Genomic DNA, 71,658 nt, shown 5'->3' with positions numbered 1-71,658 from the left:
ATCTATAAAAACTCACCACTGTGGTGACTGTGGCAAAATGTTTCCTCTGACAGCTGACCTGCAGAGGCATGTGACTCTCGCCAAGAAGAGACTCAGCGAATGCCACTTCTGCAAAAAACAGTACAACTCCACCTGTAAACTGAAGACCCATGTCAGACTCTATCACGGTGGGAAACCCTGCACCTGCCCCTTTTGTGGCAAGACCTTCAAACAAAAAGGAAATCTGTCCATGCACATGAGGATTCACACAGGAGAGAAACCATTTAGCTGTGGTTACTGTGAGAAAAGCTTCAATCACAAGGGGGACCTAAGAAGACATATACTGACTCACACAGGAGAGAAACCATTTAGCTGTAATTTTTGCTGTAAAAGCTTCAATCAGAAGGGGGACCTAAGAAGACATATACTGACTCACACAGGAGAGAAACCATTTAGCTGTGGTGACTGCGGTAAAGGCTTCATACGCAAGGAGCACTTAACTGCACATATACGGACTCACACAGTAGAGTAATCAGTTATCTGTGGTGACTGTGGGAAAAGCGTCAATCATAAGGGGAAGCTGAATATGTATATATGGACTCACACAGGGGAGATATAGTTTAGCTGTGATGACTGTGGGAAAAGCTTCACTCAGAAGACTAACTTAACTGAACATATACGGACTCAGACAGGAGAGAAACTATTTAGCTGTGGTGAGTGTGGGAAAAGCTTCAATAAGAAGGGGGACCTAACCAAGAATAAACTGATTCACACAGGAGAGAAATCACATGGCTGCTCAGTTTGTGGTAAAAGATTCATTCAGAAGACAAATCTTCTGACACGTAAAATAACATCCACAAAGAAAGAAACAGGATGAAAACACAAAGAAGAAAGAAAATCAGGATAAATAGATCTTATGTCAGCAGATGGGAATAAAAAGGCAGGTTGTGGACAAGAAACTCGATCATTCATGTACTGGGTTTCAGAGAAATAGATACATGATGGATTTACTTTTGTAAAATGCTCTATGTAAATCAAGTCTGATTTGATTTAAATAAAGAGGAAATGAACAAACAGTAGTGCATGTATTATGGGAATCTCACAGATCTGCTGTTCAACGTCTGTTGATGTTTTCACGTCATTAGAAATAGGAATTTCTGGTTTGTTTTGGAATGTCTCTCAGGGTGATGAGAAAATGGTCTGACTAATGTTATTGATTTATAAAAAATGTATACTTTCCAGAAAATCTCTCCTTCCATCTTGTCCAAGAGTGTTTTTCATGCATTTTGACCTAATGCGGCTCAATCATGATATTGTTTGAAATGTAATGATATACAGTAGACTCCTCATGAGTGCACTTTGTATAAGTGCAAACTCTATTTTAAGTGTACTACAGTGTTTTTCCTGTCCCAATTCAATAACATCTACAACTCACCAGCCAGTTTATTAGGTACGCCCATCTAGTACCAGTTCGGAACCCCCTTTTCCTCCAGAACAGCCTGAATTCTTCAGGGCATTCTACAAGGTGTCGGAAACATTCCACAGGGATGTTGGTCCGTGCTGATGCAATGGCATCACCCAGTTGCTGCAGACTGGAGGGCGGTACATTCATGCTGCGAATAGCCCGTTCCATCTCATCCCAAATATGCACTATTGAGTTGAGGTCTGGGGACTGAGTAGGCCACTGAAGTAAACTGAACTCGCTGTCATGTTCCAGGTGATGTTTTTCCACTCCTCAATTGTCTAGTGTTGGTGATCGCGTGTCCACTGGAGCCGCTTCTTGTTTTTATCTGATAGGAGTGGAACCTGGTTTGGTCGTGACAAGGATCGACGAGTTGTGCGTTCCGAGATGCTGTTCTGCACACCTTTGTTGTACTGCGCCATTACTTGTCTGTTTACGGCCCCCTTGTTAACTTGCACGATTCTTGCTATTCTTCTTCAACCTCTCTCATCAACAAGCTAAGTAATTTCAATGCACTTTTATGACTCAAAAAAGAGTCTTTGGGTATAAGGTGCTTTTTCGAGCTCTTTTACCTGTGCCGTTGAGGAATTCGAGCAAGCACACTTGTTTTTGTTTTGTTTGCAACACAGACCTGCATCCACGCTTTTACACAATTACTGTTGTTGTGTATGCAATCCAAAAATGGTCCATTATAAATCGCAATCTGGGTCAGGTGGGCATAATTTGAAAGCTTGTTCTATTGTCAACATGACTAGTGGAAAATAGGGGTAGGGTTACTTGTGGTCATCCAGAGAGGCAGAAATGTAGACCAGACGGGCGACTGGTCCAACAGAAGGCCTGTCTTTTGGTGCACCTGGCCACCCCGTCACAAAGGTGCTTGAGGTCACCAGACCAGGGTGAGTAATACTGTGGGGGCCAGTGCAGGCTGTGAAGCAGTTCTGGAAGAGAGGAGCCAACAAGATGCGGTGGTGGATCCACTGGCGGCTGCCCCCTCCTCCCAGTAACAGGCTGTAGGAATACTTCAATGGTGAAGGCTTGTAAGACCCCCAGGGGAGGAGCAGATTGACCCCTGGCACGGTGTCAGCTGAGGACACCAGGACTGGAGACCGCAGGGCCACAGCGGCAGAGCTCTATGAGGGTCTCAGGACTGGAGACCGCAGGGCTGCCGTAGCAGACCTTGATGAGGACATTGGGACTGGATACTTAGGCTGCTGGAGCCACGAAGCAGCAATGGGTAGTGGCCACCGGACAGGCCGGACCCAGGCAGAGGGACCAGGTGAGGGCCCCGGATCAGGAGGTTGGGCCGCAGCAGCAGAGCTCGATGATGGTCTCAGCACGGCAGACAGCGGAGGTTCGGCCGCAGGCCTCGACGAAGCTCTCAGGTCTTGAGACCAAAGGTCTGCAGCAGCAGAGCTCGATGAGAGTCTCCGGACAGCAGATGGCGAGGCCGCCCCATTGGCGACAGGAGAGGCCCTAGGGACAGGAGTTGGGGTTGGCTGGATCTCCACAGCAGCGATGGGCAGAGATCTCAGGACAATAGATGGCCGGACCACCACGTCAGCGAAAGGAGAGGGCTCTGGGACCGGAGCTGAGATCAGCTGGATCCCCACAGCAGCAATAGGCGAAGATCTCAGGAGAGGAGACAGCTGCACACCTGAAAGAGAGGGAGAAAAAGACCCAAAAGGTGGGAGAGAGCTGGACCCTGGGTCAAGGAGAAACTGAGTGCCCAGAGCTGTTGACTTGGGGCCTGACAGAGCTAGTGACTTGGGGCCTGACTGGGCTACAGACTGTGAGCTATGGGATGTTAGATCTATCAGGACAGAAAGCTCTGAGCCTACTGGGATAGGAAACTGGGGACCCAGCTTCACAGGAAACCTTGAAGCCACTAGGTGATCAGGGAACTGAGGGCTAAGATACTCTTGACCTACTGGGGCTGTAGACTGAGGACCTAGTAGGGCAGAAGGTGAGGTGTCTCCTCCGACAGAACCTCTGTCACTGGAGATAGCGATGGCACAACTGTGGGAACCAGCTGAGACTCTGTGACAGGAGCTGGTTGAAGTACAGCTGTGGTAGCGGCGAGCTGAAGCTCCATGGCAGGAGCCGGTGTAGTATGCCCCACTACTAACTTGAGCTCCGTTGTCGGAACAGGCTGGATCTGCTTGGCTGGGGTCGGCTGGAGCACAGTGGAAGGGTAATGTTTTTTGTGTATGTCATGTAATGGACATACACAAAATAGCCCAAATTGGTGAAGTGAAATGAAAAAAATAACTTGTTTCAATAAATTCTAAAAAATAAATAACGGAAAAGTGGTGCGTACATATGTATTCACCCCCTTTGCTATGAAGCCCCTAAATAAGATCTGGTGCAACCAATTACCTTCAGAAGTCACAATTATTTAAATAAAGTCCACCTGTGTGCAATCTAAGTGTCAAATGATCTGTCACATGATCTCAGTATATATATACACCTGTTCTGAAAGGCCCCAGAGTCTGCAACACCACTAAGCAAGGGGCACCACCAAGCAAGCGGCACCATGAAGACCAAGGAGCTCTCCAAACAGGTCAGGGACAAAGTTGTGGAGAAGTACAGATCAAAAAGATATCAGAAATGTTGATCATCCCATGGAGCACCAATAAATCCATTATAAAAAATGGAAAGAATATGGCACCACAACAAACCTGCCAAGAGAGGGCCGCCCACCAAAACTCACAGACCAGGCAAGGAGGGCATTAATCAGAGAGGCAACAAAGAGACCAAAGATAACCCTGAAGGAGCTGCAAAGCTCCACAGCGGAGATTGGAGTATCTGTCCATAGGACCACTTTAAGCCGTACACTCCACAGAGCTGGGCTTTACGGAAGAGTGGCCAGAAAAAAGCCATTGCTTAAAGAAAAAAATAAGCAAATATGTTTGGTGTTCGCCAAAAGGCATGTGGGAGACTCCCCAAGCATATGGAAGAAGGTACTCTGGTCAGATGAGACTAAAAGTGATCTTTTTGGCCATCAAGGAAAACACTGTCTGACGCAAACCCAACACCTCTCATCACCCCGAGAACACCATCCCCACAGTGAAGCATGGTAATGGCAGCATCATGCTGTGGGGATGTTTTTCCATCGGCAGGGACTGGGAAACTGGTCTGAATTGAAGGAATGATGGATGGCGCTAAATACAGGGAAATTCTTGAGGGAAACCTGTTTCAGTTTTCCAGAGATTTGAGACTGGGACGGAGGTTCACCTTCCAGCAGGACAATGACCCTAAGCATACTGCTAAAGCAACACTCAAGTGTTTTAAGGGGAAACATTTAAATGTCTTGGAATGGCCTAGTCAAAGCCCAGACCTCAATCCAATTGAGAATCTGTGCTATGACTTAAAGATTGCTGTACACCAGCGGAACCCATCCAACTTGAAGGAGCTGGAGCAGTTTTGCCTTGAAGAATGAGCAAAAATCCCAGTGGCTAGATGTGCCAATCTTATAGAGACATACCCCAAGAGACTTGCAGCTGTAATTGCTGCAAAAGGTGGCTCTACAAAGTATTGACTTTGGGGGGGTGAATAGTTATGCATGCTCAAGTTTTCCGTTTTTTTGTCTTATTTTTTGTTTGTTTCACAATAAAAAATATTTTGCATCTTCAAAGTGGTAGGCATGTTGTGTAAATCAAATGATACAACCCCCCCAAAAATCCATTTTAATTCCAGGTTGTAAGGCAACAAAATAGGAAAAATGCCAAGGGGGGTGAATACTTCCGCAAGCCACTGTAGAGGCGACATCATTCAGTAATATGCTGCAAAGATTTATTTTTTTATTTACTGTTAGATTAATTAATGACACAGCAAACTGGCAGTACAGTCGTGGTCAAAAGTATTGAGAATGACACAAATACTAATTTCCACAATGTCTGCTGCCTCAGTTTTGATGATGGTAATTTGCATATACTCCAGAATGTCATGAAGAGTGATCAGATGAATTGCAATTAATTGCAAAGTCCCTCTTTGCCATGAAAATGAACTTAATCCCAAAAAAACATTTCCACTGCATTTCAGCCCTGCCACAAAAGGACCAGCTGCCATCATGTCAGTGATTCTCTCGTTAACGCAGGTGAGTGTTGACAAGGACAAGGCTGGAGATCACTCTGTCATGCTGATTGAGTTAGAAGAACAGACTGGAAGCTTTAAATGGAGGGTGGTGCTTGAAATCATTGTTCTTCCTCTGTTAACCTTGGTTACCTGCAAGGAAACATGTGCCGTCATCATTGCTTTGCACAAAAAGGGCTTCACAGGCAAGGATATTGCTGCTAGTAAGATTGCACCTAAATCAACCATTTATCGGATCATCAAGAACTTCAAGGAGAGAGGTTCAATTGTTGTGAAGAAGGTGTCAGGGCACCCAAGAAAGTACAGCAAGCGCCAGGACTGTCTCCTAAAGTTGATTCAGCTGCGGGATCGGGGCACCACCAGTGCAGAGCTTGCTCAGGAATGGCAGCAGGCAGGTGTGAGTTCATCTGCACGCACAGTGAGGCGAAGACTTTTGGAGGATGGCCTGGTGTCAAGAAGGGCAGCAAAGAAGCCACTTCTCTCCAGGAAAAACATCAGGGACAGACTGATATTCTACAAAAGGTACAGGGATTGGACTGCTGAGGACTGGGGTAAAGTAATTTTCTCTGATGAATCCCTTTCCGATTGTTTGGGGCATCCGGAAAACACCTTGTCCAGAGAAGACCATCAGTACCATCAATCCTGTGTCATGCCAACAGTAAAGCATCCTGAGACCATTCATGTGTGGGGTTGCTTCTCAGCCAAGGGAGTGGGCTCACTCACAATTTTGCCTAAGAACACAGCCATGAATAAAGAATGGTACCAACACATCCTCCGAGAGCAACTTCTCCCAACCATCCACAAACAGTTTGGTGATGAACAATGCCTTTTCCAGCATGATGGAGCACCTTGCCATAAGGCAAAAGTGATAACTAAGTGGCTCGGGGAACAAAACATCGAAATGTTGGGTCCATGGCCAGGAAACTCCCCAGACCTTAATCCCATTGAGAACTTGTGGTCGATCCTCAAGAGGCGGGTGGACAAACAAAAACCCACAAATTCTGACAAACTCCAAGCATTGATTATGCAAGAATGGGCTGCCATCATTCAGGATGTGGCCCAGAAGTTAATTGACAGCATGCCAGGGCGGATTGCAGAGGTCTTGAAAAAGAAGGGTCAACACTGCAAATATTGACTCTTTGCATAAACTTAATGTAATTGTCAATAAAAGCCTTTGACACTTATGGAATGCTTGTAATTATATATTTCAGTATATCATAGTAACATCTGACAAATATATCATAACACTGAAGCAGCGAACTTTGTGAAGACCAATACTTGTGTCATTCTCAAAACGTTTGACCACGACTGTACATAGAGCTCTAGCTATTGGGTTTTGAGTGATATTTGTATACAAAAAAGATCTAACCAAATACATCTGAAATTCTGTAGCCCTATTTATAGGAACAATAGCCTAATTGTCAACCCAAAATTAAATCACTGGTTTGTGTTGCACATCAAAATCTTTATCATGCATTCCTGCTTGGACTTGTAAGATTAAACAACTTATTTCTTGAAATATACCATCTCAACAGCTCTGACAATAACATTATCCTCATGTTTTCTATTGCCTGACACATGACCAAAAGTTAGTCTGGTTCCCTCCTATAGGCTACTGTTTTTATATGGATAACATGGGGTGTAATCATTACTCCAAACAGTTGTAAAACTTTCTGTTTTGCAATGAAAACTTGCGGTTCTATTGGACAGACTCAGGTAGTTTATGTTCTTCGGTGAGGTTTAATGGCGATTGGCATCCAATATGTTGCATTACCGCCCCCAACTGAACTATAGTATAAATCCATTACACTTTGTGATACAAAATGGGAAATGGGAAAATAAAATTAAAATAATTACCCTACTAACTAACCCTACACTCATTAAAAACCCACCACCTTATTCCACTACTTTAACCCTATCTGATCCTACCCCAAGTTAGCGACCTGAGAGGACGGGTCACTACCAATCAACACACCCTGTAACTCTTCTGAAGTCAAATCTCGTACCCCCAAGTACTTCTCTGCAGCTGCCACCACAACATCTATTTTCTGTGACTTATGTTCCATCTCTACGGTACAGTTGATAACCATTGCTATGAACGTTAAGAAGCCAACCTTACTGAAACATGTCACTCATTGGCCTATCCCTCTGTTCTGGCACAGATCTACTATTCACAGGGATCCTCTCAGAATCCCTCACCCTTGATCCACCCTCCTCTACTTTCTTCACTCTCTCAGCATATGACACCTTCTGCACTACTCTGACCCTGGACACCTCAACATGCCTCTCTCGCACCGAACACCTCCGATCCCCAGCAACATGGGCACCCCTACAGTTGACAACTTTTTCCACCGAAACTACACATTCCTCTGTCCCATGTCCTCCTGCACACTTCCCACATCTTGGAATCTCCCTCCTACACACTGCTGCAACATGTCCATAAATGTGACACTTAAAACACTGCAGTGTATTCGGCACAAAAGCTATAACAACATAACTCATATATCCTAACATTACTTTGTCAGGTAAAGACTCTGAATCAGAGCTCAAAAGAACAAACTGTGTCACCTCTGTTTCACCACAATCCCCACTAGGTCTGCGTCGCACCAAACGGCAGGTGTCACAAACACACCAAGAATCTTCAACTTAAATTGCTCCACCTCCACACTTACCGCTACCCCAGAAATCACTCCCTTCAATGGTGCCATGTACCTAAGCGCATACAGGCCTTTCCCCAAGTTGCGTCACACGAAGCTCCTGCTCCCTCTGATCTGAAGAAACACAAACAAACATCACAAGTCGACTTCGGGTTACCGTCACCGACTCAACAGCACCCACCATCTTTGCCACCCAACCTGAAACCACCCATGAATCAGCCAAAAGGCCTGGTTCCACTCCTTCCATTTCACCTTCAGAACTTGAACTAGCGTCCGGCTCACTCTGTTTGAACTTAGCACCAATCTTCCTCAACATACCCTTTCCCTTGATATTGCTAGCTTCAACAGATTCAAGCCCATACTCTGCCTCCCTCAGTCTTTTCAACCTGCTCTCTGTTTCCTGCCAATCCTCCTCCCTTATTAACCAATTACCTGACTTTTCCAAGTCAAAATCAATGTTTAGCCTCCTCATGCTAAGCCCTGTACTCCCTCCACTTCAAACTCGAGAGCCTATCCAAATCTATCCCTCGACGGCAATAGCTAGTTTCTTTAAACGTTTTGCAACTGTTTGGAGTAATGATTACACCCATGGGTTCATGGGAAGTCAATCACAACATTGCATTTTTAAAGAGAAAGCAAGTGCTATGATCCCACGGGAAATAGGACTATGTGAGTTTTTTTAAATGCTCTGGAGTTGAGAATATTGGTATATTCAGAGACCAAAAAATTGAAGAGATTAATGGATTTTTTATTTGCAGGAGGGAATTGCATTGAATGAAATTATTAATTTCCAATTATTTACTGCCCGGTACTTTCAGTATTCTGGTCCGTATACACCGATTTGTATTTCCGGTTTTGTATTTTCAAAACTGACACAATTCGCACAACACAAACACTTGCACAATATGTAAACAATGGCCAGACTTAACCGATCCGCAACCATAGACCGAATGTTGTCCCATGCAATCAGTTGGCAAATTTCACATCACTTCCAGCTGATTGCGAGGGAACGTGCTTGGTTACATTCGGCTATTGTTTACATATTGTGCATCATGTGCAATGCATCAGGAGATTGAAAATACAAGCGACAGAACCTGCCAGCGCCGCAAAAAGTCAGGTAAACAATACTTTCCTGTGGCTATTTTATCTCAATTTCCTGCTGTCAAAAGAACCAACAGCATGAACAACCAGTAAAGTAAGTGTAAATGTCATTTTATTCAAAATTCTGGCTTGTAGAGACTCTTGCATCATTTTTAGGAATAATTATTTGAGACTGAATATCCATGGAGTAACCACGGTAACAGTCTGACGTTTAGGCAAGATTACCGCATTCTCTGGGGTGCGTTCTGTTCGCTTGAACGTTTGCTACGTTGCGGAACGGTTTGTAGTGAACGACACGTTTTCCAAAAACGTTTTTGTACGTTCTTGAACAGACTTTAAAGGTACCTCCGTTCGGTGGGAGTGCCGGGTCGGGTGTGGCTTGAAGCAATGAGTGACGTATTTAAAAGGCAGCGTTGCATTTTTAACCCACAACCCAACCCCTCAGTGTTTTTCAACTGGCCGTTTCTGTTCAATTGAACGTTATGTTTTTATGTACTGAACGCATCCCCAGTTTAGTTACAGTATCTCTGGTCCGTACCTTGTAGTAAAAACCCATACACATTGGGCCGCTGTGGTGTGTTTATGGGCTCCCCACCCGCTAATAAAATACAAGAAGAAGACAATGCGGAAGTGAATTTGCGAGTGTCACAGCAGCGTCCCGGCAGTAACATTAAGACTTCCGTTTTTCCGATTTTGCCTTCAAAATAAAAGTCTGCGGTAAAATGCTCTGTGTATGATACGACATCAATATTTTGTTTTCCAGCTTTGCATAGTCCTTTTTTGTGTGTCATTTTAGCAGACGCTCTTATCCAGAGCGACTTCCAGTTAGTGAGTGCATACATTTTTTCATACTGGCCCCCGTGGGAAACGAACCCACAACCCTGGCGTTGCAAGCGCCATGCTCTACCAACTGATAGTGCATAATGTTACAATTATATTACACAATTATAACTACATCAGGGAAAATCTAAACTAAAGATAATTACTACTTTATATCAGATAAAGAATATTATAAGGATGAGCACATTGAGAAATGGCTATGTTTTTAATGTCATTGTGTGTTATGTATATGACTGGTGCTATGTTTAAAAGTGTTTCTTGGTTCTTACAGATGCAATCACGGTTTAAATGTATTTCCAGTTTGCTTGAGATGTATTCCTGGATGATAGCCGCCAATGTAATACACATTGGACTGTTTTGCTACCTGTCTCAACTAAAGTGAGGTGGAAAAGACTAAGTAGGGTCTCTAGTAACCAAATATGTTTAGTTTTGGAGGGGAACTGTGTCATACGGACTGTTGCTGGCTTTTTACTCCGCCCCCTCCATAGCCCCCAATGCAATACACTGTATTGGACTGTCTACTACCTGTCTTAGCTAAAGTAGTGTGGAAAATACAAAGTAGGGTGAGTTTGCACAAAAAGCTAAGTCATAGGAAGTGTTGCTGAACTTTTACAATAAAAATAGTTTAAAGTAGATTTGTTTCTTGTAAACACACACTAGTCCTCTGTTGGTGTCGGGAGAGGTCGTGTTTTTCTCTAGCTGGAGGTAAGCAGGAGGTAAGCTTCTCATATGGTGTTGTTGAGTAAAGCTTAACCATGTATTAGATCGTAGGTAGGTAGTTAGCTGTAGTTAGGTATTGTATTTATTATAGGTTAGTATTGTTGTTATTGTAGGTTTCCGTAGGTAATTGTAGGTTAGTATCGAAGCACGAGGCTAGCTAGCTAGCGGGTAACTACTGGTAACGATTAGCAACGCTGGAGAGCTGTTTCCAATGTTAATGTAGTCCTAGCCAACGTTTAATTTTTTGCTGCGTTATGCGTTATGCGTTATGAAAGGAACTAGACACGGACTTGAATTATCTGTTTAGTGTGCTAACACACTCTTGGCAGTTTGTTGTAACCAAGTATTGATGCTAAATTGTGTGTTAATGGATGCTAGCTTGCAAGTTAGCTACGGCTTCGTGGGTTGTTGTGGGTAGTTACTGTGTCTTGGCAGTGCCAGCTGTAGCACGAAGCTAGCTAGCTAGCCGTTCTTCAAACAAAGTCAACACAGTGGCCATTGCTAGCTCCCCAACACGACCAGCTAGCTGTACTGTAGTAGCTAACTACAATATACTTGTCCTAGCTAGCCAACGTCTAATCATTGCTGCGTCATGAAAGGAACTTGACACAGACACGAATGATCTGTTTAGTGTGTTATCACATTATTGGTGGTTTGTTGTGACCAAGTGTTGGTGCTAAACGGTGTGTTATTGTTATTGGATGCTAGCTTGCTAGTTGGCTATGGTGTCATAGTTGGCTAGCTGAATAAAGTGGGTTGAGTCTATTCCTTAAACATTGAACCGCTGTGGTTCACAACAATTCTGATTTCTAAAGGCGGAAGTTGTGAGAGTTTTTGTTCGGGTGGTTCAGTGAAACAATTTTAGTTTCTGAGGTAGAAGTTTTTGGTGAGGGAGGCCCTGCTCTCTCCGCTCCCAGATGCTTAGCCCATTTCATTCCGATCTCCTCTGCATTTTTGTAGCCATTTGCTACAGCCTGTCAACTATGCCTCTGCCTATCCCTGTTCTCTCCTCTCTGCACAGGCTACACAAACGCACCACACCGCGTGGCTGCTGCCTCTCTAACCTGGTGGTCCCTGCACGCACCACCCACGTGGAGTTCCAGGTCGCAGGCAGCCTCTGGAACTGCCGTTCTGCTGCCAACAAAGCTGACTTCATCCCAGCCTATGCCAACCTCCAGTCCCTCGACTTCCTGGCGCTGACGGAAACATGGATCACCACTGAAAACACTGCTACTCCTACTGCTCTTCCTCGTCTGACCATGTGTTCTCGCATACCCCGAGAGCATCTGGTCAGAGGGGTGGTGGTACAGGAATCCTCATCTCTCCCAAGTGGACATTCTCAATTTTTCCCCTAACCCATCTGTCTATCTCCTCATTTGAATTCCATGCTGTCACAGTCACTAGCCCATTTAAGCTTAATATCCTTGTCATCTATCGCCCTCCAGGTTCCCTTGGAGAGTTCATCAATGAGCTTGACGCCTTGATAAGTTCCTTCCCTGAGGATGGCTCACCCCTCACAGTTTTGGGGGATTTCAACCTCCCTATGTCCACATTTGACTCATTTCTCTCTGCCTCCTTCTTTCCACTTCTCTCCTCTTTGACCTCACCCTCTCACCGTCCCCCCTACTCACAAGGCAGGCAATACGCTTGACCTCATCTTCACTAGATGCTGCTCCTCTACTAATCTCACTGCAACTCCCCTCCATGTCTCCGACCACTACTTTGTTTCCTTTTCTCTCTCGCTCTCCTCCAACACTACTCACTCTGCCCCTACACAGATGGTAATGCGCCGCCGCAACCTTCGCTCTCTCTCTCCCACTACTCTCTCCTCTTCCATCCTATCATCTCTTCCCTCTGCTCAATCCTTCTCCCTCCAATCTCCTGATTCTGCCTCCTCAACCCTCCTCTCCTCCCTTTCTGCATCCTTTGACTCTCTGTGTCCCCTATCCTCCCGGCCGGCTCGGTCCTCCCCCTCCAGCTCCGTGGCTTGATGACTCATTGCGAGCTCACAGAACAGAGCTCCGGGCAGCGGAGCGGAAATGGAAGAAAACTAAACTCCCTGCCGACCTGGCATCTTTTCCTCCCTCCTCTCTACATTTTCTTCATCTGTTTCTGCTGCTAAGGCCACCTTCTACCACTCTACATTCCAAGCATCTGCCTCTAACCCTAGGAAGCTCTTTGCCACATTTTCCTCCCTCCTGAATCCCCCCCCTCTCTGTGGATGACTTCGCAACCACTTTGAAAAGAAGGTTGACGACATCCGATCCTCGTTTGTTAAGTCTAATGACACTGCTGGTCCTGCTCACACTGCCCTACCCTATGCTTTGACTTCTTTCTCCCCTCTCTCTCCAGATAAAATCCTGCGACTTGTGACTGCAGGCCGCCCAACAACCTGCCCGCTTGACCCCATCCCCTCCTCCCTTCTCCAGACCATCTCCGGTGACCTTCTCCCCTACCTCACCTCGCTGATCAACTCATCCTTGACCGCTGGCCATGTCCCTTCCGTCTTCAAGAGAGCGAGAGTTGCTCCCCTTCTCAAAAACCAACACTCGACCCCACTGATGTCAACAACTACAGACCAGTATCCCTTCTTTATTTTCTTTCCAAAACTATTGAGCGTGCCGTCTTTAGCCAACTCTCTTGCTATCTCTCTCAGAATGACCTTCTTGATCCAAACCAATCAGGTTTCAGGACTGGTCATTCAACTGAGACTGCTCTTCTCTGTGTCACGGAGACTCTCCGCACTGCTAAAGCTAACTCTCTCTCCTCTGCTCTTGTCCTTCTAGACCTGTCTGCTGCCTTTGATACTGTGAACCATCAGATCCTCCTCTCCACCCTCTCCGAGCTGGGCATCTCCGGCGCGGCTCACTCCTGGATTGCGTCCTACCTGACCGGTCGCTCCTACCAAGTGGCGTGGCGGGAAGCTGTCTCCGCACCACGTGCTCTCACCACTGGTGTCCCCCAGGGCTCGGTTCTAGGCCCTCTCCTTTTCTCCCTATACACCAAGTCACTTGGCTCTGTCATATCCTCACATGGCCTTTCCTATCATTGCTACGCTGACGATACACAACTAATCTTCTCCTTTCCCCCTTCTGATAACCAGGTGGCGAATCGCATCTCTGCATGTCTGGCAGACATATCAGTATGGATGACGGATCACCACCTCAAGCTGAACCCTGGCAAGACGGAGCTGCTCTTCCTCCCGGGGAAGGACTGCCCGTTCCATGATCTCGCCATCACGGTTGACAACTCCGCTGTGTCCTCCTCCCAGAGTGCGAAGAGCCTAGGCGTGACCCTGGACAACACCCTGTCGTTTCTCCGCCAACATCAAGGCGGTGACCCGCTCCTGCAGGTTCATGCTCTACAACATTCGGAGAGTGCGACCCTGCCTTACACAGGAAGCGGCGCAGGTCCTGGTCCAGGCACTTGTCATCTCCCGTCTGGACTACTGCAACTCGCTGTTGGCTGGCCTCCCTGCCTGTGCCATTAAACCCCTACAACTCATCCAGAATGCCGCAGCCCGTCTGGTGTTCAACCTTCCCAAGTTCTCTCACGTCACCCCCTCCTCCGCACACTCCACTGGCTTCCAGTTGAAGCTCGCATCCGCTACAAGACCATGGTGCTTGCCTATGGAGCAGTGAGGGGAACGGCACCTCTGTACCTTCAGGCTCTGATCAGTCCCTACACCCAAACGAGGGCATTGCGTTCATCCACCTCTGGCCTGCTGGCTCCCCTTCCTCTGCGGAAGCATAGCTCCCGCTCAGCCCAGTCAAAACTGTTCGCTGCTCTGGCACCCCAATGGTGGAACAAGCTCCCTCACGACGCCAGGACAGCGGAGTCACTCACCACCTTCCGGAGACATTTGAAACCCCACCTCTTTAAGGAATACCTGGGATAGGATAAAGTATTCCTTCTAACCCCCCCCAAATTGTAAAGTGGTTATCCCACTGGCTATAGGGTGAACGCACCAATTTGTGAGTCGCTCTGGCTAAGAGCGTCTGCTAAATGACGTTAATGTGCCCTTGAGCAAGGCACTTAACCCTAATTGCTCCTGTAAGTCGCTCTGGATAAGAGCGTCTGCTAAATGACTAAAATGTAAATGTAAAAAATAAGAAAAACACAAGAAAGTAAGCTGCAGATAGACCGTGGGTGAGGGTTGGCAGCCATTGCCTAGCTGTTCTAAAGTCTCAGTGCCTGGAGTCTTTGGCTGTTCAAAAGTCTCAGCGCTTGGGGATAGAAAAAGTCCTGGAGCCTGTTGGTCCGATACCCAATGCTCCGGTACCGCCTGCAGGAGAACAGTTCATGGCTGGGGTGGCTGGAGTCTTTCGAAATTTTTCGGCCCTTCCTCAGACAACGCCTGGTATGTATGTCCTTATATGCAAGATCAAGGTTCAGGATATCAGCTCCTGAAATACACCAAACAATCTGAGAACCATAGTACATGTGCAAGTTTCACCACTTAATCACATCATTGCAGATTTATCTTCTTTTGACAATTATAGCATTCTTTCATGGCGTTCACCATTATTCTCAATGAATCTGATATACATGTTCTTGCATAACCCATTCTGTACTCGTGGCAATCCCTTCCCTATTTTCTTGGCAAAAGAAATGTGTAAATTGCTTGTATAATGCTGAAAACCTCTGTAAATTGGACACTTTAATGTTTCCTGCAAATAGGCCTAACCATAAGAACTTTTTGAAATACCTACCACTTCTCTCCAAATAGTCCTTCTCCCATTCATCACGAGTCAATGTAAGCTCACCATTATTTGGAGTGGTATGCCTGAACCCTCCAAAATTTGCCTCATCTGACAAAACACATTTCTGTGTATCCTCGCTTATTTCGACGTCAACCTCTCCAGTTACATGCTGCTCATTTGATACCGTTTTCATAGACTTTACTATTTCCTCATCTGATAAACCTCTACCACAACTGTATGTCTCTAAGTGGTAGTATTCATTCCCAATATCTTGGGTGTCTGAAAATAGTTTTTGCTTTATAAGCCAATATGTATTCCATATACAGTGATTCGCATTGTGGCCAATGGAGTGGGTGGAGTCAAAGGCGAGCAACACTCCTTATTAATCCAGTAACACTCCGTATTATTCAGTGCCCCATGAAATGACACCATATATACATTCTACAGACCCTACCTACAATACTTTTACTGCGGCACCTAGAATAGTTTTTGCTCTATAAGCCAATATGTATTCCATATACAGTGATTTGCGTTGTGGCCAATTAAATGGGTGGCTTAAAAGGCCAGCAACACTCCGTATTAATCAGTGACCCATGAAATGACACCATATATACATTCTACAAGCCCCACTGAGTATTCCCTACAATTCGTTTACTGCGGCACCTATAATAGTTTTTGCTCTATACGCCAATATGTATTTCTGTGATTTGCATTTTGGGCATTTATTTGCCCTTAGAATATGTTTTAAAATCAAAATGTCACTTAAATATGAACAAATATGAATCATTGTTAATGTTTAGACAAGTATTTTTCATATATAATGAATAAATATAGGTTATTCGACACTTTTGTACTATTACGTGACCCGGAAGTACTTGTTTAGTTTTGCTGATGAGACGCTGACGTTTATGGTTACTTTCCTCGTGGACGAAGCCACACTCATTGAAAAATACCTAACTCTCAGTCTACGGAAACATGTCTAAACTACAGTCGTTTCGTGTGTTTTTAAATGAGCGTTTAACGGTGGCTGCTGTGGAGATTTTCAGGGCAGCCGAGAAAACGGTAGTGGAGTACCAGGAGGAGAATGATCGGCTACGGAGACTGCTGCGGATCACACCGGAGATAAAACTATATAGAATAGGTTCGTATACGGTAGATCTACTGGCTAGCTATAGTTCTCCTCAATTAATAAACTGTTTAGGCAAACGGTGATCACCACTTCATCCATTTTTAAAGAAGTTATCTACTGTAACTTTTTGCATTATTAAATTGTTTTGTCACGAAAAACGGATTGAAATAACATACAGCTGCACTCAGGCATGTTTAAAGGCTGTTTAGATCATAACTTTAGATCTGCAATGGTCGATATGCAACGTAATCTGGGGTGCGTTCAGTACGACAGAACATTGTTCAACGTTGAATTCAACGGAAACAATACAGTAATGGGGTGTAATCATTAGTCCAAACAGTTGCAAAACGCAACGAAAACGAAAGTTTCTATTGGACAAATTCAGGTAGGTCCCTCCCAGTTTCGTTACGTTTACTTCCGTTTACGAAACGTTTTGCAACAGAATTGGCGTAATGACACCCCAGTTGAAGAACTGTGATTATGGTGGCCCTGCCCTTGAGGGCGATTGTGTACGGTATGCTGCACGAGTTTGCGATTTCAAATGGTCATACCCATATTGATCAGGATACACCTTGCCGCCCTATGGGAGCAAACGTACCTCAAACGTTGTTGAAAAATGGTGCTCACCGTTTTGGGGAAAAGTGTCGCTCAGTCCAAACCATCACAAAACATAACAAACAATGAATTAAACTGAACGCACCCCTTTACTTGCATATGCATTGGGTCCATTCAAAATGTGGTACATTAACCAACTTTACTTTGAGATACTTATTAATTCTCAACTTGGAAGGCACTGATGTTTTATAAACGTGTTTCCAGTTGCAGGTGTAACTCCGATAGCCAGAGAATGTTCAGAAAAATATGAAATCCACTTTTTTTATCAAGTGAGAACATTTCCTTTTGCATATGTGTAAATCTTCGTACATGTGGCCACCACTGTGTAGCTTAGAAATGACTAGTTCCAGCAAAGATGTTGAATATTGCGAGATGTCGGGCAGCTAAAATGGCGAGGGTAACATCTCACTTGGTGCAAAACAGGGTTTTTATATTTTTCGGAATATTCTCTGGTTATCAGAGTTACACCTGCAACTGGAAATAGAAGTTAAGACACCAGTGCCTTCCAAATCGAGAATGAAGGAAGTATCACCAAGAATGGTTGGTTGAAAGTAGTTGTAGCATATTGTCAACATAGCCTCGGGAAGTAGGGGTGCTGAGGGTGCTGCAGCACCCCCTGAAAAATCAGAATAAAAAACATATTTTTTCACAAAGGTAGTGGGCCTTTACTGGTCCTGTATTAGCAGAGCATAGCTCAGCATGCTGTCTGTAGCGCGGCCCCAAAAAAATCTCTGCATCCCACCCCCAAACTATGATTGTCAGTGCAGAACTCTAGACTAACAATTTCCCCTCAGTTGATGGCACCAGCCCATGATTTGGTCGCACCCAAAAAATGTTTTGCCAGCGTCGCACAATAGAAAAAAATAGGAGTAATCAGCTTAGAAAGTTATTAGAAAGTCATTCACAATGCTTTATTAAGATGTGTAATACACTATTGAGATGGTATTCAATAAATAAATTATACCAGTGATTGTCATTAATTTTGGCATGACAATTAGGCTATTTTAGTTATATTTTACTGTCAAAATAGAGCTCCATAATTTTCAGTTTTTTCTTCTTCAATAGAGATACATTTGCCTTCATCTTTATGTGCACTAATATAACATATAGGCCTAATTCAATTGGTGCTAATTCACCGGTCTGATGAAGTGGAAACTAGATTGCTAACTATAAATAGCTTATAACACCTACTGCTAATAGCCATTTATTAACAGTAAATGTAATGTCCGGAAAAAAAACTTTGCAATGAAGGGTACTGCACTCGTGATGGCCGATGTGCATTCCACACGATACATATTTCAAAGCCATATCAGATATCTCGATTGTAAAACAGTGTGCTTTTGTAACACGTGGGAAACTAACCCGGGTCTCCCCAACAACAACAAAACATCCCTAACCCCCCAAAAATTATAATCCCTAACCAAAATGTTTTGTTTTTACCCCACTTAATTAAATTCACAGTTCAGTTATCACAAAACATATTTTTTTCGGTGTTATAGCCGATAGGCTTAAAAGGCCTGGGGGAAGTTGTGTAATTCAAATAAAACCAGAGAGGAAGAGGCACATTTTAGGCTACTTGGTGAATTTGCAAGGCATGCAAGACAAGACATTGCCAGATGCAGATTACCAAAACATATGAGCACGCTTCTGCCTTCTGCCTCTCTCTCCCTTGCGCTGGCCTGCCTGCTTTGTCTCTTCGCTAATGATGCAAGTGTGTGTCTGTTGCATGTTGAATATCCTACCCTATTAACGGGGTAGCCTACCCCTCGGTTTCGCCTCATTAAATTACAGTAGGCTACAGGACCTGTATCGATTACACTTTTCAGACATACATAATGTTTGTTTTTCTGTCTGTTAGGGTAGGCTACACAAGTTTTTTTTTTTTTTTTTGTATGCTGACACGAAACCTTCTCTGGCGATATGGACATTTTACTTGTCTGTAAAGGAATGCGGCTTCTGAAGCGGGACTAAAGTCCATCACTAGGCAAACAGAACTGTCAATCAAATTATCTCCAGCTGCTGCGTGCAGACCACTCTCTCCTAAAAAAGTCCTTGAAAGTTAGTTAAATACCGTGGAAATAACACACATCTAGCTACCATACCATAAAAAGCTACATAAAAAAAGAGCACAGCAGCACATCAATCAGCGATGTTTATTGTTGTCAGGGAAAAAATACAGATTTTACGCCGGAGCAGAAATCTACTGTCTGATGCAGCACTTTTTTTAATTGTCTGCAAAGTTATCAATTGTCGGTATCGACATGTTACTGTAGCTGCGTTCTGTCTCTAAAGGGTTGCGGTAGATAACTTCATTGCCTGGCCCTAGCGGTTATACATATGTAACAGGGCCGTTATTCTGCATTGTAAATTGATGTGGAATGTTATGATTTTTTCTCATAGTTTTAACGGAAAACTGATAAACATTAAGCAAAATTGTCAATTTGTCACATCCCTAGTTGTAATGTTTGAGTCACATTAGACATTGCAAAATGTATAGAATTGCAGGAAATAAGCTCTGTCTCAAACAAGCTAACTGGCTAAAGTTGGCTAGCTTGCTAGCTAGCTATTTCTAGACACAAATGAGAGAACACCTCACTCTGACCATTTACTCGCCCTAGCAGAGCTGGTTAGGCTGTTTACATGTTTACTATTACTTTTTTTTGCCTTCGTTTACTTACACCGGTCATATTCAGCAGGGGTTGCACATTCGTAAATTCATCAGTTATTCTGCTCTCTGGCACACTTAGACAAGAGTGCTCTGAAATAGGAGTAGATAGCCAGAGTGAATTTACAAATGCAAGAGATATGCTAACTGGATAAGTCGTTCAAGTTCTTGCTAGTTAACCAAATGACACCTGCGTCTCTAGCTGTTTATAGCCACCGAAAAACGATGTTTGGGGAAAAAGTCAGTTAGTCACCCAACAACTCCAATGACATGACATCCTCCTAGCAGCTAGCAAGCTAGCTATCTAGCTAATGTTAGGCTCCGTGTTTTTAGCTTGCTACATAAATAGATACGCTAGCCTATTAGCCACGTTATGACTGACTTGTGATCATTGCCCTTGCTAGTTTGATTGTATTGACATTCCCAGCCTTACATGTACATTTAAGTCATTTAGCAGACGCTCTTATCCAGAGCGACTTACAAATTGGTGCATTCAACTTAGGATAGCCAGTGGGACAACCACCACTGGGGGAGGGGGTGTGTAGAAGGATTACTGTTATACTATTCCAGGTATTCCTTAAAGAGGTAGGGTTTCAAGTGTCTCCGGAAGGTGGTCAGTGACTCCACTGTCCTGGCGTCGTGGGGGAGCTTGTTCCACCATTGGGGTGCCAGAGCAGCGAATAGCTTTGACTGGGCTGAGCGGGAACTGTGCTTCCGTAGAGGTAGGGGGGCTAGCAGGCCAGAGGTGGATGAACGTAGTTCCCTCGTTTGGGTGTAAGGTCTGGTCAGAGCCTGAAGGTAAGGAGGTGCCGTTCCCCTCACAGCTCCGTAGGCAAGCACCATGGTTTTGTAGTAGATGCGAACTTCAATTGGAAGCCAGTGGAGTGTGCGGAGGAGCGGGGTGACATGAGAGAACTTGGGATGGTTGAACACCAGACGGGCTGCAGCGTTCTGGATAAGTTATAGGGGTTTAATGGCACAGGCAGGGAGCCTAGCCAACAGCGAGTTGCAGTAATCCAGACGGGAGATGACAAGTGCCTGGATTAGGACCTGTGCCGCTTTCTGTGTAAGGTAGGGTCGTACTCTGCGAATGTTGTAGAGCATGAACCTGCAGGATCGGGTCAACGCTTTGATGTTAGCGGAGAACAACAGGGTGTTGTCCAGGGTCACGCCAAGGTTCTTTGCACTCTGGGAGGAGGACACAATGGAGTTGTCAACCGTGATGGCGAGATCATGGAGCAGGCAGTCCTTCCCCGGGAGGAAGAGCAGCTCTGTCTTGCCGAGGTTCAGCCTGAGGTGGTGATCAGACATCCACACTGATATGTCTGCCAGACATGCAGAGATGCGATTCACCACCTGGTTATCAGAAGGGGGAAAGGAGAAAATGTATTGTGTGTCGTCTGCGTAGCAATGATAGGAGAGACCATGTGACGATATGACAGAGCCAAGTGACTTGGTGTATAGAGAGAATAGGAGAGGGCCTAGAACTGAGCCCTGGGGTACAACAGTGGTGAGAGCACGTGGTGCGGAGACAGATTCTCGCCACGCCACCTGGTAGGAGCGACCTGTCAGGTAGGACGCAATCCAAGAGTGAGCAGCGCCGGAGATGCCCAACTCGGAGAGGGTGGAGAGGAGGATCTGATGGTTCACAGTATCAAAGGCAGCAGACAGGTCTAGAAGGATAAGAGCAGAGGAGAGAGAGTTAGCTTTAGCAGTGCGAAGAGCCTCCGTGACACAGAGAAGAGCAGTCTCAGTTGAATGACCAGTCTTGAAACCTGACTGGTTTGGATCCAGAAGGTCATTCTGAGAGAGATAGCAGGAGAGTTGGCTAGAGACGGCATGCTCAAGAGTTTTGGAGAGAAAAGAAAGAAGGGATACTGGTCTGTAGTTGTTGACATCGGAGGGATCGAGTGTAGGTTTTTTGAGGAGGGGTGCAACTCTCGCTCTCTTGAAGACGGAAGGGACATAGCCAGCGGTCAAGGATGAGTTGAGCGAGGTGAGGTAAGGGAGAAGGTCTCCGGAAATGGTCTGGAGAAGAGAGGAGGGGATAGGGTCAAGCGTGCAGGTAGTTGGGCGGCCGTCCGTCACAAGTCGCAAGATTTCATCTGGAGAGAGAGGGGAGGAAGAAGTCGAAGCATAGGGTAGGGCAGTGTGAGCAGGACCAGCGGTGTCATTTGACTTAATAAATGAGGATCGGATGTCGTCAACCTTCTTTTCAAAATGGTTGACGAAGTCATCCACAGAGAGGGAGGGAGGGAGGGGGAGGAGGAGGAGGATGATTCAGCAGGGAGGAGAAGGTGGTAAAGAGCTTCCTAGGGTTAGAGGCAGAGGCTTGAAATTTAGAGTGGTAGAAAGTGGCTTTCAGAGGAAGAAAATGTAGAGAGGAGGGAGTGAAAAGATGACAGGTCCGCAGGGAGTCTAGTTTTCCTCCATTTCCGCTCGGCTGCCCGGAGCCCTGTTCTGTGAGCTCGCAATGAGTCATCAAGCCACGGAGCAGGAGGGGAGGACCGAGCCGGCCGGGAGGATAGGGGACATAGAGAGTCAAAAGATGCAGAAAGGGAGGAGAGGAGGGTTGAGGAGGCAGAATCAGGAGATCGGAGGGGAGAAGGATTTGGCAGAGGGAAGAGATGATAGGATGGAAGAGGAGAGAGTAGCGGGAGAGAGAGAGCGAAGGTTGCGACGGCACATTACCATCTGAGTAGGGGCAGAGTGAGTAGTGTTGGAGGAGAGCGAGAGAGAAAAGGATACAAAGTAGTGGTCGGAGACTTGGAGGGGAGTTGCAGTGAGATTAGTAGAAGAACAGCATCTAGTAAAGATGAGGTCAACCGTATTGCCTGCCTTGTGAGTAGGGGGGGATGGTGAGAGGGTGAGGTCAAAAGAGGAGAGGAGTGGAAAGAAGGAGGCAGAGAGAAATGAGTCAAAGGTAGACGTAGGGAGGTTAAAGTCACCCAGAACTGTGAGGGGTGAGCCATCCTCAGGAAAGGAACTTATCAAGGCGTCAAGCTCATTGATGATCTCTCCAAGGCAACCTGGAGGGCGATAAATGATAAGGATGTTAAGCTTGAATGGGCTAGTGACTGTGACAGCATGGAATTCAAATGAGGAGATAGACAGATGGGTCAGGGGGAAAATAGAGAATGTCCACTTGGGAGAGATGAGGAAAAGGCTACAATAATGCAAAAGAGATCGGAATAAAATTAACTAAACATCTGGGGATGCGAGAGAGCGGGGCCTCCCTCACTTACCTTTCACTGAAACACTCAAATTTAACTCTCCCAACTTCCACTTTAGAAATTATAATTGTTGTAAACTACAGTGGTTCAATGTTTTCTAGGAATAGACTCTAACTTAGTTTATTCAGCTTGCTAACTTGGTACAGTATTATTTTGTGAAAACCGCCCAGGGCACCGTATCCTATGATGCCATAGCTAACTAGCATGCTAGCATCCAATAACACACGGTTTAGCACCAACAAATTACCAATAGTGTGTTAACACACTAAACAGATCATTCGTGTCCGTGTCTAGTTCCTTTCATAACGCAGAAATAATTAAACGTTGACTAGCTAGCACAAAGTTAGTCATGCTAGCTACACAAGTGGACTACACATCTCGAATGTTCAGAAAGTGAAGCTTTACGTTGCAAAATTCTCATTGACTAAAATGATATTGTATTTAGTTGCTTCAGTACTGCTAGCTGGTAGTGTTGGCTAGCTAGCAATGGCTGCGGTGTTGACTTTGTTTGAAAAACGGCGTCGCTGCGAACGAATGTAGCTGGCTAGCTAACCTCGATAGTTTCTCTATACTACACCTTTATCTTTGATACAAAGACAACTATGTAGCTAGCTAACATTACACTAATCAAATCGTTCCATTGTAATGTAATGTGTGTCATATTACCTGCGGAGCGAAGTACAGCATGACTACTCACTCCAACTCCACCTACAGCCTTAGTTACATTTGTCCGTTTTTTGTCCAAAATATTGAGTCATTGAAACTGAAACAGTGCATCCCGATTGGAGGCAGCAAACAATGTACCAGCTGTGATTTACAACCTGATAGCAATATTTTTTGGACTACCAAGAAATGTATTGGTGAATTATATTAATCATGCATTGAACTGCATCCATCTATTCTGCCTAATGCCTTAGTCTACGTCATGGAACGTTGACTCAAATAGAAACTATTTTAAAAACCTCTTAGAAAGTTGGTTTTGTAGCATAAACTGGGAATTTGATATTTTTTACTGATATGATTGTCTATCTGTTTCACATCTGCAAAGTAGTTAAAACGCTGTCAGTTCCACTTTAACTAAATGGTGTTTAGCTAGCCAGTTACCTGATTTGCGATTTAGCATTATTTTGACACATACCAGCTTCCTAAGACCAACTAACTAGTGTTTCGGAGAGAGCAAGACAAACAAACTAATAGTACAATACAGAAAACGTGGATTCATATTAAGAAGCAACGTGGAAAGCAGTGTTCTAGTTTTGGAAGGATCTGTTCAGTGCATGCATTAATAGCATGCTGAGAGAATGTTAAAAGTGTTGTGCTGCCTGCTTGATCCTAATAAATACCAAATAATATTGTGATAAATGTGTCTGCCTGCCCTGCTGCTGTGCCTGTTTCACTGAGGCTGGCTGCTAGGATGAGCGAGCCTCTCACACCCTCTCTCGCCCCTCATGTGCCCCCAAAAATGTCTCCCTCCCACAGCTGCTTGCTTCCAGGAAACACAAACCCTGCCACCTGCCTGCTTGGGAGCCATTTTTTGGGGCACATGAGCGGGGAGAGAGAGTGTTATTTATTAGGATCACTCTTCCTGGGGTCCACATGAAACATGACATAATACAGAACATTATTAGTCAAGGACTGAACTACATAAATGTAAAACGTCACACATGCCAAGAGTGTGCAAAGCTGTCATCAAGGCAAAGGGTGGCTATTTAAAAAATATATTTTGATTTGTTTAACACTTTTTGGTTACTACATGGTTCCATATGTGTTATTTCATAGTTTTGATGTCTTCACTATTATTCTACAATGTAAAAAATTGAATGAGTAGGTGTGTCCAAACTTTTGACTGGTAGTGTATATAAAATGGCTGTGTCTCTTCACAGTCTCCTTTGTGCAGTAAGGTGTTCTTTTATCTGGTTTTTAAATCTGGTTTTATTGCTAACATGAGTTACCTGGGATGGCAGAGAGTTCCATGTAGTCATGGCTCTATTTAATACTGTGCATTTCCCAGCCTCTGTTCTGAACCTGGGGACTGTGAAGAGACCTCTGGTTGCATGTCTTGAATTGTACCGATGAGTGTCCAAACTGTGCGCCAACTGCTTGAACAGACAGTTCGGTACCTTCACATCAATACCTTGCACAAAGACCAATAGTGATGCAGTCAATCTCTCCTCAACTTTGAGCCAGGAGAGATTGACATGCATGTTACTGACACTTGCCCTCCGTGTACATCTAAGTGCAATACTTGCTGCTTTGTTCTGGACCAACTGCAATTTACCTATGTCCCTCTTTGCCGCACATGACCACACAGCTGGGCAGTAGTCCAGGTGCGAAAAAACTAGGGCCTGTAGGACCTGTCTGATTGACTGAGATGTCAAGAAGGCAGAGTAACATCCTATCATGGACAGACCTCTTCCCAGTTTCGCAACCATTGAGTCTATATGTTTTGACCATGACAGCTTGCTATCTAGGGTTACACCCAGCAGTTTAGTCTCCTCAACTTGCTCAATCGCCATATTATTCAATAATAGATCGAAATGAGGTTTAGCGTTGAGCGAGTGATTTGTCCCAAAAATTATGCTTTTAGTTTTTTTTAAAATATTTAGCACCCGCCTATTGCTAGTTACCCATTCTAAAACTGACTGGAGCTCTACGTTAAGGATGTCAGAGATTTATTTTACTTTTGCAACCGACGTGTATACTGTTGAGTCCTCAGTGTACATAGACGCACAGGCTTTAGTCAAGGTTAGTGGAAGGTCATTAGTAAAAACAGAAAACAATAATAGCCCTAGCCGGCTGCCCTGCGGTACACCACACTCAACTGAATTTGCATGAGAAAGACTTCCATTAACGAAAACCCTCTGTGTTCTATTAGATAGGTAACTCTCAAACCATAATAAGGCAGAGGATGCAAATCCATAACACCTATGTTTTTTCAGCAATAGGTTATGATCAATGACATCAAAAGCTGCACTGAAGTCTTAACAGAACAGCTCCCACAATCTTCTTACTATCAATTTCTTTCAGCCAATCATCAGTCATTTGTGTCAGTGCTGAGCATGTTGAGTGCCCTTCCCTATAAGCATGCTGAAAGTCTATTGTTAATTATTTTTCTGTAAAATAACTTTGTATTTGATCAAACACAATCTTTTCCAAAAGTTTGCTAAGCACTTGTGATTATTATTATCATGAGGATAATGCATTTTACTTTTTGACAAATTCAGTGTTATATCCGCCCCCTAAAAATAGGACGTTTTGATTGAGGTGACCAGGTAGAAGGTGCAGATCACACCAGTGCGGCCAATTCAAAATGTAACTCGCACAACCAAGTCAAAGGGTTGCCAAAAGCGACTAAATGGTCGCGGTCTGGAGTCCTGCAATGGACCCTCTGCTCGACCTCTGGCACAAGCTTTAGCTATGCCACTGGAGGTTCGAGGCCACTTTGCTATATAGATCATAGAGAGCTATAATTCACATGTATAATTGTTCAATTTAATTCTGTGGTATATAGCTTAAACCTCTGCTCCCCCTCTCCTTCCCTCCAGACTCCCTTCAGCTCTCTCTTGCTGTCTCTGAAGAGGAGGTTCCCTCTGAGCAGCAGCACTGTGAGCAGGAGTGGAGCCCCAGTCGGGGGCAGGAGGATCCAGAGCGCACACAGATTAAAGAGGAACAGGAGGAACTCCGGACAAGTCAGGAGGAAGAGCAGCTTCAAGGGCTCTTTGATACCAAAGACTCCACATTTACTCCTCCTTGTGTGAAAAGTGAATGTGATCAGGAGGACCCACTTCACAATACCATACTAGCTGAATACCCAACTCTCAGTCGACTGAAAATGTCTAAACTAGAGTCGTTTCGTGTGTTTTTAAATGTGCATTTAAAGGTGTCTGCCGCTGTGGAGATTTTCAGGGCATTTGAGAAAATGGTAGCAGAGTACCTGGAGGAGAATGATCGTCTACGGAGACTGCTGCGGATCACACCGGAGATAAAATTATGTAGAATAGGTACGTATATAGATCTACTAATATCTAACCACAGTTCCACTCAATTGATAAACTGTTTAGGCTATCACCATTTCAAAAATGTTAAACACCCACACCAGTAGAAATCGTGGTCCTCTGTAGCTCAGCTGGTAGAGCACGGCGCTTGTAACGCCAAGGTAGTGGGTTCGATCCCCGGGACCACCCAAACACAAAAAAAATAAAAATAAATTATGCACGCATGACTGTAAGTCGCTTTGGATAAAAGCGTCTGCTAAATGGCATATTATTATTATTATGATTATTATTATTATAAATCCACTTTTTCAAGCTGAAAGACAATGGCCAAAGCTTACCCATGATGTTGCGCAATGATGGAAGTCAATAAGTCATTGTTTTAGTCAAATTATGATATACAATGCCTTCAGAAAGTATTCACACTCCTTGAATTATTGTTGTGTTACAGCCTGAATTTAAAATAGATTAAATTGAGATTTGTGTCACTGGCCTTGACACAATACCCCATAATGTGGATTTATGTTTAGACATTTTTACAAATTAATTAAAAATGAAAAGCTGAAATGTCTTGAGTCAATAAGTATTCAACCCCTTTGTTAAGGCAAGCCTAAATAAGTTCAGGAGTACAACAAGTCCCATACTGAACAGGTCACATAAGTTGCATGGACTCTCTTTGTGCAATAATAGTTTTTAACATGATTTTTGAATGACTACCTCATCTCTGTACCACACATACATATCATTGTAAGGTCCCTCAGTCGAGCAGTGAATTTCAGACACTGATTCAACCACAATGACCAGGGAGGTTTTCCAATGCCTTGCAAAGAAGGGCACCTATTGGTAGATGGGTAAATAAAAACAAACACACATTGAATATCCCTTTTGAGCATGGTGAAGTTATTAATTACACTTTGGCTGGTGTATCAATACACCCAGTCACTGCAAAGATACAGGTGTCCTTCCTAACTCAGTTGCCAGAGAGGAAGGAAACCGCTCAGGGATTTTGCCATGAGGCCAATGGTGACTTTAAAACAGTTACAGAGTTTTTAATGACTGTGATAGGAGAAAACTGAGGATGGATCAACAACAATGTAGGTACTATACAATACTAGCCTAAATGACAGAGTGAAAAGAAGGATGGCTGTACAGAATAAAAATATGGGTATGCTTGTCATCGGCAAGAACCAGGATTTTTTTTTAGGATACAAATAAATGGAATATACAGTGAGGGGGAAAAAGTATTTGATCCCCTGCTGATTTTGTATGTTTGCCCACTGACAAAGACATGATCAGTCTATAATTTTAATGGTAGGTTTATTTGAACATTGAGAGACAGAATAACAACAACAAAATCCAGAAAAGCGCATGTCAAAAATTTTATAAATTGATTTGCATTTTAATGAGGGAAATAAGTATTTGACCCCTCTGCAAAACATGACTTAGTACTTGGTGGCAAAACCCTTGTTGGCAATCACAGAGGTCAGACGTTTCTTGTAGTTGGCCACCAGGTTTGCACACATCTCAGGAGGGATTTTGTCCCACTCCTCTTTGCAGATCTTCTCCAAGTCATTAAGGTTTCGAGGCTGACATTTGGCATCTCGAACCTTCAGCTCCCTCCACAGATTTTCTATGGGATTAATGGGCGAGGCCACTCCAGGACCTTAATGTGCTTCTTCTTGAGCCACTCCTTTGTTGCCTTGGCCGTGTATTTTGGGTCATTGTCATGCTGAAATACCCATCCACGACCCATTTTCAATGCCCTGGCTGAGGGAAGGAGGTTCTCACCCAAGATTTGATGGTACATGGCCCCGTCCATCGTCCCTTTGATGCGGTGAAGTTGTCCTGTCCCCTTAGCAGAAAAACACCCCCAAAGTATAATGTTTCCACCTCTATGTTTGACTGTGGGGATGGTGTTCTTGGGGTCATAGGCAGCATTCCTCCTCCTCCAAACACGGCAAGTTTGTTGATGCCAAAGAGCTCGATTTTGGTCTCATCTGACCACAACACTTTCACCCAGTTCTCCTCTGAATCATTCAGATGTTCATTGGCAAACTTCAGACGGACCTGCATATGTGCTTTCTTGAGTAGTGGGACCTTGCGGGCGCTGCAGGATTTCAGTCCTTCACGGCGTAGTGTGTTACCAATTGTTTTCTTGGTGACTATGGTCCCAGCTGCCTTGAGATCATTGACAAGATCCTCCCGTGTAGTTCTGAGCTGATTCCTCACCGTTCTCATGATCATTGCAACTCCACGAGGTGAGATCTTGTGTTTATTGTGTTTCTTCCATTTGCAAATAATCGCACCAACTGTTGTCACCTTCTCACCAAGCTGCTTGGTGATGGTCTTGTAGCCCATTCCAGCCTTGTGTAGGTCTACAATCTTGTTCCTGACATCTTTGGAGAGCTCTTTGGTCTTGGCCATGGTGGAGAGTTTGGAATCTGATTGATTGATTGTTCTGTGGACAGGTGTCTTTTATACAGGTAACAAACTGAGATTAGGAGCGCTCCCTTTAAGAGTGTACTCCTAATCTCAGCTCGTTACGTGTATAAAAGACACCTGGGAGCCAGAAATCTTTCTGATTGAGAGGAGGTCAAATACTTATTTCCCTAATTCAAATGCAAATCAATTTATAACATTTTTGACATGCGCTTTTCTGGATTTTTTTGTTGTTATTCTGTCTCTCACTGTTCAAATAAACATACCATTAAAATTATAGACTGATCATGTCTTTGTCAGTGGGCAAACGTACAAAATCAGCAGGGGATCAAATACTTTTTTCCCTCACTGTAGCTAAGCACAGGCAAAATCCTAGAGGAAAACCTGGTTCAGTCTGCTTTCCAACAGACACTGGGGACAAATTCAACTTTCAGCAAGACAATAACCTAAAACACAATTTCAAATATACACTGGAGTTGCTTACCAAGACGACATTGAATGTTCCTGAGTGGCCTAGTTAGTTTTGACTTAAATCGGCTTGAAAATCTATGGCAAGACTTGAAAATGTCTGTCTAGCAATGAATCAACAACCAACTTGACAGAGCTTGAAGAATTTTTAAAAGAATAATGGGTAAATGTTGTACAATCCAGGTGTGCAAAGCTCTTAGAGACTTACCCAGAAAGACTCACCGCTGTAATCGCTGCCAAAGGTGATTCTAATATACAGTACCAGTCAGAAGTTTGGATACACCTACTCATTCAAGGGTTTTTCTTTATTTTTTTACAATTTTCTACATTGTAGAATAATAGTGAAGTCATCAAAACTATGAAATATCACATATGGAATCATATAGTAACCAAAAAAGTGTTAAACAAATTAAAATATATTTTATATTTGAGATTCTTCAAATAGCCACCCTTTGCCTTGATGACATCTTTGCACACTCTTGGCATTCTCTCAACCAGCTTCACCTGGAATGCATTTCCAACAGTCTTGAAGGTGTTCCCACATATCCTGAGCACTTGTTGGCTGCTTTTCATTCACTCTGCAGTCCAACTCATCCCAAACCATCTCAATTGGGTTGAGGTCGGGTGATTGTGGAGGCCAGGTCATCTGATGCAGCACTCCATCACTCTCCTTCTTGGTCAAATAGCCCTTACATAGCCTGGAGGTGTGTTGGGTCATTGTCCTGTTGAAAACAAATGATAGTCCCACTAAGCGCAAACCAGATGGGATGGCGTATCGCTGCAGAATGCTGTGGTAGCCATACTGGTTAAGTGTGCCTTGAATTCTAAATAAATCACAGACAGTGTCACCAGCAAAGCACCCCCACACCATAACACCTCCTCCTCCATGTTTTACGGTGAGAACTACACATGCAGAAGGAAAGAAATTCCACAAATTAACTTTTAACAAGGCACACCTGTTAATTGAAATTCATTCCAGGTGACTACCTCATGAAGCTTGTTGAGAGAATGCCAAGAGTGTGCAAAGTTGTCATCAAGGCAAAGGGTGGCTATTTGAATAATCTCAAATATAAAATATATTTTGATTTGTTTAACACTTTTTTGGTTACTACATGAGTCCATATGTGTTATTTCATAGTTTATGTCTTCACTATTATTCTACAGTGTAGAACATAGTAGGATTTAAGAACCCTTGAATGAGTAGGTAGGTGTGTCCAAACTTTTGACTGGTACTGTGTGTATCCCGAGTGGTGCAGTGGTCTAAGGCACTGCATCGCAGTGCTAGCTGTGCCACTAGAGATCCTGGTTCGAATCCAGGCCGTAGCCGGCCGTGACCGGGAGACCTATGGGGCGGCGCACAATTGGCCCAGCGTCGTCCAGGGATGTAGCTCAGTTGGTAGAGCATGGCGTTTGCAACGCCAGTGTTGTGGGTTCGTTTCCCACGGGGGGCCAGTATTAAATTTTTAAAAATAATGTATGCACTCACTAACTGTAAGTCGTTCTGGATAAGAGCGTCTGCTAAATGACTAAAATATAAATGTAAATATACAGTACCAGTCAAAAGTGTTCTTTCAGCATGTGTATTGTATTTTCTCCCTGGTCCCTTCACAACCGCAGACCACGTGTAGCGTCATGTGGGCAAGCGGTTTGCTGATGTCAACGTTGTGAACAGAGTGCCCAATGGTGGCAGTGGGGTTATGGTATTGGCAGGCATAAGCTATGGATAATGAACACAATTGCATTTTATCGATGGCAATTTGAATGCACAGAGATACTGTGACGAGATCCTGAGGCCCATTGTCATGCCATTCCTCCACCGCCATCAGCTCATGTTTCAGCATGATAATGCACAGCCCCATGTCGCAAGGATCTGTACACAATTCCTGGAAGTTGAAAATGTCCCAGTTCTTCCATGGCCTGCATACTCACTAGATATGTCACCCATTGAGCATGTTTGGAATGCTCTGGATCAGCGTGTACGACAGCGTGTTCCAGTTCCTGCCAATATCCAGCTACTTCACCCAGCCATTGAAGAGGAGTGGGGCAACATTCCACAGGCCACAATCAACAGCTTGACCAACTCTATGCAAAGGAGTTGTTTCGCGCTGCATGATGGTGGTCACACCAAATACTGACTGGTTTTCTGATCCACGACCCTCTATTTTTTTTTTTTTTTTTTGCGTATCTGTGACCAACATATGCATATCTGTATTCCCAGTCATGTGAAATCCATAGATTAGGGCCTAATTTATTTATTTCAATTGACTGATTTCCTTATATGAACTGTAACTGTAAATAGTTGCATATTGCGTTTTATATTTTTGTTCAGTATAGATAACTTCTGCTCTTCCTCTCCTTTCCTCCAGACTCCCTGAAGCTCTCTCTCGCTGTCTCTGAAGAGGAGGTTCTCCCTGAGCAGCAGCACTGTGAGCAGGAGTGGATCCCCAGTCTGCAGCAGAAGGACCCAGAGCCCACACAGATTAAAAAGGAACAGGAGGAACTCGGGACCAGTCAGGAGAAAGAGCAGCTTCAAGTGCTCTTTGATGCCAAAGACTCCATATTCCCTCCTCTCTGTGTGAAAAGTGAAAGTGATCAGGAAGACCCACTTCAGTCCTTGACTCTTCCCCAAACTCAGACTGTGGAGAACAGAGAGAATGACCCTAAACCAGTGGATCTCACACCTTTTGTAACCGTAACTCACCTAAAGGGTCTCAACATTCCCTGTGACCCTCCAGATAATCAAAACAATGCCTCCAGCCACAGCTCAGCCGTAAGCAGTGACCCAGTAGGACTTGACAGCAGCCCACAATTGCATCCTAGCCCACCATTGGATCCAAACCCATCAATGGGGGAACATTATTCCGAATTTAGCAACACGTCTAGAAAAACTCACCGCTGCCGTGACTGTGATAAGTTTGCTCTGAAACCTGACTTGCAGAATCATTTGACTCTCGCCAAGAAGAGACTCAGCGAATGTCGGTTCTGCAAAAAACGCTACAACTCCACTTGTGAACTGAAGACCCATGTCCGACTCTGTCAAGGTGGAAAACCTTGCACCTGCCCTGTTTGTGGCAAGACCTTCAAACATACAAAATATATGTCCAGGCACATGAGGATTCACACTGGAGAGAAACCATTTAGCTGTGTTGACTGCGGTAAAAGCGTCAGTCTCAAGAAACTCACAAATGTGGAAATTCTGGAGATTTTTGTAAATTCTGACAATGAGTCTGAGTATGAAACTGAGGAATCAGATTCTGACAGTGACAGTAAGGAGCTGCCACCAAACCTTATGGGCATTGAGAACCCTGAATCTGAGGACCCCTTGCCCACCGACAAAGTCCCTGGTCCCTCTGAAGATGCTGGTGGTGATGGACGCAGACCAACTGTGGGTGAAGTACTGGAGGTCTGCGGTAGCTGGAAGGCCACCAGCCATTTTTCCCCTCCTGGCCCTGCTGTTGGCTTTGATGAGTCCCAGTCTGGAGTGAAAAGCCCCTTGCCATCTCCCTCTGCGGCAGAGTGCTTCAAGCTGTTTCTGACAGAGAAGCTGTTGGGAGACATAGTGGAGGAGACTAATCGCTATGCCTTGAAGCTACAGGAGAAGAGAGAGCCAGGAGTGAGGGGGAAGCTCGCTAAATGGGTGACAACCACAATTAGTGAAATGTATACCTTCCTGGTGACAGTCCTTCTCATGGGAATAGTGAAGAAGAACTCCCTAAGGGAATACTGGAGCACGGATCCTATGTTTGCAACTCCATTCTTTGCCACTCTCTTTTCCCAAGATCGCTTCCTAGTCCTGCTGCGATGCCTGCATTTCGTCAACAATGCTACTGCCAACCTAAATGACCCCTTACACAAAATAAGAAATGTTCTTACCAGCCTGACATCAGCATTCGGTCAGGTCTTTGTGCCATACAAGGACTTAAGCATTGACGAGTACTTGATGTTATGGAAGGGTAGGCTAGCGTTCCGTCAATACATTCCCTCCAAAAGGCACAGGTTTGGGGTGAAGTTCTTTTTTTTGTGCGACGTGAAGACAGGATTTGTCCAGGACATTATAGTCTACACAGGGTCCACCACTGACGTCAAACATTATGAGGGGCTTGGGGTGTCCGGGTCCGTGGTGATGACTATGCTGGCTCCTCATCTCGGGAGGGGCCACACTTTGTATGTAGACAATTGGTACAGCAGCCCCACACTCTTCCAGCATTTGCTCTCCAACAGCACAGGGGCCTGTGGCACAGTCCAATCAAACAGGAAGGGGATGCCGTCATTCGGAAGCAGGAAGATGCAGAGGGGGGAGGTGGAGTTCAAGGAGAACGGTCAACAGCTGGCAGTAAAGTGGCATGACAAACGAGACATCCATGTCCTCTCCACTGTCCATACAGCAACCATGTCACACACAGGGAAGGTTGACCACCTTACGGGAGAGAGGAAGCTCAAACCAGACTGTGTGCATGACTATAACCGCAAAATGGGGGCAGTAAATAAGGCAGACATGATAAACCGCTTTGTGGCATGTGCTTGGAAAACCACCAAGTGGTATAAGAAGATATTTTTCCATCTGATCGACACTGCTGTCCTCAATGGCCACATAGTTCACCGCCAACTAACAGGTGAGATGAATAATGAACAAGGTTTTTTGAAATTTTACATACAGTTCACATACAAATCACATTGTTCCATTATATTGACAATCTCACTCACCTACCCACTCCCTCATCCTCCCTCTCTATCGCCCCTATAGGTGAGGTGATTACCTACCAAAAGTACAGAGAGAACCTCATGAGAGAGCTGCTGGAAGAGCACCACACCCCTCGGCACCCATCCACTGGGGGCCGTCCTGCTGCAGATAATCCTCTGCGCCTCACTGCACGGCATTTTCCCTCCAAAGTCCCTCAAACTGCTGCTCAAGGCAGTCGCACACGGAGGCACTGCAAAGTCTGCCTGTCCAGCACCATGAGAAGGAAGCAGAGGAAGTTGACAAAGTACATGTGTGTACCTTGTGACATACCCCTGTGTGTTGCGCCATGCTTTGGGGAGTACCATACGCTCAAGCACTATTGAGCACATCTGCAGCAATTACTGACTGACTGACTTCACAGGTGACCTGCCATGTGATACAATGTCTTTGTTCAACCGCTACTATTGAAATATGGGTTAGGCATATTTGTAATGAAATGTCAGTTGTCATTGTATTTTCTTGCAGTTTTTTCCTCCAGTAAAACTGTAAAGAAGTGTACGTTCAAAGAGTATGTTGCTAGAATACAAAAGCTGGCCTCAATCTTCGGAAAGAAAGATATCAGCAACTCCAGTTCCAGTTATGTTGGCAAATTACGTTCAATATTGTTTTTTAGTGTGTGTGGTTTCTGAAAGTAAAGAATAAAGAGGAATGATTAGTAATTATAATACAATATCAGGATGTAGCAATAAAACGATATTACAACGAAGTAACATAACACTGCTATAAGAATAATAAATTGCATTTACAACATTACATTTATAAATGCACCAGTAACTGAATAGCTCCACAAGGGGGCAGGGCAGAGCTATGCTAAACAGGCCCAATAAATTCACAGGCCTGGTCATGATGAGGGCAACTTCAAAAGGATACAACACAAGCTAATACTTCTCTGACATGATTAGCAGTTTTCTACCAAACTAATGAAAGAATATACATAAGCACAATTGAGTATAACACCATAAAGGTTATGAAATTAGTACATTGCGTGTCCACAGTTATAAAGGAATAGACAGACAACTAAATGCTTATCTTGTGCTACAGTTGAAATGACGTAACGCAGTCATACAGAAAGTGTATTATGGTAAGTTAAATAAAGCACTTTGATAGGAACGCACACATACAGTACCAGTCAAAAGTTTGGACACACCTACTCATTCAAGGGTTTTTCTTTATTTTTACAATTTTTTTACATTGTAGAATAATAGTGAAGACATCAAAACTATGAAATAACACAGATGGAATCATGTAGTAACCAAAATGAAATAACACAGATGGAATCATGTAGTAACCAAAAAAGTGTTAAACAAATCAAAATATATTTTATATTTGAGATTCTTCAAATAGCCACCCTTTGCTTTGATGACAGCTTTGCACACTCTTGGCATTCTCTCAACCAGTTTCACCTGGAATGCTTTTCCAACAGTCTTGAAGGAGTTCCCACATATGCTGAGCACTTGTTGGCTGCTTTTCCTTCCCAAACCATCTCAATTTGGTTGAGGTCAGGTGATTGTGGAGGCCAGGTCATCTGATGCAGCACTCCATCACTCTCCTTCTTGGTCAAATAGCCCTTACACAGCCTGGAGGTGTGTTGGGTCATTGCCCTGTTGAAAAACAAATGATAGTCCCACTAAGCGCAAACCAGATGGGATGGTGTATCGTTGCAGAATGCTGTGGTAGCCATGTTGGTTAACTGTGCCTTGAATTCTAAATAAATCACAGACAGTGTCACCAGCAAAGCACCCCCACACCATAACACCTCCTCCTCCATGTTTTACGGTGAGAACTACACATGCAGAGATCATCCATTCACCCACTCCGCGTCTCACAAACACACGGCGGTTGGAACCAAAAATCTCAAATTTTGACTCAAGACCAAAGGACACATTTCCACCAGTCTAATGTCCATTGCTCATGTTTCTTGGCCCAAGCAGGTCTCTTCTTTTTATTGGTGTCCTTTAGTAGTGTTTTCTTTGCAGCAATTCAACAATGAAGGCCTGATTCACACAGTCTCCTCTGAACAGTTGATGTTGAGATGTGTCTGTTACTTGAACTCTGTGAAGCAGTTATTTGGGCTGCAATTTCTGAGGCTGGTAACTCTAATGAACTTATCGTCTGTAGCAGAGGTAACTCTGGGTCTTCCATTCCTGTGGCGGTCCTCAGAGCCAGTTTCATCATAGCGCTTGATGGTTTTTGCGGCTGCACTTGTCGTTTCTCTTTGCTTATTTGAACTGTTCTTGCCATAATATGGACTTGGTCTTTTACTAAATAGGGCTATCTTCTGCATACCCCCCTACCTTGTCACAACACAACTGATTGGCTCAAACGCATTAAGAAGGAAAGAAATTCCACAAATTAACTTTTAAGAAGGCACACCTGTTAATTGAAATGCATTCCAGGTGACTACCAGGTGACTACCTCATGAAGCTGGTTGAGAGAATGCCAAGAGTGTGCAAAGCTGTCATCAAGGCAAAGGGTGGTTATTTGAAGAATCTCAAATATAAAATATATTTTGATTTGTTTAACAACGTGGTTCCATATGTGTTATTTCATAGATTTGATGTCTTCACTATTTTTCTACAATGTAGAAAATTTTAAAAATAAAGAAAAACATGAGTAAGTGTTCTACAACTTTTGACCGGTGGTGTATGTTTTCTCAACAACAGGTTATGGTCAATAATATCAAAGGCTACACTGAAGTCTAACAGTACAGCTACCACTATCTTCGTATTATTATTTTATTTCAACCAATCATCAGTCATTTGTGTCAGCGCAGTACATGTGGAGTGCCCTTCTCTATAAGCATGCTGAAAGTCTGTTGTTCATTTGTTTACAGAGAAATAGCATTGTATTTGGTCAAACACAATAGTTTGCTAAGAGCTGGCAGCAAGCTGATAGGTCTGCTGTTAGAACCAGTAAAGGCCGCTTTACCACTCTTGGGTAGCGGAATGACTTTGGCTTCCCTCCAGGCCTGAGGACAAACACTTTCCTCTAGGCTCAGATTAAAGATATGACAAATAGGAGTGGCTATAAAGTCAGCTACCATCCTTAGTAGCTTTCCATCTAAGTTGTCAATGCCAGGAGGTTTGTCATTCTCTATAACATGATCTATAACAATCTTTTTTCCACCTCTCCCACACTAACTTGACAAAATTCAAACTTTTTTTTTCATTGTTTTTTTTTTTCATGCATGAATACAATGGCTCACTGTTCTTTGTTGCCATTTCCTGCCTAAGTTTGCCAACTTTGCCAATGAAGTAAACATTAAAATAATTGGCAACATCAAATGGTTTTGTGATGAATAAGCTATCTGATTCGATGAAAGATGGAGTTGAATTTGTTTTTCTGCCCATAATTTCATTTAAAGTACTCCAAAGTTGTTGTTTTTTTATAATTCTTTATATCATTGATCTTGGCTTCATAATACAGTTTTTTCTTATTTTTGTTGAATTTAGTGACCATTTCTCAATTGGCAGTAAGACAGCCAGTCAGATGTGCAGCCAGACTTATTAGCCACTCCGTTTGCCCCATCTCTTTCAACCATACAGTTTTTCAATTCCTCATCAATCCATGGAGCCTTAATAGTTGTAACAGTACGTTTCTTAACAGGTGCATGTTTATCAATAATTGGAAGAAGCGATTTCATAAATTTCATCAAGTTGAGCATCTGGATGCTCCTTATTAATCACATCAGACCAACAAATATTTTTAACATCATCCACATAAGAGTCACAGCAAAATCTTTTGTATGATCTCTTATACACTATTTTAGGCCCAGCTTTTGGAACTTTGGCTTTCCTGGATATAGCCACTATATTGTGATCACTGCAGCCAATGGGTACGGATACAGCTTTAGAACAAAGTCATACAGTATTAGTAAAAATGTGATCAATACATGTGGATGATGTTGTTCCTGTAGTGTTTGTAAACACCCTGGTAGGTTGATTAGTAACCTGAACCAGATTACAGGCATTGGTTACAGTGAGAAGCTTCCTCTTGAGTGGACAGCTTGATGAAAAGCAGTTAATATTCAGGTCCTCAAGAAAGTAGACCTCTCTGTTTACATCACATACACTGTTTACATCACATACACTAATTCCAGCTCTGGCAACCTGGAATTTGATGGGTTTTATTTTTTAATTGGATTTGTATGTGATGAATAGCTTGGAAGGAATGCATTAATGAGGAGCACTGTACTGATATGGATTGTTTCACATAACAGGCTGATAAGAACACTCTCTCTTTGATGTCTGTGAAACTGTCCTTGAACCTGGCTACAGTGGATTTTGTGTATTCTCGGTGCTGACTCCGCAGGTTATTATCATAGCAACTATGCCTGGTAACAAATGGAACGGATTGGCTGAAATGGAGTCTGGACCACACTCAGTCCTTTGCTCTGGTTGGCCAACAGAAGAAGTGGAGGATTTCTGTCAGAGTATTTTAAGAAGAACTTAGAACAATGGATTAGTTAACTGAGTGCCCTGCGTGGTATTTCAGTGGACCCGTATATACGAACCTTCATACTTATCATACATACATTTTGCATATAATAAATTAAGCTTGGATTGAAGATCTCTTGATTCTTATTCCAATACCAGATTTGAATTACGCAATTTCTAACAATTGGTGACCTCCGACTGTGATCTGGTAGCGGAACTTCACTTCGCTGGAATTCACCCAGCCTATTGGACATCACTGTCATCGAACCGTGTTTCACAAATTGCCCGGGCTTCTATAAAGGTAAGCAAAACACCTATTGTAATATAACTGAAGTTTTGCACATTGGCTTTATCCAAATTAATTTTGTGAAACACCTGTTTGATGTAAGTGAACCCTATTGTACTATAAATAACAATTACAGTATACTATTTCGATTTCATAATATACTATGCAAATGTTTGATAATTGTGATGGTTAAACCCATGGGAGTGCAAACTATGACTAGAGGTTCATAGGTGGCACTTTAAAGCTGAATAAACAGTGTGACCTATGGTTAGAGGGTGTGACTCCCATAGGATGTATTTTAATTAAACAGTGTGACCTATGGTTAGAGGGTGTGACTCCCATAGGATGTATTTTAAATAAACAGTGTGACCTATGGTTAGAGGGTGTGACTCCCATAGGATGTATTTTAAATAAACAGTGTGACCTATGGTTAGAGGGTGTGACTCCCATAGGATGTATTTTAAATAAACAGTGTGACCTATGGTTAGAGGGTGTGACTCCCATAGGATGTATTTTAAATAAACAGTGTGACCTATGGTTAGAGGGTGTGACTCCCATAGGATGTATTTTAAATAAACAGTGTGACCTATGGTTAGAGGGTGTGACTCCCATAGGATGTATTTTAAATAAATGGTGTGACCTATGGTTAGAGGGTGTGACTCCCATAGGATGTATTTTAAATAAATGGTGTGACCTATGGTTAGAGGGTGTGACTCCCATAGGATGTGTTTTAAATAAGTAGTGAACTATGGTTAGAGGGGTCTGACTCCCATAGCAGATATTCAACACAAGTGGTGTGACAGTACGGTTTATGACTTAAAAATCCTAGGAAGCATGATAAAAGGTTAGACAGTGAGAGTGTGGTCGTATGAATGAGAGTGTGAATGATAAACCAGTATACCTTGATAGAAAACTAATTGGAAGTTAAAACGTCTGTGGCTGTCCAAACTGTGTAATTTGGGGATAACTGTTGGGTTCGTGATTGTTTAAACCATATAACCCACCAATAACAATTGGGAACATAAAGCTAAAGTGATTAATTGTGTGACTGAACTGGTTTTGAATAGTTGTGTTGAAACAATTTGGTTTATTATTTGATTCAGTGTTTGATGTTTGACATAGCATAATACTGGTTTTAGGTGCTTGGGTTGAGGCTTCTTTTTTGTTGATTATTTGATGTAATGTTTGACCCTGCAAAATACTGGTTAAACAATTAGATTGAAATAATTCGGTTTATCATTTAAATATAAACATGCACCAACTTTAACTAATTAGGTGGGAATAATTTGATTTAAATAACTAGATGAAAGTACTTTAAATAACCACAGAATATTGGAAACACTAACACAGCTCCTCGAAGGAACCTGCTCCCAGAGGAGAGGGAGAGAGAGTTGCGAGGGGAGGGGCTGGAGACAGCGAGAGTGTGGCTTTTGGAGAGTCAGGAGAGAGAGAGAAGGGGGGTGATTTAGATTGATACAAACAATTATTGATGGGTTAGGACTGGGGATATCTGTATCATTTATATTTGCATTTTTGGTTATTTAGTTAAATAAAGTGGTCTAATGGTATTACTATTACCCATTTGGTTTTAACCTAAAAATATTAGACCATTAACATTGAAAGCACTTTTTATACAAAATATTGGAGTCAGTAAGGTTTTAAATTACAATTAAGAATAAATAATAAAGTTCTTAAAACAAAAGTATAGATACAACAACATTGGCAAAAATGACAGATAAAGTAATTAAAGTGTTGAAATCCACCCTCGAGATAAATGGGGGAAAGACGGGAAGGAATGGAAGAGGAGAGGAGAAAAGTTATACAAAGAATGGATAGCAGATGGATGGATAATGGCAATGAATGGAATCCCAGGGGAAGGAGAACCGAGGACAATACTGACGGCCCTGAAGAAGAGAACAGAGAAGGCAGTAAGTGAGTGGAAAGAGGAAGGAGAGCCCCTCAAAGGGAAGTCCAAAGACGCGATGGAGAAAGCCAGGTTAAAGGAGCGGATTGGTTTGGCTATGTTGGAGAAACTGAAGAAAATGTGGGAAGACAAAGTACCACCCAAGATTACAAATCGGTTGTATCCAGCCTGCCATCGGCCCCCACCACCGTATGAAAACCCTCCAAAAACAATGGCACCAGTGTTGGAACTGACTGGCGGGTACAGTATCAGCAGAAAGACGGCGTGCTGCAGGATACATGGGTGGGTGAAGAAGAGGTGAATAGACGAAGAGGTGATATCGAACAGATGTTGAAAACTGCACGAGATCTGAAAGAACAGATTTCTCAGCTGAGTAGACTGGATAAAGAGGAAGAAGACTCAGAGAGAAGTACAGAGTACCGGGACTTGTGTCGAACCGGAGCAAGTGAGAGAGAGAATGAGGAAATAGGACGTAGAAGCACAGCCAGTTCAACCATTTATGACAACAATGCCGAATTAAGAAAGGAACTGAAAGTACTGGAAAAGCAGGTGAGAGAAGACAGAAAGGAGCTGGCACTCACATCACTGCATAGAACACCAGAGCCAAGGGGGGCCATTGTATTGATTTGGGAGAAGAAGAGGAAGAGTATGAAGACGTAAAGCAGACAAAAATGCTCTATGGAGCTTTTCAAGGAGATATTTGGGATGAGGAAGGGCCTGCACAACGCACACGGGCCAAAACTCAAGGGAGAGGGGGTAACTGTGGGGGTCAGTACCCTCTGAGAGAAACAACAGGGGGAGTTCCAGTATACAAGCCCTGGCCACACAGGGATGTGCAAACTCTGGTTGACAGTTTACCCCAGCCTGAAGAATCAGGACACAGGTGGGTGAAGGCTTTTGAGAGCCTTACTGCAGCAGATGAACTCACCATAGGGGATATAGTGGCAGTGATGAACAGGTGCATGGGAGATCAGGAATGCAAAGAGATACTCACACAAGCAGGCCTGAGAGGAATAGTAGGAGCAGCAACTGGTTTTGATCGATACCGAACTGTCATATGGGATGCAGTTAGAAGGAAGTATCCCACTCAGGCAAGGCCAGATCTCATGAGAACACTGACGCTGAATGATGATGAAACCATACCAGCCTACATGAAGAGGGCAAAGTGCCTCTGGAGACAAGCATGGAATGAAGAGCCCACCAAAAATACAATGAGTCACCTCTTCCTTGCAAACTGCCTGGGGGGACTCCCAGACCAGGCCCGGGTAGAGTGTGAAAAGGTTGTGGCACTCACAGCAAAATCCATCCCAGAGTTCACAGAGATAGCCCAACATCATGTGGAGCGATGGAGGGAAGGCAAGAGGAAGGAGGAAGACGAACTAAAGCAGCTACAGAAGAAAGTTTTGAAAAAACAACTGGCTGAAGACAAACCAGGCAAACAGATGGTTGTGACCAGCACCCCGAATATGCAGAATGTGCAGAGTATTGATCCAGTTGCCGCCGCAGCAGCTGCAGTGGTACAGGCGCTAACTGGAATGGTGGGACCCCAGATGATGGCTCCTGTGGGGCCAAACGGGTACTGGTCTGACAGGATGTATAGAGAGCCAGACCCACCTCAACAGCCTGGTTATGCACCATGTTGTTTTAACTGTGGGGAACCAGGACACATGGCAAGATTTTGCCTACACCCACACCAGAGATTAAGAAAACGACCAAGAGGACGAGGTTATGGAGGACAGCAAGAAGGGGGTGGGCCCAGATACCCAGGTCAAAGGCCAACCTGGCAAGGCGCCCAACAATTCCAACCACAACCAGCACCCCAATATCCTGGAGGGTCAAATATCCAGCCACAGCAACTACCCAACCCTGAAATGCTGCCAAGTATGTCATGGATGGGAATGCAACACCCCAACCAGGACCCCCAATGAAGCTGCCAAGAAACCCAATCTAACCACACCACCAACATCTACTCATTTCCACCAGGGTTAGAACCGGTAGTGTTATTTTTAATTGGAGGAAGCTATTTGTGGTTGTTGTTTTTCAAATTGGGTTTTTCAAACAAAAAAACAACACACCTAGTATGATGTTTATAAAGCCTTATTGTTTCAATTTTGGGGGGTTTTAGCAGGTCAAGGGTGATAGGTCTTAGAGGAGCACACAGTGAATTTTATGGAGTTTTTTTAGCTTTTTGGCTGAGTTTGGGGTATATATGATTTCTTATGAGAATGAATGTCATGAGGATTTAATGAACACTTGGGATAGCTAACATTTATGAAGTATTTAGAATAATGGTAATGTTTAGTATACTATGGGATTAAACAGTTCGTTAAATGATTTCAATTGCCTCTGAACTCTGTTTTAACCTTCTGGTGTTAATTAATCATCCACACTAGTAAATTCTAAAGGCATGAGAGGAGGACTTTAAGATAGTTTATTTTACTAAGTTGAGGGTAATTTATAGTTCTGTGAAAATTGTGAAGAAGATTATAATTTGGTAATAATATATTTGATTTGAACCATAAAATAACAGAAGAGAGAGTGGGGGAATGGCAATTGGATAATGAATTACCAATATTAACTAAAGTGATTGTTTAGATAGGTGGTAATATTGACACATGGCCAAATCATGTGTCAAAAAGGGGGATGGTTGGATTAAATATTAAATATATACGAAGGAGAGGACAAAATACTTAAAAAAAAAAAAAAAACATGTATGATAGTTTATTAACCACACCTGTATGTCAGAGGTTTTGTGCCCCACAGGTGAACTAAAGGAGAAGGTGACCCACTCTATCTAACCAGGAGACTGAAGCAGGCCTGGCGGGAAGGGCCCTACCAAGTACTGCCTTTGCCAGCAGAATAGCTGAGAGATCCATCTGGGTGCATGTCATACACTGTACAAAACCAGCTACACCTGACGAACAAACACAGCGTTAGGAGAAAGATCCGATTACCACTAGGGCTCGGGGGTTGGCTCCTTAACGAAGATTCCCTTACCCTGTCTGATCATCCCTGTGTGAGTTCGATAGAAGGTAAAGCAATGGGTTGGCCTCTGGCATCTGACATGTTCTCAGGGCAAGGGTGGGGATTCACAGGTCTCCCGACGGTAGGTAGCTGTCTGATTGTGGGGGCCATATTCCTAACACACACGGACCCTCCTGTTTCAGCCAGAAGTAGTAGTTAACCTAACACAAGTTGAAAAGGCATAGGAGACAGCTAGACGTAGGGAAAGGGGAAATTCTAGAGTAAACCTCTCTGAGGGAGGTAGTGAGACCGGGGCTGTGGTAAAGATAGTGCAAAACTATAGACCTGGAGGAAGTAGTACAGGTGGAAACGGGGTATAGAAATCTTAACCTGTGGTTGGAATGGATTCAGTATACGGCAAAAAACTATGTCTAAAGAGGACTGTTTTGCCTGTGGGACAGCCAAACCAGGGTTGACAACTACTCCGTTCCCCTTGACAGGCTTTGACTCTCTGTCAGGTTTATCCTCCATGCAAGCCCGATAACGGGGTCGTCCCGACCTGGGTTGCCTCAATTTGAAGTCACAGGGGATTCTAAATTGTTTTTCTAGTCTAATCTCTCCTCTTTGTTGCAGCCAGAGGATGTTAGGAGCCAAAAACCAGACTCGTGCTGACATCTGATGGATGTGTGGTGATAACTGATTGTGAACTCACCTACATACGCAAACAATCAAACGTGTCGGAGACTGGTGAGTTGTCACATAGAAAGTAGGACCTCCTCCCGGGATCCTTTGATGAAAGGATATATATTGATGGGATCCACAATCAGATCGCAGCTGGGTTTGAATCAAGTATTTTCTGGTGGTCAACAATTAATAAAAATGTAGATTGGATAAATTATATTTAATATAACCAGCAAAGTATTTATAAACCACACTCGTGATGCAATAAAGGGATTAGCTGAGCAGACAGCGGCAACTAGCTTAATGACATGGCAGAATAGAATAGCTTTAGATATGCTTTTGGCTGAGCAGGACGGGGTTTGTGTTCTGTTTGGATATATGTGCTGTACTTTCATCTCCAACAATATAGCACCGGACGGGCCCGTGACCAAAGCGCTTGAGTGACCATCACCACGCTGGCGAACGAACTGGTTGAGAACTCTGGTATTGATAGCTCCATAAACGGTTGGTTTGATAACATATTTGGTAAATGGAAAACTATTGTTGTGACTATTCTGGGTGAAGTTATAGCTTCTATGGGTATACTTGTTCTTTGTGGATGTTGTCTTATTTCCTGGCTGAGTGACTGGTTTGGTGAGTACTCTTCTATGGTGGTTACTGGATTTCTGACCCTAGTAATTGTGTTTTTGCTGTTAATGTGTTGTGCTGCTTGCATCGTCCCCTGTCTCAGGAGGTCAGTGGTAGGAGTGGTGCAGGCGTCAGGTATGATGCTGTTGTTACCGGCCCAGGATGATGCGGGTGACTCTGCTACTGACTCTGAGACCAAGCTGGATGATCCATGGTTTGCCTAGTAAAATACATACACGCATTTATTTTCAGTTCTTGCTCATTTATTACCTTATGTTTTTACTAACCACTGTGATTGTTTATTCTTCCTGATGTGAAGGTAAAGGATTCCTGGGTGGCTGGTAGCCAACTCAGTACATGTTAGGTGTAGGGGAGGAATAGAGGGTTAAAATTATTATTTTTTATTTTTTATTAACATTAAATGTTGTGATTTAATTTCCATATCCTGTTATTCTTAAGGGTGATTATACTCTGTTTAGAGTGACACCATAAATGGTGTCAAAAGAGGGAATTCTAAAATTTCCCTTTAAAAATCTTTAATCACACCCTAGAGTTTTAATAATCTTGTGTTTTGTGTTCTATTAATCCTGTGTTTTATGCTTTATTAATCAAGTTAACCATGTGAATGTTTGTCTTTCCTTATGTGATGGTTTGAACTTCTTTGATGACTGGTAACAGTTTGCAAGTTGGGTGTCGATGGAAGGACTGAAGGACTTATATTATCAAATTGTCTATTAATAAAAGTGTTTATTTTTGTTTGTATTGTATTTTAATGAGTGACACCCTAGAGGGTGTCAAAAGGGGGAATTGATGGGTTTTATTTTTTAATTGGATTTGTATGTGATGAATAGCTTGGAAGGAATGCATTAATGAGGAGCACTGTACTGATATGGATTGTTTCACATAACAGGCTGATAAGAACACTCTCTCTTTGATGTCTGTGAAACTGTCCTTGAACCTGGCTACAGTGGATTTTGTGTATTCTCGGTGCTGACTCCGCAGGTTATTATCATAGCAACTATGCCTGGTAACAAATGGAACGGATTGGCTGAAATGGAGTCTGGACCACACTCAGTCCTTTACTCTGGTTGGCCAACAGAAGAAGTGGAGGATTTCTGTCAGAGTATTTTAAGAAGAACTTAGAACAATGGATTAGTTAACTGAGTGCCCTGCGTGGTATTTCAGTGGACCCGTATATACGAACCTTCATACTTATCATACATACATTTTGCATATAATAAATTAAGCTTGGATTGAAGATCTCTTGATTCTTATTCCAATACCAGATTTGAATTACGCAATTTCTAACAAATTAAAATGGATTTTGGGGGGAGTTTTTGTCATTTGTATTACACAAAATGCCTGCCACTTTGAAGATGCAAAATATTTTTGTGTGTGAAACAAACAAGAAATAAGACAAAAAAACTGAATACTTGAGCGTGCATAACTATTTACTGCACATCTAGCCACTGGTTTTTTTGCACATTCTTCAATGCAAAACTGCTCCAGCTCCTTCAAGTTGGATGGGTTCCGCTGGTGTACAGCAATCTTTAAGTCATACCACAGATTCTCAATTGGATTGAGGTCTGGGCTTTGACTAGGCCATTCCAAGACATTTAAATGTTTCCCCATAAACCACTCAAGTGTTGCTTTAGCAGTATGCTTAGGGTCATTGTCCTGATGGAAAGTAAACCTCCATCCCAGTCTCAAATCTCTGGAAGACTGAAACAGGTTTCCCTCAAGAATTTCCCTGTATTTAGCGCCATCCATCATTCCTTCAATTCTGACCAGTTTCCCAGTCCCTGCCGATGAAAAACATCCCCACAGCATGATGCTGCCACCACCATGCTTCACTGTGGGGATGGTGTTCTCGGGGTGATGAGAGGTGTTGGATTTGCGCCAGACATAGCGTTTTCCTTGATGGCCAAAAAGCTCAATTTTAGTCTCACCTGACCAGAGTACCCTCTTCCATATGCTTGGGGAGTCTCCCACATGCCTTTTGGCGAACACCAAACGTGTTTGCTTATTTTCTTTCTTTAAGCAATGGCTTTTTTTCTGGTCACTCTTCGGTAAAGCCCAGCTCTGTGGAATGTATGGCTTAAAGTGGTCCTATGGACAGATACTCCAATCTCTGCTGTGGAGCTTTGCAGCTCCTTCAGGGTTATCTTTGGTCTCTTTGTTGCCTCTCTGATTAATGCCCTTCTTGCCTGGCCTGTGAGTTTTGGTGGGCGGCCCTCTCTTGGCAGGTTTGTTGTGGTGCCATATTCTTTCAATTTTTTTTATAATGAATTTAATGGTGCTCCCTGGGATGATCAACGTGTCTGAAATGTTTTTTTATCTGTACTTCTCCACATCTTTGTCCCTGACCTGTTTGGAGAGCTCTTTGGTCTTCATGGTGCCGCTTGCTTGGTGGTGCCCCTTGCTTAGTGGTGTTGCAGACTCTGGGGCCTTTCAGAATAGGTGTATATATACTGAGATCATGTGACAGATCATGTGACACTTAGATTGCACACAGGTTGACTTTATTTAACTAATTATGTGACTTCTGAAGGTAATTGGTTGCACCAGATCTTATTTAGGGGCTTCATAGCAAAGGGGGTGAATACATATGCACGCACCACTTTTCCGTTATTTATTTTTTAGAATTTATTGAAATAAGTTATTTTTTTCATTTCACTTCACCAATTTGGACTATTTTGTGTATGTCCATTACATGAAATCCAAATAAAAATCCATTTAAATTACAGGTTGTAATTTAGGAAAAACGCCAAGGGGGATGAATACTTTTGCAAGGCACTAGATGTGCCAGGTGAACCTGCAACCACAACACTTCAATAACACTTGACATACGATCTTCTCTAAGCGTTACAGGGATATGGCTCTGAATATACAGTTGTGGTCAAAAGTTTTGAGAATGACACAAATATTAATTTTCACAAAGTCTGCTGCCTCAGTTTTTATGATGGCAATTTGCATATACTCAAAAAAAACATTTCCACTGCATTTCAGCCATGCCACAAAAGGACCAGCTGACATCATGTCAGTGATTCTCTCGTTAACACAGGTGAGAGTGTTGACGAGGACAAGGCTGGAGATCACTCTGTCATGCTGATTAAGTTAGAATAACTGACTGGAAGCTTTAAAAGGAGGGTGTTGCTTGAAATCATTGTTCTTCCTCTGTTAACCATGGTTACCTGCAAGGAAACACGTACCGTCATCATTGCTTTGCACAAAAGGGCTTCACAGGGAAGGATATTGCTGCTAGTAAGATTGCACCTAAATCAACCATTTATCGGATCATCAAGAACTTCAAGGAGAGAGGTTAAATTGTTGTGAAGAAGGCTTCAGGGCGCCCAAGAAAGTCAACAAGCGCCAGGACCGTCTCCTAAAGTTGATTCAGCTGCGGTATCGGGGCACCACCAGTGCAGAGCTTGCTCAGGAATGGCATCAGGCAGGTGTGAGTGCATCTGCACGCACAGTGAGGCAAATACTTTTTGAGGATGGCCTGGTGTCAAGAAGGGCAGCGAGGAAGCCACTTCTCTCCAGGAAAAACATTAGGGACAGACTGATATTCTGCAAAAGGTACAGGGATTGGACTGCTGAGGACTGGGGTAAAGTCATTTTCTCTGATGAATCCCCTTTCCGTTTGTTTGGGGCATCCGGAAAAAAGCTTGTCCGGAGGAGACGAGGTGAGTGCTAACATCAGTCCTGTGTCATGCCAACAGTAAAGCATCCTGAGACCATTCATGTGTGGGATTGCTTCTCAGCCAAGGGAGTGGGCTCACTCACAATTTTGCCTAAGAACACAGCCATGGATAAAGAATGGTACCAACACATCCTCCGAGAGCAACTTCTCCCAACCATCCAAGAACAGTTTGGTGACGAACAATTCCTTTTCCAGCATGATGGAGCACCTTGCCATAAGGCAAAAGTGATAACTAAGTGGCTCGGGGAACAAAACATCGAAATGTTGTGTCCATGGCCAGGAAACTCCCCAGACCTTAATCCCATTGAGAACTTGTGGTCAATCCTCAAGAGGCGGGTGGACAAACAAAAACCCACAAATTCTGACAAACTCCAAGCATTGATTATGCAAGAATGTGCTGCCCAGAAGTTAATTGACAGCATGCCAGGGCGGATTGCAGAGGTCTTGAAAAAGAAGGGTCAACACTGCAAATATTGACTCTTTGCATAAACTTAATGTAATTGTCAATAAAAGCCTTTGACACTTATGGAATGCTTGTAATTATTCTTCAGTATACCTTAGTAACATCTGAAAAAAATATCTAAAAACACTGAAGCAGCAAACTTTGTGAAGACCAATACTTGTGTCATTCTGAAAACTTTTGACCAAGACTGTACCGTACCAGTCAAAGGTTTGGACACACCTACTCATTCAAGGGTTTTTCTTTATTTTTACTATTTACTACATTGTAGAATAATAGTGAAGACATCAAAACTATGAAATAACACATATGGAATCATGTAGTAACCAAAAAAGTGTTAAACAAATCTAAATATATTTTATATTTGAGATTCTTCAAATAGCCACACGTTTGCCTTGATGACAGCTTTGCACACTAATCGCTCAACATCAGTGCCCGACCTCAGTAATGCTCTTGTGGCTGAATGGAAGCAAGTCCCCCAGCAATGTTCCAACATCTAGTGGAAATCCTTCCCAGAAGAAGGGAGGCTGTTATAGCAGCAAAGGGTGGACCAACTCCATATTAATGCCCATGACGTGTCCACATATTTATGGTCATATAGTGCATCTTGTAGCCTATAGTCATTACTAAAATGGCCTTGCTTTAATGTGTAGGGCAGTGTCCATTGTGCTGATAGAGCGCAGTGGAAATAGGCTACAGATTTCGTGCCAACCTGTCACTTCAAAAGCACTCAATGGTCTTGCCATTTGAACTTTATGTTTATTGTGGTACAGTGAGGGAAAAAAGTATTTGATCCCCTGCTGATTTTGTATGTTTGCCCACTGACAAAGACATGATCAGTCTATAATTTTAATGGTAGGTTTATTTGAACAGTGAGAGACAGAATAACAACAAAAAAAACCTGAAAAACGCATGTCAAAAATGTTATAAATTGATTTGCATTTTAATGAGGGAAATAAGTATTTGACCCCTCTGCAAAACATGACTTAGTACTTGGTGGCAAAACCCTTGTTGGCAATCACAGAGGTCAGACGTTTCTTGTAGTTGGCCACCAGGTTTGCACACATCTCAGGAGGGATTTTGTCCCACTCCTCTTTGCAGATCTTCTCCAAGTCATTAAGGTTTCGAGGCTGACGTTTGGCAACTCGAACCTTCAGCTCCCTCCACAGATTTTCTATGGGATTAAGGTCTGGAGACTGGCTAGGCCACTCCAGGACCTTAATGTGCTTCTTCTTGAGCCACTCCTTTGTTGCTTTGGCCATGTGTTTTGGGTCATTGTCATGCTGGAATACCCATCCACGACCCATTTTCAATGCCCTGGCTGAGGGAAGGAGGTACTCACCCAAGATTTGATGGTACATGGCCCCGTCCATCGTCCCTTTGATGCGGTGAAGTTGTCCTGTCCCCTTAGCAGAAAAAACACCCCCAAAGCATAATGTTTCCACCTCCATGTTTGACGGTGGGGATGGTGTTCTTGGGGTCATAGGCAGCATTCCTCCTCCTCCAAACACGGCGAGTTGAGTTGATGCCAAAGAGCTCGATTTTGGCCTCATCTGACCACAACACTTTCACCCAGTTCTCCTCTGAATCATTCAGATGTTCATTGGCAAACTTCAGACGGGCCTGTATATGTGCTTTCTTGAGCAGGGGGACCTTGCGGGCGCTGCAGGATTTCAGTCCTTCACGGCGTAGTGTGTTACCAATTGTTTTCTTGGTGACTATGGTCCCAGCTGCCTTGAGATCATTGACAAGATCCTCCCGTGTAGTTCTGAGCTGATTCCTCACCGTTCTCATGATCATTGCAACTCCACGAGGTGAGATCTTGCATGGAGCCCCAGGCTGAGGGAGATTGACAGGTCTTTTGTGTTTCTTCCATTTGCGAATAATCGCACCAACTGTTGTCACCTTCTCACCAAGCTGCTTGGCGATGGTCTTGTAGCCCATTCCAGCCTTGTGTAGGTCTACAATCTTGTCCCTGACATCCTTGGAGAGCTCTTTGGTCTTGGCCATGGTGGAGAGTTTGGAATCTGATTGATTGATTGCTTCTGTGGACAGGTGTCTTTTATACAGGTAACAAACTGAGATTAGGAGCACTCCCTTTAAGAGTGTGCTCCTAATCTCAGCTCGTTACCCATATAAAAGACACCTGGGAGCCAGAAATCTTTCTGATTGAGAGGGGGTCAAATACTTATTTCCCTCATTAAAATGCAAATCAATTTATAACATTTGTGACTTGCGTTTTTCTGGATTTGTTTGTTGTTATGCTGTCTCTCACTGTTCAAATAAACCTACCATTAAAATGATAGACTGATCATTTCTGTCAGTGGGCAAACGTACAAAATCAGCAGGGGATCAAATACTTTTTTCCCTCACTGTATAGCGTGATATAAGCAGAATTCAATATAATTCCAACGCAAAAACGTCCAAAAATGGTGCACCCTCACCGATTTCAACTGCCCCCTCAGTCACTTTATCCTGGCGCCGGGTCTGCTCTGGCCTATTGGCTTCCACCTCCCACAGATACTCAGGGTAACTACAAGGAGGCTGTGACTAAACTGAATTATGTTTTTGTGAGAATATAATTTTTGCATCACTTTCAACCTTTCATCAAAGCCAAGCAGCGTCAGCCCAGAGAACCACTAGAGGTACAGTATATGCAGCAGAAATAACTAGATATAACCACAGCCAGTCAGCAAGGGAAACATAACTTTTCAGTAACCCGTTGTGATATGGCACAGTACATTTCTGTGGATCAAATTCGACCCGCGCAGTCAATTCAGTAATGCCAATCTACCATAAACACGTTTCCAATACATACAGTTCCATTTACAAACACAAAAACCAATAGGCTACCAAGAAAACTATAATAGAATGTACTGTATCTATTTTTATAATGAAACATAACGATATGTAGCTATGCTCAGGGGCATCATTTGGGTTATTGCATTGGAATTATATTGAAATCTGTTTATATCACGCTATACCACAATAAACAAAAGTAAATCCATGTGTAAGTGCACTAAGCATGGTCGGCATAGCAGAGAGAGGCCCAGAGAATCACTGCAGCAATGGTTTCACCTTTTTCACATCTATAAAGTCACGGCTGTCTGGGTCAAGGACACACAGGGCTTCCACCAGATGGCTGTAGCGTTCGCTGAATCGTTCTGACATTTCACCAATGACAGCATCCAAGAACAGTCTTTAACACTCAGTCTCTTCTCCTTTGTCCTGCTGGCCTACTGTACTGTCCACCACGTGTTGCTGGAAATGTGTACTTACATAACGTCGTCGTTTGCTTGGAGCTGATGGTGCTTCAGTGCCACTGGCACTGAACTGTGCCCAAATGGCTTCGAACTCGCTGTCACACCAGCTGCACCAATGTGATGGAGGAAACACTGTTCATTGAACTCGGATTGAACCAGGCTGTAACCCCTCAGATTCTTGACGCACTCTGATGCACTGCAGACCACTTTGACTCCAGTGTAAAGATCCATTGCTTTTGCCTTGAGTAATTTGTTTGGAGGATCGAGAAGACTGAGGATTCTGTGCACCATGGTGGCTGTAAACTTAAAGCCGGGGTCGGTCACTGCTTCCGCAGCCCTGTAGCCTTGAGTCTTACTTCTGTGTTGTACGAACGCGTGCATTCGATCGATGTCAGAAAGGAATTTCACAATGCTGTCATTACTTTTAACAACCACTGACACAGTAGCCAGGTGTCCCCTTCTCCTTTGGCTTTGTTTGGGTACTTTGGCGAAGCCAATTTCTGATATCCATTGTGGCAGTGGCAGATTAGCTGGTTCAAGCTAGCTAAATAGGCTAATGCTAATAACACTAACACTTTTTACAGCTATTTAAGAAGCTAACTAAACTCTGTAGGGGTGGGGCGAGGCAGAGTTAAGTGAAGCAGCTTCAACGGTAAACTTTACCCCGCCCTTATAAATCAAATATTACAGGCGGAGGCGCATCACCTTATTCACTTAGCCTACCACAGATGAGAAGTGTTTTTTCCCGCTTTTTATGGAAACCCAAAGGAGTCATACCTAACCGCCCCAGTGTCTTTCCATAGCCCCCCTACACACATTGCGGTGTGCTCTGTTCATTGTGCTCTCACAGCGCAGCGGAGATACAGATTTTGCCCCAACCTGTCACTCAATCATTTGACATTTTTAGACATTTTTATATAGGGACATAAAACTAAAACTAAGGGGGCACAAGTTTCAACTTAGGGGGCTAAGCCCCCTTTTGCCCCCTCGTGGATCCGGCACAGAGCATCCCCACTTAGCCATGTTGGTAATAATGTTGCCAGGTCCTGCACATGTGCGTCATTGCATGCCTTAACAGCTAGCTCTAAGCGTGATTTCCACAGAGAAAAACTTTCCTTATCTTTGCCATCTCCATGAAAACTCGGGGGGTGTTCAACTCTATAGTGGATTACCAGTGTGGTATTGTCAAAGACAGTACAGTATGAAGATAGGCAGAAACTGCTTCTCCAATAGAAATCTCTTATCACACTTGTAGGCGATGTCATGGCAATGTTGGGTAGCTAAGCTCATGCACAGAAACACTTCAGCGGAAGATGACTGGTCTAACGGTCGTTCCGCGCCGACCTGTGAATGTGCATGCTGTCAAATCAAAGGCACTCCTTCGATATAAAGTAGTTTTTTACGGAAATGAAAACGGGTCAGTTTGTCACTTTCACGAGGTTGGGGTAATAACATGTTCAACTACTTAAGACATTGGCTCGAATCTAGGTTGTGCTTTTAGATTTCGAGAAAATTAACAACTAAGTAAGAATTTTTCACTTCTCTCATTGACTTCTCAAACCCCAAACTCTGGCTTGGTCTTCTTGGTCTGGTAATTGGATACTGCTCTAACTTGAATACTCTGTTAACAGTCAGTTTGTAATCCCCACAGATTCTCACAGTTTTTCCAGGTTTTAAAACAGGCACTATGGGAGCTGCCCATTCTGAGAGATTTGACTGGTTCCATAATGTCCTCTTTGAAAAGACGGTCAATCTCTGTCTCTGGCTTCATGGCATAAGGCACAGGTCTTGGTTTGTAAAACCTCAGTGTGTCCTCCTTGTCTACATATATTTTAGCTGGAGGCCTTTCAATGTTCCAAGTTCCTCCTTGAACAAATTCTCATGTTTTGTCAACACATGTTGACCCTCATCAATCTAATTTACTGTTCCCCAGTCTAACTTCAGTTATTTTATCTAGCCCCGACCTAGCAGGTATGGTCCGGTGCCTGATACGACTACTACAGGTAGCTGAGTCACTGTGTCTCTGTGCTGCACAGTTACATTAGCTTCACCTATTGTGTCTAGTCTCTCACCTGTGTACGGTTTGAGCTGCAGAGAACAAGTCTTTAAGTCTGGAACTGTCCCACAACTCTGAGTAAGTACTCTGACCTGTACATTGTGGTTACACTGCACCCTGTATCCACTTCCAACTTAATATCTGACTCTGAATTTCAATGTGATTGGAGCCATTCTTTTGGACATGCTGTACATTGTAAACATATATCCTCTTCTTCCTCTATGTTTTGTTCAGCTTCCCCGCTGATGTGATGTGTCCCATGCTTTTTTAATCCTTTTCCTTTTCCTTGCTTTTGCTTTCCTCCCCCTTTTGGATTGGAACTCTCTGTAGGTGATTTAGCCCTACATGCTTGTTTTATGTGTCCTTGTTTACCACACTTATGGCACATTCCATCCTGAAAACAGCACTCACCCTTACAGCATCTCCTTTACATCTGTAACGTGTTTTTACGTGCTCATCTTGTGCTGATTTATCTCTCTAACGCATGCTTGCTTAGCTTGTGCACACTTCCCTATCCTGTCTCTTGCTTCCAAGTCATATTAGCACTGTCCACACATGTTCTCGGATTTATTTTACATCCTTGTTGGCAGTCTCCATTGCTTGAGCAAGGACCAATGCTTTATCAAAAGTAAGTCCAGTCTGGGATAATAACTTCAGTTGGATCTGGTCATTATTTATGCCGCAGGCTAGCTTATCTCTCAGCATTTCCTTCAGATTGTCTCCATAATTGTAATCTTGTGCCAGTTTACGCAACACAGTTACATAGTCCACAACACTCTCGTCCGCATTTCTGTTCCTTGAATTAAACCTTTTGCACAATCTCACTCGACTTTGGGTTGAAATGTGCTTTTATCAACTAGCTCCTCAAAGTATTTATCTCCAGGCTTACCAAGACTGAGCAGATTTCTCATAAGACTGTAGCAGGTTTGGCTTCCCCTGAACTCAACAGAATGGCTATTTTCTTGTCATCATGTTCTATTTTGTTTGCCTCGAAAAAATGACCAAGTACTTCACAGTATTCCTCCCAAGATTGAGTCTGATGATCAAAGGGAGATACCAATCCTACAGTGGGTGCCATATCTCTGTTAGCAACTACATTACATTAACAAAAGTATGTGGACACCTGCTCGTCGAACATCTCATTCCAAAATCATGGGCATTAATATGGAGTTGGTCCCCCCTTTGAAGCTATAACAGCCTCCACTCTTCTGGGAATGCTTTCCACTAGATGTTGGAACATTGCTGCTGGGACTTTCTTCCATTCAGCCACAAGAGCATTAGTGAGGTCAGTCACTGATGTTGGGCGTTAGGCCTGGCTCGCAGTCGGCGCTCCAATTCATCCCAAAGGTGTTCGATGGGGTTGAGGTCAGGGCTCTGTGCAGGCCAGTCAAGTTCTTCCACACCGATCTCGACAAACCATTTCTGTGTAGACCCCGCTTTGTGCATGGGGGCATTGTCATGCTGAAACAGGAAATGGGCCTTCCCCAAACTTTTGCCACAAAGTTGGAAGCACAGAATCATCTAAAATGTCATTGTATGATGTAGCATTATTTCCCTTCACTGGAACGAAGGGGCCTAGCCCAAACCATGAAAAACAGCCCCAGACCATTATTCCTCCTCCACCAAACTTTACAGTTGGCACCATGCATTCGGGCAGGTAGCGTTCTCCTGGCATCCACCAAACCCAGATTTGTCAGTCGGACTGCCAGATGGTGAAGCGTGATTCATCACTCCAGAGAACGCGTTTCCACTGCTTGAGAGTCCAATGGCGGTGTGCTTTACACAACTCCAGCCAGCGCTTGACATTGCGCATGGTGATCTTAGGCTTGTGTGCGGCTGCTCGGCCATGGAAACCCATTTCATGAAGCTTGCAACGAACAGTTCTTGTGCTGACGTTGCTTCCAGAGGCAGTTTGGAACTCGGTAGTGAATGTTGCAACCGAGGACAGATGATTTTTACATGCTATGCGCTTCAGCACTCGGCGGTCCCATTCTGTGAGCTTGTGTGGCCTACCACTTCGCAGCTGAGACGTTGTTGTGTCTAGACGTTTCCACTTCACAATAACAGCACTTACAGTTGACCAAGGCAGCTCTAGCAGGGCAGAAATTTGGAAAGGTGGCATCCTATGACGGTAACACATTGAAAGTCACTCAGCTCTTCAGTAAGGCCATTCTACTGCCAATGTTTGTCTTTGGAGATTGCATGGCTGTGTGCTCGATTTTATACACCTGTAAGCAATGGGTGTGGCTGAAATAGCCAAGTCTACTAATTTGAAGGGGTGTCCACATACTTTTGTGAATATAGTGTAGCTTTAGAGTTCCAGCTTGTGAATTCATGAAGTCCCTGGACCGTGAAACTTGAACTTTTCATGCATCCAGTTGTTATTTTCGTTGTCCTTTTATCTCATCACCACTTGTAATAACCCATGGAACTCTTTATGCCTTGGAAGAAGTGAGGGAGTAGCTCTTATAAACTGTTTTCTTTATTACTAAACCGGAACATGGTGTAACAGGCAGGCATTCAACGTGTGTATTGGGTGCGTCCCAATCAATGGTGTATATAAACCCTAGATTGCCGATGCTATGTATTGGCCATTGAGAGGCTTTGAAGCCACCGCTCGACCATATTGGCGCTCCCTAGTAGGAGCAAAGATTATGGATTTACTGACAAGATACATGTCCACAAGGCTGTCTAGCTCTCGCCAATATTTTCTGTGGATTGGTGGATACATCTCATTATTGTAATCCTTTTTTGAATATTCGATAAGGGGTGGTGACGTCAATCGCCTGTATTCAATGGAGAGAGATGCTTTGCTACTAGATTAATTCCATGAATATGCATTGCCGTCTTGAGACAACTCCGATATAAAGTGTTTTTTCTCAAAGTTGCCGGGATGTCACATGTCCTACTTATATCAGTACACTCTTAACAACTTAAGCATTATGAAACTTCTATTTGATTATAATAAACCTCACGTAGCAATAAGACGTTTATAAAAATGTTTACCAAATTCGACACTCTCTCATTGAACTCCATACAAAAAGTCCTTGCTTGGTGGGCAAAACATGTATTTAAATATTTTGTTGTAGTTTGGACAGCAACATTAGTCCTCTCTAATTGATATATATATATTCATTTTTTATTTGTATGTTTAGCTCACATAATACAATTTAAAAGTATGCATTAAGTTGTCTGTAATGGAATAAACGTGTCAAAAACGAATGTAGACGAATGTATAAATGCATTTCTATAGCTTCCAAAATATTTTTGACGCTTGAGGAGGAGTACCAAGATGGCTGCGTGGTGGCTTCAATACAGCACCTCCTGTTAGTCATCCAGGATTTCATTCACAGTCTATGGTCCCAAAACTCTAACAATGATACCCATAGGTACTCATATTCAGTACTGCACCACCTGGTGGCGTGTGTGTAATGACGTGTTAATAATACCACATTGTAAGCTATAAAAACAAAAAGAGTCGCACACTCCATATGTATAACCTTCCAGTAATTTATTGGGTAAAAAACCACAAACGTTTCGGCATCACTGTGCCTTCTTCAGGGTAATGTAATGAATGCTTGAACCAAGTTATGTAGACAAACAGTGCAATTAGTGCAACCAATGGCAATAGTGAGTGGTGTGTCGTAATTGCTAGGTTGATCAGAATGAATTGAGCGAAACTGTTAAAAGACAATAGCCCACAGCAAAATGAATATATTATGCCATTGTTAGCATTAGCATTAGCATAACATTAGTATCAACATACATTATTGTTTCATTTAATTTCACCTATATATTTAAATATTTCCAATTTCATGAAAACATTTTGTTACATGTAATATTTTGGTTAAACCATAATGCATAATAAGCATGATCAACAGGGGGAACATATTGGGTGTACGCTGACAAGCTGTAGAAAGAATACATTCATTTACAAGACCATTGGATGAAGGTGTGGCAAGAGCGGGGTGAACGGAGAGACATGGTTATGGACAGCGAGGAAGAAGAAGAGCCGAGCGTAGTGGGAAGATGTGTGTTGAGGAAGAATGGCATCAGACATGATAAAGATGAATCTGGACCAGTAGGAGTGAAATATTTGGAGAAAGTGGACCCTTGCCTTTTGGAGGATCCATTTGTGGTTTCAGGATGGGTGAGAAAGGAGCTGGGTGCAGTTGAATCAGTGAACGTAACCTGTAGTGGACTTGTGCTATTTGTATGTGTTTATTCTGACCATAGGGAGAAGGCTATCCTTGTCATGCAACTTGTGTCAAGATCTGTTTCTTGCTTTGCTCTTAGGAATAGAGCACCATTGAAAGGAGTGATTTCTGGGGTAGCGTTAAGTGTGGAGGTGGAGCAATTGAAGTTGAACATTCCTGGTGTTTGTGATGCCTGCCATTTGGTGTGATGCAGACCCGGTGGGGAACATGGTGAAACAGATGAGTCATTGTCAGGCCTTTTGAGTTTTGAGTCAGAGTCTCTACCAGACAAAGTCATGTTAGAATATATCAGTAATCCTGTTAGAGCTTTTGGGAAGAATCCACTGCGTTGTTTCAGGTGCAACGTTTATGGTCATGTTGCAGCAGTGTGTAGGAGGGAGATTCCAAGATGTGGGAAGTGTGCAGGAGGGCATGGGACAGAGGAGTGTGTAGTTTTGGTGGATAAAGTTGTGTGTGTCAATTGTAGGGGTGCTCAAGTTGCTTGGGATCGGAAGTGTCCGGTGCGAAAGAGGCAGATTGAAGTGGCCAGAGTCAGAGTAGTGCAGCGGGTGTCATATGCTGAAGCAGTGAAGAAAGTAGAGGAGAATGGGTCAAGCGTGAGGGATCCTGAGAGGATCCCAGTGGGTAGTAGATTTGTGCCAGTACAGGGGGATAGGGTAACGAGTGAGTTATGCTTCAGTAACGTTGGCTTCTTAGCGTTCATAGCAATGGTTATCAACTGTACCGCAGAAATGGAAAGTAAATCACTGAAAATAGATGCTGTGGTGGCAGCTGCAGAGAAGTATTTGGGGTATACGAGATTTGACTTCATAAGAGTTACAGGGTGTGTAGAGGGGTGGTGTCCCGTCCTCCCAGGCTGTTGGCATGGGCAGGAGCAGATAGGGTCAAAGTAGTGGAACGGGGCAGTGGGTTTTTAATGACTGTAGGTGGCATCTACAGAGAAGTTCCTGGGTGTATGAGATTTTACTGCAGAAGAGTTAATGGGGTGGTGATTTATATTTTTATGAAATAGTGGTATAAACTGTAGGTGTAGGGTTAGTTGGTGGTGCAATGTTTTTTGTATTTGTTCCTTTTAGGAACAGGAATGATGAAGAGATTTTTAATGTAGGTAGGCCGTGATTGGCGTCAAACTTTAGTACAGTAGGTGGCAGTGTATGCAACTTTAAGTTGGATGCGATCCGCCAACCCAATCCAAGGGAAGTGGGCAGAGGTGTTTTTTGGGGAAAATGGCGGAAGCGGATGTTCTGTTTGAATCGGATAATGTGTTGAGTGGAGATGAGAGTGAGAAGAATTGGATTACAGTGGTAGTGGAAATTAATCAATCCAAAACCTAGTTCTGATTATTTTTTGGTTGGAATAAGAATCGTTGTTACCTGGGAGATCTGTTTGAAGTCTCTATTAAAGTTGTGGATGTGTTGGATGAGGTGGCATCGATGACAATAACGAGAAGTGGGCTTATTTAGTTTTTTTGTGTTTCTATGGAACAGAAGGGGCGTGCTCTGCGCCTCAAGAAGATGTCGGATTGGAATGTGTCGTGTGTGAATCTTCAAAACAGGGCGCCTATCAAGGGTGTTATCTCTGGAGTGGCGCTAGAAGTAAATGCAAAGGATATACGTGAAGAATTGGATCAAGTGGTTGGTGCACAACGACTGACCCGCATGGTAGATGGAGTGAGGAAGCCCACTCCATCCATTTTATTGTTTTTTGATGAAGAGTCTCTCCCTTCTCACATGTATTTGGGTTATATGAGATTCCCTGTGAGAGCCTTCGTGCCCAAACCCATGCAGTGTGATAAATATAAATTATTTGGTAATGTGTATGTAGACAGGAGGAGTATTATATGCCAGCTGAGCCTAAATGCTGCAATTGTGGTGGTGAACATCCACCCAAATTTCTGAAGTGTCCTGTTAGGGTGAAGGAGATGGAGGTGGCAAGAATAAGGGCTGTCCAGAATGTCTCCTATCCTGAGGCATTGAGAAGAGTGGAAGAAAGGGGTGTAGTTGAAGAAGTAATGGTAGTAGGAGTAGAGACACAAGATGATGTCCCTTGTCAACATAGGGATCCTGACATGTTGCATGTTAATGAGGTGGACTTTGTAGCATTTATTACTTTGGTTATCAACTGCACAGCGCAAACGGAGAGGAAATTTGAGAAAATAGGCATCATTGTGAGTGTGGCTGAGTGTGTTTTGGGACTCAGGAACTTTTCTGCAGAAGCATTACAAGGAATCCTGTCGATGAATGCTCCATCCTCACAGGCACCTGAAACTTTGTAGGGATGTGATTTGAATGTGACTGAAGGAGTGGGAATATATTATTTTTGTTTTGTTTCAATATTCCGTACAGTAGGTGGTGGCAATACACAAATAGGTGAAGTCTGCCATAAAACTTTAAAGAAGAAGAAGAACCCAATCCAGAAGAAGAAGAAGAAGAACTCTGCCTAGGGTCCTAGCGGTCGCCAAAATAGTCTAGTGGGGGACGATTTCCAGTCTCCCTGACCGCGCATAGTTGATGCATCTGGCGAGGGACAGTTGCCGTTTTACCTTTGTATTTGGACAGAGACTAATATTATTAGCCAGATGTATCCACAGTGAGCGAGGAAGAGGGTGGAGGAGGATCTGACTGGTCGTATTGTTGTGTGGGTAAGCATGCAAAGAGACATACGTTAGTTAAGTATAGTATAGCAGACGTTGCTAGCTCTACAAGAAGAGCTAACGATAGTTAGCTAGCTATGCAGCTACTGTAGCTAGCTAAGGGTTTTGTTGTTAGCATAGCTAGTTCTAGTTAGAGCTAATTGATTCACATTTAGCTATTATGCTGACGTCCGGCGATAAATAACGTAAGTTAGCTAGCTTAAAACAAAATGGACCTGGCTTGGGTACCTAACAGAACGTAACAAGCTGGATAGCTAGCTATCAAATAGAATGTTAGTATTGAATGTCGTTTCTTTGGCCGTATGCATCTAGCTACAGTCAGATCTTGGCCTTGTTCTCATTGGACCCAAACAAAGCATCTGCTCTTCCTTGATTGATCTTGGGATATATGCACTGGACTCAGTCAAATGTGGCTAGCATAACTAGAGCTTGGACGGGATTGCTCTTCTATCCCTAGGTTGAGCTGACTACCTCTGCAGTGGAAGTAAAAGATGTGCAATGGAATGTTAGAGTCCATGTCAAAAGCCCCTGGGCTGCCCACCTCAGCTGACAAGCGGTCACTTTCTCTGTTGCTCTTCCTGACTGTGCTATCCACTGGACAAGGGTCAGGTAAGAGATCGCTCATCTTCAGCAAAAGCCTCCCTCACACAGCTTCATTCCTCCATTCCATACACTACTTCTGCTTTTATGCTGCTAAGATTCAGCTCCTCTCTTTCAGTCTAATAATGCCAGATGTACATTGCTCTATGTGGTAAATTATAACATCGGAATTGGGTTTATTTGAGCAAACAGCTGGCCCACATCTGCCACATGTAATATGAGTTACACTCAATATTAAGGTGTCAAGTCCCCACATCCTCTTCCTCTCATAACTGATTAGTAAAATATGCTGGATGTGGATGGGGGCGTTAGGCTGTTGCTAGAGATCCTTCTCTCTCGCTTAGCGCCAACTCCACTCCCACTGCCTTCGTGACTCATTTATATTATATAAGCATAAAAAAAAACACTCGCATAGAAATACTTTTAACAACAGTGTTTTAAAACCATAAAATAGAGCATTAATAAACATCAGAATGTGCTAGCATCAATTATATGACCTTTTGTCCCTCCTCAGGATGTGTGAGGCCGTTCATGGTGCAGAACAGCTGGGTCAACCTGACAGAGACCAACAGGGGTTCCTTCCCTGTGGGCACGGTGCTCCAGTACAGCTGTGACCCAGGCTACCTAGCTGATGGGCCCAACATCATCACCTGCACCCCTCTTGGCCTCTGGACCTCAGACCCACCCCGCTGCATACGGAGTGACGGTGAGTGGCTCTCTCCACAATGTGGCCACCAGTATGACTCATTGTGAAGAGTATAATTTCTCTCCAGTTGAACAACATAAAGTTGAAACCAAAATGTAGATAATGCAGGATTATAACTATAACATGATGATTGTGTTGTTTCTGACCAGCAGTGTGCCGGCCTCCGTCTGAGCCTGAGAATGGAGGGTACACCTGCCACCCCTCTCCCTGCCACCGGCTAGGCCAGGGTACAGTGATCGAGTACTTCTGTGATGAAGGCTACATGCTGAAGGGAGAATACAAATACAAATATCTTACCTGTCAGGAAGGGGAGTGGGACGGCCCCATGCAGATTAGCTGTGTCAACCAAGGATGTGTGAGGCCGTTCATGGTCCAGCATGGGTCAGTCAACCTGACAGAGACTAACAGGGGTTCCTTCCCTGTGGGCACGGTGCTCCAGTACAGCTGTGACCCAGGCTTCCTGGAAGACGGGCCCAACATCATCACCTGCACCCCCCTGGGCTGCTGGTCCTCAGACCCACCCCGCTGCATACACAGTGATGGTACTAATGGCTTTACTAAATACTCTGAATTCATTCCACACACTGTAACATATTTTTAAGTCTAAAATGTGGTTTGTGAGCTCACTGATAATGGTTCTCTTGTTTCTTGTCAACAGTGTGTCTGCCTCCATTTGAGCCAGAGAATGGGGGCTACACCTGCCACCCGTCCCCCTGCCATAGACTAAGCCATCGCACCGTGATCGAGTACTTCTGTGATGAAGGCTACATCCTGAAGGGAGACTATAAATACCTGACCTGTCAGGACGGGGAGTGGGACGGCCCCATGCAGATTAGCTGTCTCCTGGACCAAGGTTGGTGACCATATTGTGATTACACTGTCTTATTCTCCACAGAGTTCAGTGTTAGGTAGCTTGAACTATTTGTTTTATTGTTGTATCAACCTGCAAGATGAAATTATACTATTCTACTTTTTGAAGCCTCAAGCAGGACTGTCTAGGTCCTTTAATGGACAGTGTTTGAGTGTGGGCTCATTGCCTGCTTCCCCTCTTCCAGACAGAGACCCTGCCCCCGTGTTGGGCATACCCACCCTGTCCATCGTGGCCTCCACTGCCAGCTCTGTAGCCCTCATCCTGCTTATGGTGGTCCTGTTTGTCCTGCTGCAGCCTAAACTCAAGTCCTTCAACCACAGCCGGTGAGTGGCCTGAAACCACAGACATGCTTATTCAGTATCAACTGTGGTAGGCTAATCCCACTAAAGCTGTGTGTGTACTCCAGGGGTGTGCATGTCTCTCATAAAGCTGTTCAAGCAGGCAGAAATAGAGCTCATATGATGCAAAACTTCTAATTCCGGCTGTATTCATGTCTGCTTGAACAGCGAATAGCTGAGATACACATGAAAACATGATATGACCCCAGGAATCGATAGAACATCGCTCAGAAATGTACAAATACGATATAACTTTCAAAATGGGTGAATCTTTCCTTTAAGAGTCTAAAGTAATGAGGCATTAACAGACTGTTCCACTCCTCTGTGGTCCCCCTCACAGCCGTGAACAGGGAGTGTCAGGCCAGCCCGTGTCCATCATGGTGGAGGGGGTACAGGTGGCCCTGCCCTCCTATGAGGAGGCTGTGTGTGGCGAAGGGGCTCTGAGTCTCAGCTCTGAATCCCGGGTCCAGATAGTGCTGTCAGAGGGCCAGCAAGCTGCAGGGACGACAGAGCCTCTCATTTCCCAGGCCAGGCCTTCCACCCTCCCCCAGCTCTCAGAGATGGCAATGGTTCACCCAGTACCACCATCCTTCGCCTCTTCCTCCGCTCTCTCATCCTCCTCCTGCTGGGGCCCTGAGCAGGCTGCTGCTGCAGCGCCTTCACCCTCACAGCGGAGGGACTCCACTTGCAGTGAGCAGCATAGCCTGCCCCTCCTCGACTCTGAGATGGACTACTCTGACGGTGGGCCTTCTATCAATATGTCTCTCTAAACAGGCCTCTCTTCTTGCATGTATTGGTTGATAATGCCCATATATGCATACAGTGTATTGATGTCTCTTGTTTGGTCCTGCAGATATGCCTTTGTTAAAGGAGGCCTGAAGCATGCTGCAGCCACTTGGGCGTATGTTACGGAGACCCCCAGAGTTGCTGACAGGGTTGCTGTTGACCTGCTGTGTTGAGCCAGAGGCCTGTCTGGAGCTCCGCACTGCAGCAGCTGCCAACACAACACAGACTATCCACCCACCTCCTCCAGGGGCACTAAGTGAGGCCGTGTCATTCTCAGCCGAATGTTACCTCTTCCCCCATCCAGAGGAGGGCACAGAGGAGTTTCACATGTACATACATGCTTAGCCATTTTATAGGACTTCTTACACTATGTCCAGTGTCTGACACGTGCTCTTTTAACCATAAAAGAGAGAGCAAAAAGAATGAGCACCCAGTATGTTGGAAGTTTTTTTTGAATGGCTCAATATGCCATTTGAAATTTATTTTTTTCAATGGTTAATGCTGCAAACATATTTTATGAGGATCATTGCACCCATCACCAATTTGTACCATGTCAACCTGTTTTTACATGATCACTGCAGCACAACAGGCACAGCAGCACATTAGGAATGATGCATGATGAAGGCCACTGCAACTTAGATTGAACCAATGATTCTCACACATACACAGATTTTACAATTACTCTAAAATTTTAATGATAGGGAAGTATGATTTTAACTTATCATAATATTCTCATTGGGGTTCTTTATGGCACAACTATGTAATGTCACATCCTTTCTGATCATGGTTTTGAGCTCAATGTCTTTCCCCACGCACTTATTTGATGATTTTGCTAAAGGCAAGTGTTCCCAAGGTTGAGGCACACCTTTTCTCAGCTCATTGACATTGGGCTTAGCATTCATATTCATGTCAGTACACCCTTTCTATAATGGCCTTAGATCTCCACTTCTATGCACAAACACCATGTGTATTGGGTTTCATTCCTAAAAGAGGATTTTAAAATGAATTGAAATTTTCGGTCTCCACAGCTTAGTGATGTAACAAATTGGAGCATAGTTGGTGGTGTTTTTTGGATACCTAGTATTTACTATTTATTTGTGGGTTGTTTTGAAATTGTTTAAATGAAGTCTAGATAGGGAAACTAAATTGAGTATTTAATATATTCATGTCCAGAATGCTGTTGATCAGCCATGGTTCCTTTGACGCTTCCACAATTCTTGGAAAATTATATTAAGACTGGTCTTTTAACATTGACACCTTGGTGGACTCATAAGGACATAATGTGTGAGACTAAAGTTAATTGGGTTAATCATAATTAATGAAAAACAGGTAATTGTTATGTACAGAAGCTTAGTGTCATGTCTGTTCAAATGGTTTCTGTTGCTTTGGATTTCCTTTGGGACTAAACAATGCAATTGGTGTGAAGATAAACTTTTTACCCATATTAAAATACTAAGTAAATTTGACTCTGTATATACCCTGTGATCATTTTGATTCAATATAATTTGAGCTGTGCAACTTTTTGTTTTTGTCATTGTCAACCAATCCCAACCTCTTTCACTGAATAGTTTCATAGCTACGTTTAGTGTACTTTCTTTCAGCACCAGGTGGCATTGTGAATTACTTTATTAATTGTCTTGACTTCTAAAACCCACTTCTTGAAAATGTATTTGCAGAAAATGAGAGGCTTGTTTAATTACATTTAAGTCATTTAGCAGACGCTCTTATCCAGAGCGACTTACAGCTAGTGAGTGCATACATTTTCATACTGTCACAAGAACACAGATGGATTTGATTACTCTATACTATCAGAAAAAGGAGAAAATAAATGTGGTACAGATATGCTGCTTTTATGTCATAGAGAAATGACTCCATTGTCATTGTGTATTTGGTTGAAACCTTAATCTACATTATACAACTTTTTGTATATTTACACACTAAGTATAACATACCTGGGCATTCCCTGTTGTGTCAAAATACTCTAGGGTCAACAATACATGATAGTATCTAGTTGCGTAGACACTGCATTCCACCTACAGTATACAGTAGTGGTCAAAAGTTTTGAGAATGACACAAATACAAATTTTCACAAAGTCTGCTGCCTCAGTTTTGATGATAGCAATTTGCATATACTCCAGAATGTCATGAAGAGTGATCAGATTAATTGCAATTAATTGCAAAGTCCCTCTTTGTCATGAAAATGAACTTAATCCCAAAAAAACATTTCCACAGCATAGCCCCCCGTGTAGCTCAGTTGGTAGAGCATGGCGTTTGCAACACCAGGGGTGTGGGTTCGATTCCCATGGGGGCCCAGTATGAAAATGTATGCACTAACTGTAAGTCGCTCTGGATAAGAGCGTCTGCTAAATGACTAAAATGTAAATGTAATTTCAGCCCTGCCACAAAAGGACCAGCTGCCATCATGTCAGTGATTCTCTCGTTAACACAGGTGAGAGTGTTGACGAGGACAAGGCTGGAGATCACTCTGTCATGCTGATTGAGTTAGAATAACAGAGTGGAAGCTTTAAAAGGAGGGTGGTGCTTGAAATCATTGTTCTTCCTCTGTTAACCATGGTTACCTGTAAGGAAACGTGCAGTCATCATTGCTTTGCACAAAAAGGGCTTCACAGCCAAGGATATTGCTGCTAGTAAATTTGCACCTAAATCAACCATTTATCGGATCATCAAGATCTTGAAGGAGAAAGGTTCAATTGTTGTGAAGAAGGCGTCAGGGCACCCAAGAAAGTCCAGCAAGCGCCAGGACCGTCTCCTAAAGTTGATTCAGCTGCGGGATCGGGGCACCACCAGTGCAGAGCTTGCTCAGGAATGGCAGCAGGCCGGAGTGAGTGCATCAGCACGCACAGAGAGGCGAAGACTTTTAGAGGATGGCCTGGTGTCAAGAAGGGCAGCAAAGAAGCCACTTCTCTCCAGGAAAAACATCAGGGACAGACTGATATTCTGCAAAAGGTACAGGGATTGGACTGCTGAGGACTGGGGTAAAGTCATTTTCTCTGATGAATCCCCTTTCCGATTGTTTGGGGCATCCGGAAAACACCTTGTCCGGAGAAGACAAGGTGAGCGCTACCATCAGTCCTGTGTCATGCTAACAGTAAAGCATCCTGAGACCATTCATGTGTGGGGTTGCTTCTCAGCCAAGGGAGTGGGCTCACTCACAATTTTGCCTAAGAATACAGCCATGAATAAAGAATGGTACCAACACATCCTCCGAGAGCAACTTCTCCCAACCATCCAAGAACAGTTTGGTGACGACCAATGCCTTTTCCAGCATGATGGAGCACCTTGCCATAAGGCAAAAGTGATAACTAAGTGGCTCGGGGAACAAAACATCTACATTTTGGATCCATGGCCAGGAAACTCCCCAGACCTTAATCCCATTGAGAACTTGTGGTCGATCCTCAAGAGGCGGGTGGACAAACAAAAACCCACAAATGCAGACAAACTCCAAGTATTGATTATGCAAGAATGGGCTGCCATCAGTCAGGATGTGGCCCAGAAGTTAATTGACAGCATGCCAGGGCGGATTGCAGAGGTCTTGAAAAAGAAGGGTCAACACTGCAAAAATTGACTCTTTGCATAAACTAAATGTAATTGTCAATAAAAGCCTTTGACACTAATGGAATGCTTGTAATTATACTTCAGTATACCATAGTAACATCTGACAAAAATATCTCATAACACTGAAGCAGCGAACTTTGTGAAGACCAATACTTGTGTCATTCTCCAAACTTTTGACCACGACTGTACAGTTGCATTGGTAAAATTGTGCTGCACATCCCAAGCAAGTTATGTTGCCCTAAAATGGCATACATTTGATGTCTTCCGTTGCCTCTCAACTGCTATGGTCTTGGTTCCTGTCCTGGACCTGTTCGGTTTGGTCTGGTGTCCTCCTGTGCCCTCTCCATCTCTATGGGCCTCTCCCATCTGGGACCTATAGCAACTATACTTCCTACACTTTACCAGCCACTGCCAGGTATACAGGCTTTGCTATGGGAAAGAAAGAGATTATTTTAGAAGAACGACTGCCTTTATTTTATCAAACAGTGGCACACTAACAACAGCGTGGGTCGGGTACAGTAAGTTCTCTGAGCCACACCTACCCTAGTGTTACCCAGACAGCTGCGACACTTAACCCTCAGCTGGTGGCTTGAACCTTTGGTAACATCTGAAGAGAATGATGAAAAGCAACGCCTCGCCTCCCTGGAACATGATGTAGATCAGCGGGAACAGATACAGGGGGCCAATGACTTCCGGGGGAAAGGCCACCTTCAAGATGGTGGAACACAGCTGGATGTTCTGACAGCCTGTCTCTATAGAAATAGTCCTCCTGCATCTGAGAAAATATTTGTTACATGGTTCGCTCAACTGTATATTATTATTGATAGCTATGAATGGATACATTCCCCTTGGCCCAGTCCCATCCTTGAACAGATGAATACAGCAGTACACTTACTGATGATTGACTTTGAGGATGGTTGACATGATATATCCCAGCAGGTAGCCTGTCAGGGGCATCAGTGCAGCCGTGGCCATGAGTTGGGGTGAGAGAACCACCCTCACTGTTCCCCCAATGGTGATACCTGACATGACGCCAATGGCCACGGAGGCAATCAGTAAGATGCTTAGACCAACCTGTGGAGTAAAAGCTCTGCCAAATCAGGCATGCTTTTACAGAGGCTGTCCATTCATGTCCATTAGTAATTAGAACCTGCTGTATAAATGCATTAGTCAAGCTTACCTTGATGATGATCTGAGCGTACTGCGGTACCCGATGGTTGATGGCTATGCCAATGGCACAGGGTACTAGTGTCATGATGAGAGCTATGGTGATGCCAGTGTAAGGCACAGCTTTTTCCAAGTTATTGAAGCCATGGCAATATAGGAAGAGCAGCAGAGGCATCATACCCAGGGCCAAAACAGTAGAACATGTGGTCATTACAATGCTGTAGGATATAAAAAGAGGGGGGAATGAAACTTCTTATAATTTCAATTCCATTTTTTATTAACTGAGTTTGTGTGATTTTTTTGTTTTGCATTCATGCCATGTGCAAAATGATTTAAACATTTGCATTTTTCTATTGTGAAACAATTTACTTTCAAGAAGATACCATTTAAGTTTTGTCTGACATGTTAATAGCCTCTGTGGCCTGATGTAAATGTGTTGAAAACCCTCAGCAGCCTGATGGAGCAGACTGCTGTAATCTCCTCACAACAGATATATCAATGCGTTTCACCTGAGGTTCATGTCACCCTTCAGGGCCAGGGCGAAGATGTTGGAGAGGTTTCCCCCCGGACAGCAGCCACAGATCAGCACGGTCACAGCCTCGATAGGGCCCAGCTGGAAGATTTTGGCCAGGCTGAAGGCGGTGAGGGGCATAATACCAAACTGGGCCACCACTGCGATAGCCACCCCTTTGGGCTTCAGGATATGGGCCTTGATCTTAGAGATCTCCATGGTGCAGCCCAGGGACACCATGGTGATGAAGAGGATGATGATGGTGATGCCATTGATGGCCTTGTCCATGACCGGGGAGAAAGGGGACTGGAAGCCAGCGGTTACATTGCGAGGTGTGATGTTGTAGCTGTCTCTGTACTGCCCCTCTGTCTGGTTCATGGTGGCATTCATCCCAAAGTTGTTCGTTTACTTTATATTTATTATACCCTGAGACACAGAACATAAAAATCAAACAGACAAAATATATCCTATGTCAATGGAGAGCAAGGGGTTCTTTGTTGTCTCTTGGACTTGATCAACTGCAGTTAAAACTCATCCTGTCTACTCTATTACACTTCAACCTAAACTTTGAATCCACTCCCATGAGTATTACTATTTTCACAATAAGACAGTTTAGTACCTTAAATAGCTACATACACGGAGTATACAAAACATTAGGAACTCTTTCCATGACATAGACTGACCAGGTGAATCCAGGTGACAGCTATGATCCCTAGTTGATGTCACTTGTTAAATCCACTTCAATCAGTGTAGATGAAGGTGAGAAGACATGTTAAGAAGGATTTTCAAGCTTTGAGACAATTGAGACAACTCAATATTAGGAAGGTATTCCTAATGGTTGGTATACTCTAAAATGTCAAATGTATACTCAGTGTATACTGTGTCACTCAATTCAAATGCACAATTTATATACAATATGAGGCTTAAACAAGACAATCAATTCCTTTATTTTGCTACCAGGCACATTTCACCTCAAAATATGATTAAAATCTGT

General features: G+C 43.6%; 4 protein-coding genes across 8 annotated transcripts in view; 3 read left to right on the top strand and 1 right to left on the bottom strand.

Moving 5' to 3' along the window:
• Positions 1–1,604, top strand: part of LOC121544376 (zinc finger protein 32) — a 6,952-nt gene extending 5,348 nt beyond the window's left edge. The window contains exon 2 of the mRNA XM_041854309.2: positions 1–1,604. This exon is cut by the window's left edge and continues 496 nt beyond it. Within this exon, the coding sequence (XP_041710243.1) occupies positions 1–511 (511 nt within the window). The 3' untranslated portion in view covers positions 512–1,604.
• Positions 1,605–14,895: 13,291 nt separating this feature from the next.
• On the top strand, positions 14,896–35,589 carry LOC121544933 (piggyBac transposable element-derived protein 4). Of its 4 annotated transcripts, XM_041855193.2 has the most exons (5): positions 14,896–15,211; positions 16,593–16,695; positions 26,742–27,197; positions 32,462–34,708; positions 34,840–35,589. In XM_041855193.2, the coding sequence occupies exons 1-5, from the start codon at positions 15,122–15,124 to the stop codon at positions 35,157–35,159; spliced, it is 3,216 nt and encodes a 1,071-aa protein (XP_041711127.1). In that variant the 5' UTR covers positions 14,896–15,121; the 3' UTR covers positions 35,160–35,589. The 4 variants fall into 4 exon arrangements, with proteins under 4 accessions (XP_041711127.1, XP_041711128.1, XP_045065071.1 ...); XM_041855194.2 differs by lacking the exon at positions 16,593–16,695; XM_045209136.1 differs by lacking the exon at positions 14,896–15,211 and having other exon boundaries at positions 16,443–16,695.
• Positions 35,590–61,863: 26,274 nt separating this feature from the next.
• Positions 61,864–66,876, top strand: LOC121544931 (sushi domain-containing protein 6). Of its 2 annotated transcripts, none has more exons than XM_041855192.2 (8): positions 61,864–62,097; positions 62,567–62,718; positions 63,224–63,415; positions 63,568–63,957; positions 64,074–64,268; positions 64,471–64,609; positions 64,965–65,365; positions 65,478–66,876. In XM_041855192.2, the coding sequence occupies exons 2-8, from the start codon at positions 62,601–62,603 to the stop codon at positions 65,501–65,503; spliced, it is 1,461 nt and encodes a 486-aa protein (XP_041711126.1). In that variant the 5' UTR covers positions 61,864–62,097; positions 62,567–62,600; the 3' UTR covers positions 65,504–66,876. The 2 variants fall into 2 exon arrangements, with proteins under 2 accessions (XP_041711126.1, XP_041711125.1); XM_041855191.2 differs by having other exon boundaries at positions 63,565–63,957.
• Positions 66,877–69,150: 2,274 nt separating this feature from the next.
• Positions 69,151–71,658, bottom strand: part of LOC121544375 (sodium/bile acid cotransporter-like) — a 3,467-nt gene continuing 959 nt past the window's right edge. Inside the window, exons 2-6 of the mRNA XM_041854308.1 lie at positions 70,663–71,090; positions 70,167–70,371; positions 69,882–70,060; positions 69,529–69,761; positions 69,151–69,415 (exon numbers count right to left, since the gene is read on the bottom strand). Coding sequence (XP_041710242.1) covers positions 69,557–69,761; positions 69,882–70,060; positions 70,167–70,371; positions 70,663–71,054 — 981 coding nt within the window. The 5' untranslated portion in view covers positions 71,055–71,090 and the 3' untranslated portion in view covers positions 69,151–69,415; positions 69,529–69,556. The remainder of the gene's footprint in view (positions 69,416–69,528; positions 69,762–69,881; positions 70,061–70,166; positions 70,372–70,662; positions 71,091–71,658) is intronic.

The sequence above is a fragment of the Coregonus clupeaformis genome, chromosome 29 (genome assembly GCF_020615455.1).
Source record: "Coregonus clupeaformis isolate EN_2021a chromosome 29, ASM2061545v1, whole genome shotgun sequence".
NCBI lineage: Eukaryota > Metazoa > Chordata > Actinopteri > Salmoniformes > Salmonidae > Coregonus > Coregonus clupeaformis.
Note: the sequence above shows the minus strand (reverse complement) of the source record. Positions and strands in the feature narration are given on the sequence as shown.

Coding starts and splice junctions, on each gene's coding strand:
- LOC121544933 (XM_041855193.2), top strand. CDS start 15,122: ATGCTCCGGTACCGCCTGCAGGAGAACAGTTCATGGCTGGGGTGGCTG. Junction 16,696..26,741: donor GATAAAACTATATAGAATAG/GTTCGTATACGG, acceptor CCTTCCCTCCAG/ACTCCCTTCAGCTCTCTCTT. Junction 27,198..32,461: donor GATAAAATTATGTAGAATAG/GTACGTATATAG, acceptor CCTTTCCTCCAG/ACTCCCTGAAGCTCTCTCTC.
- LOC121544931 (XM_041855191.2), top strand. CDS start 62,601: ATGTGCAATGGAATGTTAGAGTCCATGTCAAAAGCCCCTGGGCTGCCC. Junction 64,610..64,964: donor AAGTCCTTCAACCACAGCCG/GTGAGTGGCCTG, acceptor TCCCCCTCACAG/CCGTGAACAGGGAGTGTCAG. Junction 65,366..65,477: donor TGAGATGGACTACTCTGACG/GTGGGCCTTCTA, acceptor TTGGTCCTGCAG/ATATGCCTTTGTTAAAGGAG.